Here is a 66,333-nt window from a genome sequence, read left to right as displayed (position 1 = left end):
AACAAGTTTGAAATAAATCGGAGGTCCAGAGACCAAGTTATGCTCCATCAAAGTTAGGCCAAAATCACAATTTTCACAAAACTTGCAAAACCTCAAGTTTCAAAACATACAACTTTCAAATCTTTTTAAAAACCAACCCAAACTTTCTAAATTCTGCATTAAACATTACCCAACTCCCTCATTACTTCCACATCTTACCAATTATCCACTTTCATCAATTTCCAACCCAATATTTCCAATTCCACAATATCCAATTATATATCATCAAGTATCCATATTAAGTATAATATTCAACTTCAAATTCACCAATCACTATACATATACCACTCAACATCATATGCAAATCACATACTCATCAACAAAACATCATCCACAATCTCCAAGGTCATTAACCACATACATAACAATTATTCTCACATGATCAACCACATCACAAATTCAATTCCTATTCTAAGGTCACTAGCCTAAGTTTTCATATTACATTATATTTTAGATATAGGAAACCGAAACCATACCTTGGCCGATTCTCCGATAAACCCGGAACACCTCAAGTGTTTTCCTCAACACAAGCTATCAACCACAGCCCTGAAAATTGACCCCAAGCGTCAACTTCCTTAATTAAGCTTCAATATCACAAGTTTTGACCTCCAATTGATTTTCTTACCAACCACATTCACCATAAACCACATATATCACTATAATTAATCTCTAAACTCAAAATCTCAACAATTTCACAAGAGGGTTAGGGTACTTACCTTTCCCATAGTTCAAGTGAGCCAAACCCAACAAAACCCACAGACTAATTTGAACTTAAACACCAAAATCATACAAAATTCAACATGCTTTCCCATTCAGTTTCAAAATTGGGAAGAAGGAAATTGAAATTGAGAAATGGTTTTCATACCTAATCAATGACTGAGCTTTGTAGAGCTCGTCGCGCTGGTTGCGTGGCCGTAAACGGTGCGGCGATCGGAGCTCCAGATCAAAAGTTATTTGTATTTAAAGTTGAAGTGAGGGTTTGTGTTTTCGAAAGCTCTCTTCTCCCCTTCCTTGTGTCTTCCGCGTGTGTGTGTATGAAGGAGGAAGAGAAATGGCTGATGCCATTTAACTTAGTAGGTTGGGTTAGGCCTTGGGACCATTTTGGGCCCGGTTCGCCTGGTTCGGCCCGTTCGACCCAATCTTGGGCCAAATTCTTTAAAAAATAGTGTTAAAATTCTTGTTTTAAATTTCTCTATCACATTAAATTATAAAATCTCGTTTTCTAATTTTTTAGAATAATTATTAATTTATGAGTTAATTATTTATTAATTGTCCGGGTTTTACAGTGAGAACTTGCCCAGAGATAGAGTCGGGTTTCCTTTTCTTGGGGTTGGGGATGACGATTACTTCTGGCTCTGGCTCAATCATAACCCCCTTTCCCTGATCTGCCTTGTCGGTGGGACCGATCCCGACAAGTGGGAGGCTGGTGCGCGAAATTGAACTCGCATAACTTCACCGGCAAGTGCACCGGGTCGTCCAAGTAATACCTCAGGTGAGTGAGGGTCGATCCCACGAGGATTGTTGGATTGAGCAAGCAATGGTTATCTTGCAGATCTTAGTCAGGCGAATAGAAAGATAATTGTTGTTGTTGTAGGCAAATAAAACAAAATAATAAAGAAAGCAATAAAGAACTGATATAGAGCAGTAAGGAGAAACCAGTTAAGGTTTTGGAGACGCTTTATCTTTACAGATTAATACTTCTTACCGACTACTTTAACAATGAATGATTCATTTTATGGCAAAACTCTAAGTGATTAACGCCATGGATCGTGGTCAATTAATCTCCTCTAATCCATATCAAACACCATGGATCGTGGTCATTCAATATGAACGAGGGTGAAGCTCACACAATTCATTCTTACTTGATCCTACTCAAAATGCCACAGACAAGGTCAGATCTTCCGGATCGGAGAATGAAGCTCAATTTTCTAGCCTTAACGCCACAGAAACCTCATTACCCATGACTAACGAGATTATATGTCACTTATCCCAATTAGCCCAGATAAATTATTGGTCTAGGTGATGCATTCTCAAGCTTATAGCTCAATACTATCCGGGTTAGGACTCGCAAGAACTCGTGTAGAATAAGGGTTCATACTCTCGTTCCACCCCATATTCATTAGATAAAGAACGACAATACATCATAGAATAGAATCAAACATATATTAAAGTTGAGAAGTAATCATATTAATCCATAGGAATAAGCAGAGCTCCTAACCTTAACCTAGAAGGTTTAGTTACTCATGCTTTACAAAGAAAACAGAGAAGAAGGTGTAAAGTAATTGAAGCGTGCGCATCATGGTGTGTTTTTCTATACTTTTTTCATATAAGAAATAAATGCATAATGCTTAATTATGGAGAGTTTTGGTGCTTAAATTGGATATTGCTTTGATCCTTTTGATTTCATGAATTTTGTAGGAAATAATAGAAAAAGAAACAAAAAGCACAAAACAAGTTTAAAAGAAGAAAAAAATTTTTTTTTGGCACGCTTTGAAATTTAGGACACTTTTTGGAATTTTAGACCATTCTTTTGAAAGCGTGACCCCTGAAGCATGGCCCATGAAATGTGGCCATGAAGCAAGCAAGTGTACGTCTAAGGTGGCGCGAGTATGGATTATGCATACATGTGGCGTTACTAATTAATAATGAAACAATTGAAGCCAAAAGAATGCATGCATATATTAGCGTGAATTATGCTAATTAATGAATAAAGAATGAAGTTATATGATGCATGAGGCGTTATTATATTACAATGAATGAAGAAACAAGGAAGCATGAATCGAAGGCACCGGATGAAGAGAACACGCCTCCAAAGCTCTCGGGTGCAGTCCAAGTTAGGCGCCAGTCTTGACATATGGAGTAGTCCCCGCATCCATCAATCATTAGTACAAATATTTTATTTAAATTTTTATTAAAATTTTTATTTTATTTACAAATAGAAAAAGATATTATTTAGTTTTAGAAAAGATATTTTTACATTAATTAGGATTAGAGATAAAAGGAGAAGAGATCTTGACCTAGGATTTCTCTTCTTCTTCCTCTCCTACTCTCCTAATTTTCATTGCACACTTTCATACTTTTCTCTATTAGGATTTATTTTCTCCATGAGGAACTAAGCCTCCATTGTTAAGATTAGGAGCTCTATTTACTTTGATGGATTAATAATTATTTGTTCTTCTACTCTTGATTAATGTTTTGATTATTGTTTAAGAATTGATTTCGTTCTTCATCCTAATAATTAGTGATTATTGAAAAATAACTCTAATTCAACTTGAATTCTATTTGAATCTTGAAAATATTATATCATTAGAATTACATCTTGAAATCAATTCCTCACAACTCTCTATTTATCTGGATTTAACACGATACGTAACATATAATCGTCTTATTTTTGGGTATCTAGGATTTGTGTGGCTCATAAACTAGTTTTTAACCTAACCCTCTAATCGGAATCAAGTGACAGAGGAATTGGCGGTTGATGAAGGTTAGAGGAGACTACAAAGGACTAAGGAATTAGGGTTTAGTCACATATAGTTTGCCATGAACATAATCTTTACATGATCAAGGTAGTTAACATTGAATATTAATCCAGAAATTTAAATATCTCTGACATCTTAACTATTTTTATCATATTATTTTCTTAACCAATTTTAGTTTGCTCTTATTTAATTTTCTGTTTTATATTATTTGCTATTGAAACCCTAAATTTTGATTGTCTGACTAGAATAATCAATTGACTATTGTTGCTTGATCCATTAATCCTCGTGGGATCGACCCTCACTCACCTGAGGTATTACTTGGTACGACCTGGTGCACTTGCCGGTTAGTTTGTGGCTTATAAAGTCCGCATCAGTAATGTGTCTGTGCTTCTCCCCTCTTGGGAGGCATGATTCTCAGGAGGAAGAGAGTCCCTTATTTATAATAAAAAATCTAAGCCAAAACCTAAAAGATATTGTTTTTAATTAAAAATTACAAAAAAAAATTAAAATAAGCTAAAAAGTGCTAAAATCCACTTTGGGGCCCACTTGGTGAGAGCTTTGTATGCTTGACGTTCAACTTGGGCTTCTTGGCGTTGAATGCCCATTAGGGGGTGAGCATGCTATTCCCTTGCTCTCTGGGTGGCGTTGAATGCCAGTTTTGGGCGTTCAACACTGGGCTTACTCCTCTTTGGGCGTTGAACTCCAGTCTTGGGTGTTTAATGCTATAGGCTGGTCCTTCTTGGGCGTTGAACTCCAGATGTGGACGTTCAATGCCAGTTATGGGAAGTGATCTGGATAAGAAGTATAGACTATTATATATTGCTGAAAATTTCTGGAAGTTAGCTTTCTAACGCCATTGAGAACGCGTCAATTGGATCTCGGTAGCTCAAGATATGCTCATTGGAATGCACGGAGGTCAGGATTTCATAGCATCTGCTATGCTTTCTTCGTCTCTGAAGAAGACTTTGCCAAATTCGCCAATTTCACCCAAAAATCTCCTAAAATCAAAGGAAAAACAAAAAAGCTCAAAGTAGCATCCAAATATGAATTTTTGCAATAAAACATACTAAAATTAATAAAATCTAACTAAAAACAATATGAAAATGCTATGAAAAAGTGTACAAGAAATTCACTTATCACAACACCAAACTTAAACTGTTGCTTGTTCTCAAGCAACCAAAAACAAGATAGAATTAGATGGAAGAGAAAAATACATAAGGTCTCAGAGTTGTCAGTGAAGCTCAGTTCCATTTACTGAATGGGGCGATTAGCTTTTTATTTATGAACAGTTTTGGCATCTCACTTTCCTTTGAAGCTCAGAAATATTGACATCCCTTGGAACTAGAATCCGGATGATATTCTTGGTTCTCTTCTTTTACTTTTTTCTTGGTTCTTGAGCACAACTTCTTTTTTTTTTTTTTGTGCTTTACACCTTTGAGCCTAGCCGTGACTCTAAGCATTTTTTTTTCAAGTATTACCACCGGATACATAAACGCCACAAGCACTTAACTGGGGGAACCTTTTGGATTTAAATTTAGCTTCGCTTAAATTCCCAAACAGTGGTGCTCAGAGTTCTTAAGTGTACTCTTTATGTATTGGATTACGACTTTAACTGCTAAGTCTACCTTCACACTACAAGCATTTAGTTAGGGATAGCAACTCATTTGAGCTTTTTAGGCCAATTTTTTGACCCTCTTAACCATTGATGCTCAAAGCCTTAGACCCTTTTTCTTTTCTTTTGAGCTTTCTTTTTTCTTTTCTTTTTATTTTTCTTTTTCTTTCTACTATTTTTTTTGCTTCAAGAATCAATATTTTTTATTTTTCAGAGAACCAATAATACTTCTCTATATTCATCATTCTTCAAGAGTCAATATACTCAACTTCAACATCAATTATGCACAGTTAATTCATACATTCAGAAAATAAAGATAGGGCCTCCACATCTTAACTAATTGGAATAACTTATGATATTCTCAAGATCTTGTGTATTTTACTGCTTCTTTTTCAAAAAAATTTCTTTTAAGCTTGTTGTGGGATACATGAGATATCTTAAACCGAAAGACTTTTGAAAATAAACTACTAAAGCAAAATCCTAAGAGTGATCATGTAAAAGCTAGAATAGAAAATAGAAAATAGAATAGAATACTGAAAAACAAAAAGAAAGGGGGGGGGAGGGATGAAACTCAACCACCTTAGAGTTGATGGTTGCTTAGGCTGTTCTCTTCTGTGAAGATGATTCACCTCCCTTTGGTGCTATTGATGATAATATACACCTAGAGCTCGCTCTGCAACACCAAACTTAAAAAGTTTCTTGTCCCCAAACAAAAAAAACTTGGTCCTTTCTGTGCCCTTATGGGTGTTGAACGCCCATGCTCTCTCTTACCTTTTGGCGTTGAACGCCAGTAAGGGGCACCCTCCAGGGTGTTCTGTTTTTCTTGCTACGCCTTTTTATTTCTGTTCTAATGGCTACACATGATTACAGACATTAGAAAACCTAGGAAAACATGGAAGTTGAATAAAAATGGATACTGTAAAATTAAAAATAAAACTGTGATAAAACTAAAAAAAACTAAAGGATACTTATGGTTGGGTTGCCTCCCAACAAGTGCTTCTTTAATGTCATTAGCTTGACACTTGATTATTGAATTTCTTCCTCTTCTTCTAGTTGGTTAGAAGAAATGACTCCAAGGGGGAAGAGGAGAAGATTAGTGCCCTTAGACTTGAATTCCTCCTAACAAGCTTTCTTTTATGGTTATCAGCTTGATTCTCCTTACTTGTTAGAATAGGGGTTGGATTGCTTCTGGCTGACCTCTTTTTCATGGATATCATCTTGTGTTCCTTGGTCACAATCCCCTTTTTAGTTCTTTCTTTGATTATCTTCACCACCATGGATTCAGGAGTTGGGTGTTGGGTGATCAGTAGAGTGTACCCTTCATCAAGAACTTTTTAAATTGGTGGTTCAATGAACTTATCCTCTAAGCCATTCCCTGCTTTATTGGAGTGGAAACTCTCAGAGTTGTTTTCCTCCCTTGTCATTGGGATTTCACTTGGTATAGGGGCCTCTTTTTCTTGCTCTTGCACTTCTAACTCTTCTTCTTTTTCAGGGGGTGAGCTCTTCATGAGTGTAGCAGATGGGGGTCTTTGCTCCGAAACCTCAGCAAAAGGAATATTGATTTACGAGTTCTTAAAGACTTCTAAGAACTGTGAGTAGTGCTCGTCCTTGGTCTCTGGTGCACGAAACTGGCTCTGCAGAATTCGCATAGATAGACCGGAAAGTATACCGGGTCATCCAAGTAATACCTCAGGTGAGTGAGGGTCGATCCCATGGAGACTGTTGGTTTGAGCAAGTAGTGGTTACCTTGCAGATCTTAGTTAGGTGGATAGAAATTATAGTTTGTCATAGAAAACGAATAAAAAAAAAATAAATAAAACATTACTAGATATATGAGAAATTAATGGTGATAGAACGGTTGAGGCTTCGGAGATGCTTTGGCTTTCTGGATTAACTTTTCTTACTGTCTTCTTCAATAACTTTATGATTTCTTCAATGACAGCCGTAAGTGATTAAATCATGTCCTCTCATCAAGTTAACCTCCTCCGCTGCAGCAATCCACCACGTTGAGATGACTCATGTCCTCTCATCAAGCCACCTCTAGGTTTCTCACTGTAGCAAAAGATGAAGCTCTAAACAATCCACTCCCCTTCACGATCCTACTCAAGGTGCCACAGACAAGGCAGATCTTCCGGATCAAAAAGTGATACTTCTCTGACTCTAGCCTTAATGCCACAGAGACCTCACGCACCCATAGTCAACGGGGTTATATGTCACGTATCCAAAGTTGCTCAGATGCTCTATTGGAATCCGCAATGCAATCACTGGCTTTAGTTCAACGCTATCCGGGTCAGGAATCGCACGGAACCCATGTAGAACAAGGGTGATTGTCATGGGTCACCCTCAATTCATAAGATGAAGAACAAGGTTGCATAAGAGAATAGAATCAAACATATTGAATTAGAATAGTAATATTATTGATCCATGAAACTCAGCGGAGCTCCTAACCTTAACCTTATGAGGTTAGTGACTCATGCTGACTGAAAAATACAATGAAAGGTTTGAATGGGGGAGGAAAAAGATACTAAACAAGGGTGATCTCCTCCTATATATACTAATCTAATGACTAAGAATTACAGAAATAAGATAAAGTAGTCTTGTAGTGAGAAAATTCACTTTTCGGGCCTACTTGGTGAGTGTTTGGGATGAGCTTGGAGTGTCTCCACGAGCTAGTACCCCTTAGGGGCGTTGAACGCTGGCTTGGGACTCCCTTTTGGGCGTTGGACGCCAGCTGCTCCCCTGTGAACGTTGGACGCCAGGAATGAGGCTGGTGGCTGGCGTTGAACGCCAATTTTGGGCGTTCATTTCCAAAGTAAAGTATGGGCTATTATATGTTTCTGGAAAGCCCTGGATGTTAGCTTTCCATATCCGTTAAGAGCGCGCCATTTGAACTTCTGTAGCTCCAGAAAAGCTCCTTCGAGTGCACGGAGGTCAGATCCTGACGGCATCTGTAGTCCTTTCTTTGTCTCTGAATCAGACTTTTGCTCAAGCTCCTCAATTTCAGCCAGAAAATACCTAAAATCACCATAAAACACACAAACTCAAAGTAGAATAAAAAAATGTAAATTTTGCACTAAAACCTATAAAAACATAACAAAACTTAAACAAAACATAATGAAAACTATATGAAAATGATGCCAAAAAGCGTATAAAATATTCGCTCATCAGAACACCAAACTTAAACTGTTACTTGTCCCCAAGCAACCAAAAATAAAGTAGGATAAAAAGAAATAGAAGGATACAATAAATCTCAGAGTTCTCAATGAAGCTCAGTTTCAATTAGATGAGCGGGACTAGTAGCTTTTTGCTTCTGAATAGTTTTGGCATCTCACTTTCCATTAAAGCTCAGAATAATTAGCATCTTTAGGAACTTAGAATCCAGATGATATTATTGACTCTCCTAGTTTAGTTTTTTTTTATTCTTAAATATAGCTTCTTTTGAGTCTTGGCCGTGACCCTAAGCGCTTTATTTTTCAGTATTACCACCGGATATATAAACGCCACATACACTTAACTGGGTGAACCCCTTAGGATTGTGATTCAGCTTTGCTAGAATCCCCAGTCAGTGGTGTCCAGAGTTCTTAAGCACACTCTTTTGCTTTGGATCATGACTTTAACTACTCAGTCTCAAGCTTTTCACTTGACACCTTCACACCACAAGCATATAGTTAGGGAAGCAGCTCATTTGAACTGTTTAGGCTAAGATGTTATCTCTTTTAGGCCCTCCTAACCATTGATATTCAAATTCTTGGATCCTTGCTCTTGTCTTTTGGTTTAAAGAGCTATTGGCTTTTTGCTCTTGCCTTTTAGTTTAAAGAGCTATTGGCTTTTTCTTTTTCTGCTTGCTTTTTTTTTTCGCAGATACATATATATATATATATATATATATATATATATATATATATATATATTTCTTTTATTGCTTTTTGTTGCTTTTTCTTGCTTCAAGAATCAATTTTTGCATTTTTCATATCACCAATAATACTTCACTTTTATCATTATTCTTTCAAGAGCCAACATCTTAACTCCAACATCAAACATGCACTATTCATTCATACATTTAAAAAATAAAAGTAATGCCACCATATCAAATAATTGAACTATTCTTAATATATCACTCAAAATCCAAGTATCTCACTTTTCTTTTTCAATTAAAATTTTCTTTTAAGCAAGGTGAGAGATGCATGGAATAATTCATATCTTTAAGACATAAAGATGATCATGCACTAGAAACAGACAATAAGATAAAATACATGGAAAACAGAAAAATAACATAAGCAAACAGGAAATAAAAGGAACGGATCCACCTTAGTACGACAACTACTGCTCCCTCTAGAGAAGCCAATGGACCTCTTGATCTCTTCTATGTCACGCCCCTGTCTCTGTTGTTCTTCCCTCATGGATCTTTGATATTCTCTTATTTCATGGAGGATGGTGGAGTGCTCTTAATATCCCATCCTTAGCTGATCGATGTTGGAGCTTAACTCTCCTAGAGAGGTATGCCATTAGTCCAAAAAATTTTTTGGGGAGGAAAATACATCCTTGAGACATCTCAAGAATTTCTTGTTGAGGTGGCTCCACATGCTCTTGTTGTGGTCTATGTGCTGGTTCTCTAACATGCTTCATCCTTCTTTTAGTGATGGACTTGTCCTCCTTAATGGGGATATCTCCTTCTGTGACAATTCCGGCTAAATTGCATAGGTGACATATGAGGTAAGGGAAGCGGAGGCAAGTGCCTTTCCCTTCCTCTTCCTTAAGGTTTCATCAGTCTTTGGTGCCATACTTAGGAGTGGTAGAAGTCAAAAAGTAAAGCTTTTGCAATACCAAACTTAAGAGTTTTGCTCGTTCTCGAGCAAATATAAACAATTGGGAATGAGAGAGTAGAAGGAGAAGAAGAAAGAGGGATAGATAGAGGGTGAGGTAGGTGGGGTAGGTAGAGTTTCTGTGGGACCCACTGGTCCGAGGAGGCTAGGGAATTCGAATTCCCTGCCCCCTTATGGGCATTGAACGCCCAGCTCTTGCCCCCTGGCTGGCGTTCAACGCTAGCTTCATGCTCCCTTGCTGGCATTCAACGCCAGTCATGTGCTCCTTCCTGGCGTTCAACGCTAGGTCTCTGCCTCCTGGCTGGGGTTCAACACCAGCTATGTGCTCCCTGGTTGGCGTTCAATGCCAGCTTTGCTGCTCCTCATGGGCGTTGAATGCTGACGTTAGGTTTTTTTGCCAGTAAAGAATGTCATAAAAACAGTCGCGTTGTAGATATAGTCTCTAAACCGACAAAAATCCCTTCGTACAAACTTTTTGGTTGTCACAAGTAACAAACCCCTTTAAAATTGATAACCGAGTATTTAAACCTCGGGTCGTCTTCTCAAGGAATTACAGGGAAGTATGTTCTTATTATTGGTTATGAAGATTGTAAATTGGGGGTTTTGGAAGTAAGGTGGGAATATGTTATATGACAAGTAAAATAAAATAATAATAATAAAATCTCTTGGCAAGGTACAAGAAATTGGAAGTCCAGACTTAGTTATCCTTATCAATAACAATGAAAGTTGAATCTTAATTCCACTTAGTTAACCTTTACTAAAGCAAACGAAAGTCAAGGGAAAAATTGGTTTGATCTTCGAATCCTATTTATTTCCTAAGAAAAGCTTGGGATTATTGAAGTTCAACTCAATTGGCAAGATAACAATTAACAATTATGCTATTAAGTTGGATAATTCCTGAGTTACTCATTTTTTAACCAAGACCAAAAGGGGAAAAGTAAATCTACTGGAATAAGAATGCCATCAGATGGGAAGCAATAATCATGTAAATAAAAGAAAGCAATATTAAACTGAAATACCTCAAATTGCATTAACAAAAGAACTTAAATCTGACATAGACATGCATGGAAAAATAAATAAAAGAACATTGAACCTGGATTGAGAGTCACTCCTAAAACTAAGAGAAGTCCTAAATCCTAATCCTAAGAGAGAGGAGAGAACCTCTCTCTCTAAAAACTACATCTACTCCTAAAATCGTGAATATGAGAGCTTCCCTATGAATGGGTACAGTCCCCCACTTTATAGCCTCTAATCTGTGTTTTCTGGGCCGCAAACTGGGTCAAAAACAGTCCAGAATTCGCTGGGTTCGAATTTTGCCACGCTGGATTTCCGTCATTGCGACGCGGCCGCATGGATCACGCGGTCGCGTCGCCTAGCATCAGAGGAACTATAGCATATTATATATCAAATCGAAGTCCCGGACGTTAGCTTTCCAACGCAACTGAAACCGCGTCGTTTGGACCTCTGTAGCTAAAGTTATAGCCGTTTGAGTGCAGAGAGGTCAGGCTGGACAGCTTAGCAGTTTCTCCAACTTCTTGCATTCCTTCCACTTTTGCATGCTTTCTTCCCATCCTCCGAGCCATTCCTGCCTTATAATATCTGAAAACACTTAACACACATATCAAGGCATCTAATGGTAATAAGAGAGGATTAATAATAAGCAAATATAAGATCAAAAAAGCATGTTTTCAATCATAGCACATAATTAGGAAGGCAAATGTAAAACCATGCAAATAGTATGAATAAGTGGGTAAAGAGTAGATAAAAACCACTCAATTGAGCACAAGATAAACCATAAAATGTGGTTTATCAACCTCCCCACACTTAAACATTAGCATGTCCTCATGCTAAGCTCAAGAGAAGCTATAAAGATGAAGAGGAATGGTAGGATGTATGAAATGCAATCCTATCTATATGAATGCAACTACATGCAAAATGCTTTTACTTACTTGGTTAAGAGTAAATAAGTTCTCCAAGAATAAATATGAACTGGATTTCACTAATTCAAATCATAAAAAATGAAGTACAAATAGACTTGTAGAAGAAAATAGCTCATGAAAGCAGGGAACAAGGAATTGAGCATCGAACCCTCACTGGTAGTGTATATCACTCTAATCTCTCAAGTGTATAGGGTTCGATTCTCTCAATTCTCTACTAACCTTGCTTTCTAAGGCTTGCTCTTCATCTAACAATCAACATAATTTTAATGCACAAATACACATATCAAGAGGTCTTTTAAGGGTTGTAGTGGGGTTAGGGTTAAGGTAGGATTGTATTTGGCCAAGTGGACTAAAATCTGAATCCTTGATTAACTTAAACTTTCCACCTAACTTAAACAATCCATGTAATCACAGTACAAAATCTAACTATCCATCAACCATGTTTTCCACATATTCATGCATTCTAATTTCAAGAACAATTCATATGCATTGTTTTCAACATTTATTTTGGGGCATTTTGTCCCCTTTTACTTATTTTGCTCTCTTTTTCTCTTCTTTTTCTCTTTTTTTTTTTCCTCAATGCATATGATTAATTTATTGAATGCATGAATCATGTTCTAAACATTTGTTTCCAAAAGATATATAATACCCAATTCTTAAACCAATTGTTTCCAAACCCACTTTTTCCCACACTTAATTCATGAGCACTCTCACTAGTCTAAGCTAACCAAGGATTCAAATTAAGGATATTATTATTTTCTGCTTAGAGTTAATGATGTGCTAAATAAAAAGAACAAAGAGGTACAATAGGCTCAAAATTGGTTTGCAAGGGATAATGAAAGGTAAGGCCATATGGGTATGTAAGTTCAGTGAAATAAAGGCCTCAATCATGTAAGTGTATGCATACATCAAACCATGGAAATATAGAATCAAGCAAGACAAAGATCACAATTTTAGAGAGAAAAATACACACTAAAGCAAAATTTTTGGTTGATAAAATGCAACCAATTCAAATAGGCTCAAAAATCTCAGGTTTTGTGTGTTCGAGTTCTAAACCATGTTCCAGTATAATATCTCTTCAAACAAGTGTAACATTAAATTTTATGCAAATTAGTGAAATGCTCTAAAAGGTTTCTTGAAACAGAAAATATTACTTTAACCAAGTGGTAAAATATGCAAAAAAAAAAAAAAATTCAAACAAATATGCAATCAAACATGCAAATGCAACAATCAAACAAATAAAAAAAATTTGGTGTTGAGTCAAGAAATAACTAACCCATGGAGATCGGTATCGACCTCCCCACACTTAAAGGTTGCACCGTCCTCAGTGCATGCTAAGATGTACAAGTGGATGGGCTGTTCCAACTGATGCTTTTCTTCAAGGATTGTGCAGATGGACTTGTTTGTCTCCCCTTTTAAGCGTCTTCCGGTTCTCTTCCTAGTGGCCATCCTGAAAGAAGAGGGAGAAGAAAAAGTAACCCAAAAATAAAGATAAGAAACAATTTAAAACATGGGTTGGTTAATGCCAAAGAATGAGGGTCTCAATTACATGGTAGCTACAACATGCAAGTGAGAAAACAATAGAAGTACATGGCAGATCAAGAGTGCAAAAATTTGCAACAATGGGAGGAGAGAGTGGGTAAGGAGAGATAATATAAATTCATATCAATGTAAAAGTAATACAGGTATAAAAGATTGGCATTGATATAAATAATATTACCTATTCAAAATAAAACAAGTCACTAAGCATCAAGAAAATACCAGAAAAGAGATAACAGTTGAATAAGAACATTTGAACACCAATAATTTTAGAAAAGAAAATAAAAATATGCACAAAATTAGAATGCAATGAATGAAAGTATACAAATAAATTAAATAAAATAAAATGAAAGATAAGAAGAATGAGAAGGGAAAGAAATAAAGTAAGAGAGAAAGAAGAAAGAAGAAAAGATAGAAGAAATAAGGATTAGAGAAGAAAAGATAAGAAAATTGGCTGATCTGGATATGTTGTGCGACGCTGGCAACGCGGTCGCGTGGGTGACGCGGTCGCGTGGTGCGTGATAAGGTTGGGTGACGCGGACGCGTGGGGCACGCGATCGCGTGACTCGATTTGTGCTAGTGGCGCGAGTGCAGCCTCGTGGTCACACAACTCTCGGTTCGAAACTTTTTTTGCCAAAATTCTGGGTGACGCGATCGCGTGGTCGACGCGATCGCGTGAGTGGCCATCATGGGGATATGACGCGGACGCATGGGTCATGCATTCGCGTGGTGAGGCTTGGGCTACCAGCACGAGTCCAGCCCAACTCCAGCTCAACTTTCTGCCATATACCCTTTTTACGCCGATTTCAGGTCACGCGGCCGCGTGGGTGACGCGGTTGCTTGGGAGGCTATTTTTTCCAAATGATGCGGACGCGTCATCGACGCGGTCGCATGGAGTCAATTTGTGCTAATGGCCGCCTCCAGCCCTGCTCCTGCGTAACTCTCTGTTCAATTTATTATTCTCTCATCTCCTTGCGACGCGGACGCGTCGCTGATGCGGTCGCGTCGCGTGCTCGCTTTTTTTTTTTTGTAATCTGAAAAATGCAGAATGCAGTGTTAATATGAATGTGATGCAAAACTCCAGGTTCAATATAACAAAATAAAATAAAATTCAAAAACAAATAAAACTAAATAAAAAATGAAAAGGGAACGATCATACCATGGTGGGTTGTCTCCCACCTAGCACTTTTAGTTAGAGTCCTTAAGTTGGACATTTGATGAGCTTCCTGTTATGGTGGCTTATGCTTGTATTCATCCAGGAATCTCTACCAGTGTTTGTGATTCCAGTAACCTCCGGGGTCCCAAACTAGGCATGTAAAACCCTTGAGCAGCTTCAAAAAGATTCTTAGGCTCCCGGGGTGTTGGATGTCAGAACAGATTCCAGGATCCCAAACCTTGCTTTTACACCCATTTTTGTCGGGATCTGTATTATTCCAGCCGGGTGATAAGTAATTTGAATTCTCACTGCAGCTACCAAACAGCTTCCTAGACCCATTCAATTGAGCTTTATACCAACCTTTGCGTTTAAACTTAAAGCTTCCAACCATAATGAACCTTGCAGGACAATTCTTACCACTGGCCATCTTCCTCTTACTCTTAATGCCACAAAGAGCTCTAAGTTGACCATCCGTCTCCAGTAGCCCATATTCAAGTGGGATTAGAAAGCTATGGGATATGAATTTTACCCACTTGAATGTTGCGAAGGATGATGGCAACTTAGGGGGAGGTATTTTTAATGAAATTGCAAGCTCCACTCCCTTGTGCTCTTTTTTGACATCTTCCACCTCTTTGCAAGCTTCTTCAATTTCAACCTCTTCCAAGTCTTCAACCGGGGTATGCCTTGGAGGTTGTACACCCTCCTCAACATCAAATGTAACCAGCTTGGAAGGAGGCTCTATGTCTTGACTTTCCCATGGAGGTTCAGCATCTCGCAAGTCTTCAACCACTTTTTCCTCTTTAAGAATTACTGCTTTGTCCAGTAGTTTTAATATAAAATCGTACTCATCCTTGATGATTTGCTTTCCATGACAACTCCTTTCAACTATTCTTTCATCTTCAAGGGTCTCTCCTACCCTTACCCGTAGGGCCTCCTCTAGCTTTTTATGAAGTATGGATTCGCGAAGATGATTCTTTCTTTCCTGTTCCATATCAATAGCATAATTGGGATCATCTTGCTCTTGGATTGATGGATGTGAGTGCTCTTCCATGGATGGTGGTGATGGGATGGAGAGATCATTCTGTGGTTGAAAAGGAAGTACACTAGAGCTTGAGGGTTGATTGCTGAAGGTATTTGGTGGTCTGATTTGGGCGACGAGAGCTTGTATAGTAGAGTTTAGATTGGCAAGTGCTTTCTCCATGGAGGTTTGGGGTGGATCCATGTATGGTTCATTTGGTTCATAAGGTGGTTGGTATGGTGGTTGAGGGTTAGGGTCATATGGAGGTGAATGGCGGAAAGGGGCTTGTGAGTTTGGTGGTCCAAAGTTATGTTGAGGAGAGGGTTTATAGGCGTATGGTGGTGGTTGTTGATAGTCCATTGGAGGTGGTTGTTGCCATGAGGGTTGATCAAATTCTTGTGGCTCCTCCCATCTTTGATTGTTCCAACCTTGATGCCTGTTTTCATTGTAATTTCTTCTTCCTGCAACATAATTGTAACCAGACTCATAGCCAAAGGGGTGAGAGTTCATAGTAGTAAATTAAAAACAAAAATAAAAACAAATTGAAATTAAAAGGTTATTTAAATTTTGAAATTTGATTTTTGAAATAAGATAAGATAAGATAAAAATTTTAAAAATATAAATCTGAAATTTTTTTTTGAAAAAATAATAAAAAATATTTTTGAATTTAATGTGGAAAGAGAGAAACAATAAAATGACACCCAAATTTCAAATTTTTAGATCAAAACGAAGAAAATAACTAAGAACAGCTTGAAGGTCAAGATGAACGTGAAGAACAACTTGAAGATCAAGACGAACGCTAAGAACAAATTTTTGAAAATTTTTTTTAATAACTAAATAAAAACCAATAACCTCTTAATTTATGAAAAGCAAAAATAAAAACAAAAATAAAAACAAATAAACAAGCAAAAGAAAAATATTTACAATAACCAATAATAAGGCACACGTTTGCAATTCCCCGGCAACGGCGCCATTTTGCCGTTAGGTTTTTTTGCCAGTAAAGAATGTCATAAAAACAGTCGCGTTGTAGATATAGTCTCTAAACCGACAAAAATCTCTTCGTACAAACTTTTTGGTTGTCACAAGTAACAAACCCCTTTAAAATTGATAACCGAGTATTTAAACCTCGGGTCGTCTTCTCAAGGAATTGCAGGGAAGTATGTTCTTATTATTGGTTATGAAGATTGTAAATTGGGGGTTTTGGAAGTAAGGTGGGAATATGTTATATGACAAGTAAAATAAAATAATAATAATAAAATCTCTTGGCAAGGTACAAGAAATTGGAAGTCCACACTTAGTTATCCTTATCAATAACAATGAAAGTTGAATCTTAATTCCACTTAGTTAACCTTTACTAAAGAAAAGGAAAGTCAAGGGACAAATTGGTTTGATCTTCGAATCCTATTTATTTCCTAAGAAAAGCTTGGGATTATTGAAGTTCAACTCAATTGGCAAGATAACAATTAACAATTATGCTATTAAGTTGGATAATTCCTGAGTTACTCATTTTTTAACCAAGACCAAAAGGGGAAAAGTAAATCTACTGGAATAAGAATGCCTTCAGATGGGAAGCAATAATCATGTAAATAAAAGAAAGCAATATTAAACTGAAATACCTCAAATTGCATTAACAAAAGAACTTAAATCTGACATAGACATGCATGGAAAAATAAATAAAAGAACATTGAACCTGGATTGAGAGTCACTCCTAAAACTAAGAGAAGTCCTAAATCCTAATCCTAAGAGAGAGGAGAGAACCTCTCTCTCTAAAAACTACATCTACTCCTAAAATCGTGAATATGAGAGCTTTCCTATGAATGGGTGCTGTCCCCCACTTTATAGCCTCTAATCTGTGTTTTCTGGGCCGCAAACTGGGTCAAAAACAGTCCAGAATTCACTGGGTTCGAATTTTGCCACGCTGGATTTCCGTCATTGCGACGCGGCCGCATGGATCACGAGGTCGCGTCGCCTAGCATCAGGGGAACCATAGCATATTATATATCAAATCGAAGCCCCGGAGGTTAGCTTTCCAACGCAACTAGAACCGCGTCGTTTGGACCTCTGTAGCTAAAGTTATAGCCGTTTGAGTGCAGAGAGGTCAGGCTGGACAGCTTAGCAGTTTCTCCAACTTCTTGCATTCCTTCCACTTTTGCATGCTTTCTTCCCATCCTCCGAGCCATTCCTGCCTTATAATATCTGAAAACACTTAACACACATATCAAGGCATCTAATGGTAATAAGAGAGGATTAATGATAAGCAAATATAAGATCAAAGAAGCATGTTTTCAATCATAGCACATAATTAGGAAGACAAATGTAAAACCATGCAAATAGTATGAATAAGTGGGTAAAGAGTAGATAAAAACCACTCAATTGAGCACAAGATAAACCATAAAATAGTGGTTTATCAAATGCCCACTCTAGCCCCCTTGTCTGGCGTTCAATGCCAGCAAGATCTCTGCTCCAAGGTATTCTGTTTCCAGCTTTGACTGTTTTTGTTTCTGTTCTTACTACTGCACATGATCACAAACATTAAAAAGTAAGGAAAAACTCTAAAAATAAACTAAAATAAACTCAAATGAAAATAAATAAAAGAAATAAGAATAGAAATACTCTACTCATGGTTGGGTTGCCTCCCAACAAGCACTTTTTTAATGTCATTAGCTTGACACTCGGTTGCTGATTTTCTTCCTCTTCTTCCAGTTGGTTAACAGAATTGTCTCCATGGGAGAAGATGAGGAGATTAGTACCCTCAGATTTGAATTCCTCCTAACAAGCTTTCTTTTAGTGTGATGAGCTTGATTTTCCTTGCTTGTTAGGGTAGGGGTTGTATTGTTTCTCCATCCCCTATGCATCTACTTCTTGGGACCTTCCTCCTTGGTGAGTGGTGACTGCCCAACACCAAACTTAAGTTTGATATATGAGGAAACTGTATGAGTTTTCACCAAGGGAGGAGGCTTCAGTATTGTACTCTGCACGGAAGTACCTCCTTTGTCAGGGGGTAGTGGAGGTTTAAGGACATTGATAATCATGTAATCCTTCTGTAACCTCAGCACCAATTCGCCTCTCTCAGCATCAGAGAGGTTTCTTCCAGTAGATAGAGACCATTGCTCCAAAACCTCAGCAAAAAGAATATTAAACTGCAGCTTTTCATAGCCTTCCAAGGATTGTGAGCAGTGCTCATCCTTGGTCTCCTTTTAGGGCATCTGAGGGTGTGGTACTTCAAGCTTTCTTCCCATAAGAGGGATGTGCAACATGTGCTTCCAGCCTCTTCTTGATTTAGTTTCTCAATAGTGTGTACCATCTTAGGCTCAGCCTCCTTAGTACTAACGAGGGCCAGACACTTTTCTCTTATCTGTTCAGATAAATGCTGTCTAGTTTGACTCAACTGTGCCTCTATAGTTCTATTAGAGGCTCGGGCTTCTTGCAGCATCTTTTGAAATTTCAACATTTGTTGTGCAAGGGAGTGCAGTTTCTGGGTTAATGACTCACTTTGCTCACGAGGGTTTGACTCAGTGACACTGTCTTAATCTCTCCTTTCATTGGAGTCTCATTAGATGAGTACAGATGCTGATTGCTGGCAACTATCTCAATGAGCTCGTGAGCTTCCTCAATTGTCTTTTTCATGTGGATTGAACCACCAGCAAAATGGTCTAAGGACATCTTAGCCATATCTGTGAGTTTGTAATAGAAGATGTCTAACTTTACCCATTTTAAAAATATTTTAGTAGGACATTTCCATAGCATCATCTTGTACCTCACCGAAGCATCATAAAGGAATTCATTATCTCCTTATTTGAAGTCTTGAATGTCCAGTCTTAACTGGGTAAGCCACTTTGGTGGAAAGTATTGATTCAAGAACTTATCCACCAGCTGACTCTATGTTTTCAAACTAGACTTGGGTTGGTTGTCTAACCACCTCTTTGCCTGGTCTTTAACAGCAAAGGGAAAAAGCAACAACCTGTAGGCATCCTGGTCTACTCCATCAGTGTACACTGTGTCAGCATATTGCAAGAATTCAGCAAGGAATTCTGTGGGCTCCTCTTGAGGAAGTCCCTAAAACTGACAGTTTTGCTGCACGAGAGTGATTAACTGTGGGTTGAGCTCAAAATAAGCTACTCCAATAGGAGGTATACTAATGCTGCTTCCATAGAAGTCAGGAGTATGGGCTGTATAAGATCCCAAGATTCTTCTTGGTTGTGCCTCTTCCTCTAGATCCATAGTACACTCTTCCTGTTCCTGCATACACAGACAAGAGATAAAGAAAAGTGGTAGTCTCTATATCAGAGTATAGGAAGCTCCCACTGAGATACCAAGAAGAGAGAAAAGAGACAAGAATTAAAATAATTTTTTTCGAAAATTAAATAAATAAATAAAATAAAATATGGAAAACTAATTCGAAATAAAGAAAATAATAAGTTAAAATTTTCAAAAAAATAAGAAAAGGAAAGATTGAGAAAAGATATGAATAACCAATTAACTAACAAGATTTAAAATTAAAGAGCAAATTTTCGAAAAGTGGAAAGAAAAAGTCAAATAAAGATTTTGAAATTTTAAAATTAGAAAGAAATAATCAAGAGAGAAAAATAGAATAAGATAAGATTTAAAAATTTAAAGGTTTTAAAATCCAAATTTAAAAGAAGATTTGAAATTAAAATATGAGATTTGATTTTGAAAAGTTTTGAATTTAAAAAGAGAAAGTCAAACAAAAGATTTGAAATTTGAATTTAAAAGGAAAGAATCAAACACGATAAGATAAGATTCAAAAATTTAAAATTTAAAAGATTTGAAAAGATTTGAAAAGATTTTATTTTAAAATTTGAAAATTGAATTTTAAAAATTTGAATTTTGAAATTTTGAAATCTTGAAACTTGAAAATTGAATTTGAATTAAGATAAGATAAGAATTTAAAAAAAGATTTTATTTTAAAAAGTTTTGAAAATTAGATTTGGAAAAGATAAGATAAAAATTTAAAAAAATTTGAAAAAGATTTGATTTTGAATTTTGAATTTGAGACAAGATAAGATAAAGATTTGAAAATAGATTAAAAAGATAAGATATGGTGAAGATTTGAAAAAGATTTGAAAAGATAAGATTTGAAATTTTAAATTTTAAATTTTAAAATTGAGTTTTAAAATTTGAATTTGAAATAAGATAAGATAGGATTTTTGAAATTCAAAGAAAGATAAAAAAAGATAAGATAAAGATTTGAAAATTTTTTTGAAAAAGATAAGATATGATAAGGATTTGAAAAAGATTTGAAAAGATAGGATTTAGAATTTAAAAATTAAACTTTACTAACAAGAAAACAACAAACTTAATAAAATTTTGAAATCAAAAGCTAAAATTTTCGAAAATTGAAAGGAAAAAACACAAAAAGATACCAAATTTAAAAATTTTAAGATCAAACAAAGAAAAATAACAGGAACAATTCGAATACAAGGAAGAACACTGAAGAACACTTTTTGAAAATTTAAGAAAAGAAGAACACAAAGAGATACCAAACTTAAAAATTTTAAGATCTAATGACACTAATTTTCGAAAATTAGAGGAAAAACAAATAAAAGACACCAAACTCAAAATTTTTAAAATAAACCGAGAAAATTCACCAAGAACAGTTCGAATATGAAGAAGGGAAAATAAGAACACCTTCAAAAATTTAAAGAAAAAGATAAAAACAGAGGGGACACCAAACTTAAAAATTGACACAAGACTCAAACAAAAGATAAAGATTACTAAAGAAAAGAAAATATTTTGAAAAAGAAAATAAGAAATAGGTAAGACTCAAAGTAAGAAAATCAAAAGAAAATACATAGGTAAAAACAGAAAAGGTTTTGAAAATTTTTTTTAAAAGAAAACAAAAGACACAAACCAAAAAGCAAATAAAACATAAAAAATACCTAATCTAAGCAACAAGATAATCCGGTTGTTTATCAAATCTGAACAATCCTCGGCAACAGTGCCAAAAACTTGGTACACGAAACTGGCTCCGCAGAATTCGCATAGATAGACCGGCAAGTATACCGGGTGGTCCAAACCTCAGGTGAGTGAGGGTCGATCCCACGGAGACTGTTAGTTTGAGCAAGCAGTGGTTACCTTGTAGATCTTAGTTAGGCGGATAGAAATTATAGTTTGTCACGGAAAACGCATAAAACAAAATAAATAAATAAAATGTTACTAGATACATGAGAAATTAATGGTGATAGAATGGTTGAGACTTCGGAGATACTTTGTCTTTTCGGATTAACTTTTCTTACTGTCTTCTTCAATAACTTTCTGATTCCTTCAATGGCAGCCGTAAGTGATTAACTCATGTCCTCTCATCAAGTTAACCTCCTCTACTACAGCAATCCACCATGTTGAGATGACTCATGTCCTCTCACATCAAACCACCTCTAGGTTTCTCACTGTAGCAGAAGATGAAGCTCTAAGCAATCCACTCCCCTTCACGATCCTACTCAAGGTGCCACAGACAAGGCAGATCTTCCAGATCAGAAAATGCTGCTTCTCTGACTCTAGCCTTAACGCCACAGAGACCTCATGCACCCATGGTCAACGAGATTATATGTCATGTATCCAAAGTTGCTTAGATGCTCTATTGGAATCCACAATGCAATCTCTAGCTTTAGTTCAATGCTATCCGGGTCAGGAATCGCACGGAACCCATGTAGAATAAGGGTGATTATCACGGGTCACCCTTAATTCATAAGATGAAGAACGAGGTTGCATAAGAGAATAAAATCAGATATATTGAATTAGAATAGTAATATTATTGATCCATGAAATTCAGCAGAGCTCCTAACCTTAACCTTAGGAGGTTTGTGACTCATGCTGACCGAAAAATACAATGAAAGGCTTGAATAGGGGAGGAAGAAGATACTAAACAAGGGTGATCTCCTCATATATATACTAATCTAATGACTAAGAATTATAGAAATAAGATAAACTAGTCTTGTAAAATGAAAATCTACTTTTCCGGCCCACTTGGTGAGTGTTTGGGCTGAGCTTGGAGTGTCTCCACGAGCTAGTACCCCTTAGGGGCGTTGAACGCTGGCTTGGGACTCCCTTTTGGGCGTTGGACGCCAGCTGCTCCCTTGTGGGCGCTGGACGCCAGAAATGAGGCTGGTGGCTGGCGTTCGTATAGACTAATATATGTTTCTGGAAAGCCCTGGATGTTAGCTTTCCATAGCCATTAAGAATGCGCCATTTGAACTTCTGTAGCTCTAGAAAAGCTTCTTTGAGTGCACGAAGGTCAGATCTTGACGGCATCTGCAGTCCTTTCTCTGTCTCTGAATCAGACTTTTGCTCAAGCTCCTCAATTTCAGCCAGAAAATACCTGAAATCACCATAAAACACAAAAGCTCAAAGTAGAATCCAAAAATGGAAATTTTGCACTAAAGCCTATGAAAACATAATAAAACTTAAACAAAACATAATGAAAACTATATGAAAATGATGCCAAAAAGCATATAAAATATCTGCTCATCAGTCTCCTTTTGAGGCTCCTGAGGGTGTGGTACTTCAGGCTTTCTTCCCATGAGAGGGGCGTGTAACAGTGTGCTTCCAGCCTCTTCTTGAGCCTTTTCTTCATTTAGTTCCTCAATAATTTGTACCACCTTAGGCTCAGCCTCCTTGATCCTGATGAGATCCTTATACTCTTCACTTGGATTCACCTCTGTGTCTCTGGAAAGAGTGTTAGGAGGTCTTTGAAGTTTATGAGGGCATGGTAGCTCGGCTCTGTACTCTGTGGCCTTAGGTAATGCAGGATGAGTGTCCAGAGTGACTGGAAAGGGGTTGTCAGGGTACCTAGGAGGAACGTCTTTTGAATTTATATCTATTGTCCCCTTCTCTGGGTGTTCAACGTCCATTCCACTCCCTTTCAGGCATTCAACTTCTATACTACCCCCTCTAGGGCGTTCAACTTCAGCTTTGCCCCCTCCTGGGCATTCAACTTCAATTGTGCTTGAGTGATTTCTCCACCATTGATTAAAAGTCTGAGAACAAGGGGCATTGTAGGAATTTTTGGAGGAATTTCCCATGTAATTACCCTGCTCAGATGTCCACTGGCCATATTTGTGAGTATCACCTTGAGGAAAGTTACCACTCATATCACAAGGAGTAGCTGGAGGAGCACCATGAACCTCAGCAACTTGACTCTGCATGCTACTTGATTGTTGAGTGTGAATATATATTTGTTCTAACATACGTTTGTTCTCAGTAATCCTTGTAGCAATAGTCTCCACATCTTGAGCTTCTATCCAAACTGGAGGCCCCTTAGATGAGTGTATGTACTAGTAAATTACAACCTTTTCAATGAGCTCCTGTGCCTCCTCAGTCATCTTCTCCATGTGCAGAGAATCACCTGCAGAGTGATCCAGTGTCCTTTTGGCCATCTCACAGAGACCTTCATAGAAGATGTCTATCTTAACCCGTCCTGAGAACATATCAGGGGGACAATTCATGATCAACCGCTTGTACCTCTCCCAAGCATCATAGAGGGACTCGCTCTCTTTCTGTCTGAAGGTCTGAATATCTGTCATTAGCTTAGTCAACCTCTGCGAGGGAGAGAACCTGCTCCGGAATTTGTTAACAAGCTTATCCCAAGTGTTCAAACTTTCTCTAGGTTCAGCATGCCACCAATTCAGTACTTGATCCCTCACAGCAAATGTGAAGAGTATTAGTCTGGAGACTTTAGGATCTATTTCATTGGTCTCTACAGTGTCACAAAACTGTAAGAAGTCAAAGATGAATTTATTGGGGTCTTCCTGTGGGCGTCCACGAAACTGGCACTTTTGTGGCATTAGCATGATCAGGTCTATGCTGACCTTAAATTCATCCATTTCAATAGGAGGTACACTACTACTCCTTCCATAGAAGTCAGGAGTGGGAACTGTGTAAGAGCACAGAGTTCTCCTGATTTGTATATTCCCCTTCAGATCCATAGTGATTTTGGTGTTCCTAAACCAACAAGAGACAAGGAAAAGTGAGAGTCTCTATGTCAAAGTCTAGAGAACTCCTGGTGCGATATCCAAAAGAATAAATTTTTTATAATAATTTTGAAAATAAAAAAAATTGAAAATAAATAAGAAATTAGAATACCAATTAAAAAATTTAACTAGAAAATTCGAAAAATAAAAAAAATTAAAAAGAAAGGGGTTTAAAAATTTTCGAAATTCAAAAAGAGAGAGAAAACACTAAAGAAACACTAAACTTAAAATTTGAAGTTAAATGAAAACAAGATAAGATAAGATTTGAAAATTTGAAGATTTTGGAATTCAAATTTGAAAGAAAAAAAGTATAAAGAAAGAAAGAAAGAAAGAAAGAAAGAAAGAAAGAAAGAAAGAAAGAATCAAGAGAAAGCAAAATAAAGATTTTGAAATTCAAATTAGAAAGAAAGAATCAAGAGAAAGAAACAGATAAGATAAGAAGAGATTTTAAAATTTAATTTTTGAAAGAAAGAAAGACTAAAGAAGCACCAAATTTTAAAATTAAAACAAGATAAAACAAACAACCAATTAAAAAGATTTGAAATAAAAAATGAAGTTTCCAAAAATTAGAGAAGAAAAAGTTAAATCAATATTTTGAAATTTAAATTTGAAAGAAAGAGATACTAACAAAATACTAAACTTTCAAAATTTGAAATTAAAAGAAAGATAAGATAAGATATAAAGATTTTAAAATCAAAGAGAAAGATAAAAAAGATTTGGAGAGGATAATCAAGATAAGATTTGAAGAAAATTAAATTAAACAAAAAGATTATTGACTGGAAACCAAACTTAAAATTTTGAATCAAGATAAGATAAAGCTTAAGAAATTTCCAAAAATTCAAAGGAAGAGTTTTAAAAAATTTTTGAAATTCAAAAAGAAAGAAAAAGATAACACCAAATTTTTAAAATTTGAAATTAGGATAAAAAAATTCGAAAAAGGAAAAGATAAAAAAATATTAAATTTAAAAATTTTGAATGAAAAACACTGAAAGAACACCAAACTTAAAAATTTTGAAATCAATTAACACTAATTTCGAAAAAGTTGAGAGAGCAACACTAAAAGACACCAAACTTAAAAATTTTGAAATGAAACAAGGGAAAACACTAAAGAAATTTGAACACAAAGAAAGCAAACAAGAATAGTTTTTGAAAATCATGAAAGGAAAATCAACCAAAACCAAAAGACACCAAACTTAAGATCTGAAACAAAATTTGAAAAAGAGAAAAAGATGATTAAGATGAATTGTTGAAAACTTTTAAGACGATAAACAAAGATAGTTTGAAAATTTTAACAAGAAACACAATTAAAAGAAAAACAGTAAAAAGTACCTGATCTAAGGAGTAAGACAACTGGTAGTTTGTCAATCTCGAACAATCCCCGGCAGCGGGGCCAAAAATTTGGTGCACGAAATTGAACTCGCACAACTTCACCGGCAAGTGCACCTGGTCGTCCAAGTAGTACCTCAGGTGAGTGAGGGTCGATCCCACGAGGATTGTTGGATTGAGCAAGCAATGGTTATCTTGCAGATCTTAGTTAGGCGAATAGAAAGATAATTGTTGTTGTTGTAGGCGAATAAAATAAAACAATAAAGAAAGCAATAAAGAACTGATATAGAGCACTAAGGAGAAACCAGTTAAGGGTTTGGAGACGCTTTATTTTTCCAGATTAATACTTCTTACCGACTACTTTAACAATGAATGATTCATTCTATGGCAACATTCTAAGTGATTAACACCATGGATCGTGGTCAATTAATCTCCTCTAATCCATATCAAACGCCATGGATCGTGGTCATTCAATATGAACGAGGGTGAAGCTCACACAATTCATTCTTACTTGATCCTAGTCAAAATGCCACAGACAAGGTCAGATCTTCTGGATTGGAGAATAAAGCTCAATTTTCTAGCCTTAGCGCCACAGAAACCTCATTACCCATGACTAACGAGATTATATGTCACTTATCCCAATTAGCCCAGATAAATTATTGGTCTAGGTGATGTATTCTCAAGCTTATAGCTCAATGCTATCTGGGTCAGGACTCGCAAGAACTCGTGTAGAATAAGGGGTCATACTCTCGTTCCACCCCAGATTCATTAGATAAAGAATGACAATACATGATAGAATAGAATCAAACATATATTAAAGTAGAGAAGTAATCATATTAATCCATAGGAATAAGCAGAGCTCCTAACCTTAACCTAGAAGGTCTAGTTACTCATGCTTTACAAAGAAAACAAAGAAGAAGGTGTAAAGTAACGTGTTTGTGCTTCTCCCCTCCTACGAGGCATGATTCTTAGGAGGAAGGGAGTCCCTTATTTATAATTAAAACTTTAAGACTAAATCTAAAAGATGTTATTTTTAATTAAAAATTACAAAAAAAATTAAAATAAGCTAATAAGTGCTAAAATCCACTTTGGGGCCCCTTGGTTAGAGCTTTGTATGCTTGGTGTTCAACTTGGGCTTCTTGGCGTTGAACGCCCATGAGGGGGGTGAGCGTGCTGTTCCCTTGCTCCCTGGGTGGTGTTGAACACTAATTTTGGGCGTTCAACGCTGGGCTTACTCCTCTTTGGGCGTTGAACTCCAGTCTTGGGTGTTCAACGCTGGAGGCTGGTCCTTCTTGGGCGTTGAACTCCAGATGTGGGTGTTCAATGCCAGTTATGGGCAGTGATCTGGAAGAGAAGTATAGACTATTATATATTGCTGGAAATCTCTGGATGTTAGCTTTCCAACGACATTGAGAACGCGTCAATTGGATCTTGGTAGCTCAAGATATGCTCGTTGGAATGCACGGAGGTCAGGATTTGACAGCATCTGCTATGCTTTCTTCGTCTCTGAACAAGACTTTGCCAAATTTGCCAAATTTGCCCCAAAATCTTCTAAAATCATAAGAAAAATACAAAAACTTAAAGTAGCATCCTAATATAAATTTTTGCAATAAAACATACTAAAAATTACTAAAATTAATAAAATCAAACTAAAAACAATATGAAAATGCTATGAAAAAACGTATAAGAAATCCACTTATCAGAGGCTGAGATTGAACTTCACCCTCGCCAGGGGGACCTCAATTTCGGGGTTACGGGTGTCCGAGCTATCCTCGTCATCTCCAGGAAAAAGATGAGTCATCAAACGACTCAAAGAAGTGTGTCCAAAAGCCATCCCAACTGCAAAAGGATGAGAAAAACAAGCTATCGAAAAGCAAGTCATGAAAAAAGAAAGTTATGAAATCGGGAACAACACAATAAGGCACACACCGAGAAAATGAAAGAACAACAATAAAAGGAAGGATCTTACCCACACAATTATGACTGGCCTCCCGGTCACCTATCAAGAGATGGGGGTTGAGATTGTTAGAACCAAAAATTGCCAACAAGACATCGGCGATCTATTGGTTTTGCCGACCTAGGCCGTCATAAGTTATCTTGATCATATAGTTTGAGCCAGCACTAAAACTCCAATAGGTCAGGATCCGCCATTCTCCCTCGAGAGTAAGCCAGAAGGGATGGCGGCCTCGGGCCGGCCTCACCTTGAAAAAGGTCTCCTTGAAACCATGAAAGGAGAGGTAGCCTTTTTTATGTTTACCTTCCCGGGAGGGGTTGGTAAGAAGAAAGAAATAGAGGAAGACTTCCACAGAAGCTGGGAGCTCCAAGCACTCGCATACCATCTCGAAGCACCGGATGGCAGCCCAGCTATTAGGGTGAGGTTCCGAGGGAGCAACTTCACATTGGTTTAGGAGAGTCATGACGAAAGGGGAGAATGGAAGCTGGACACCCAATGAAGTGAACATGGATTTATACACCCACATCCTATTGGGAACCCGAGGAGCCTCGAGGTTAAGTTGGCAAACACGCTCTGAGGGGTCTGACACAAAAACATCATAGTTGGCTTCCTTGGGACCACCCCTGCATAATGCTTTCGAGTTGCAAAGCTCTTGTAAATCCTCTGCGGTCGCCTTGGAGGATGTGCTCATCGGTCGTACACCAGGCGTAACGATTCACGAGAGGTCGCACTTAAGTTAAAACAGGAAGTCGGAAGCTCAGCACAAGCCAAAACTAAAACTATGTTCTTCTACGACACTAATATCCTATACTATACCATCTCTAGGCGTAAATCCAGAAAAGAGACACCTATGGCACCCTCCTAAGAACTAGCTACCAAGCGATAGTTTCTCCCAAACAAAAGTAGTAGCAAAAAAGGTATAACAAACAGTGGTAAATGGCAAAAAGCAACAACACAGGAACCAAGATGAGAAAAATAAACACAAAGAGTAACCACGTACAATATCTGTGATGGAGGAAGATGCAAGAAATGAGAAATAGTACCTTGTGGTAGTAGCATGAAATCCTTGAGTGATTCAGAAACGAAAGCAAGGTTAAAGAGAAAATGACAGTGGTAGCAGTTGCAGTTAGGGGGGAGGGGATGAAAAATGGAAAGAAAATGAAATGAAGGAAGAAGAGGTAAAGGTAACTGTAAATAAAAAGGGAGAAGCGCGAAAGGCCAGGGGCATAATGGTCTTTTCCAGGCACTTTCAAATCACTCATAAAAAACATTAAATGCTCTGGACACGAAAATCAAAATGACACCCCTGGGTAACGGTTGGAGGCATCTCATGCGTACTGGAAGCATGAATCCCGCCAACGAAGCCACGAGCAAGAGAAGACAATTACACGAGAAGACACAAATAGGGTGATCGTGACAACCGAGATATTCACGGCTTGCCACGTTGGGAGCATTGTTCTGGCCCAGTCCAATAAGGGCCAGGGTTCCACCCGACTTACTTCCGACTCGGCGTGTCCCCGACCCATCTAAACCAATGCATCCCATGCGTGACGCAATCCCCTAATGAAGGTCTGGACAACTGGGGGAAGCTTCTAGACATAGGGAGCCCAAATGAAGGGGCCTACTCGATAAGCACTGATAAAGGGGAAGGACCTACCCCTCCTCCCAGATACATCACATGCTTGTCCTAATTAGCTGCCTTTTCATACGGACACTTACTTTAGCATCAAAGTATCCTTGCAGGTGGCTCCATCTGCCCACTTACCAATATTCATAGACGTCATCTTTCTCTACACCGAGTGCTCTCAGGTCTCGCTACTCACCACCAGCCGTTCACCTAACTAACCGACTCAACAAACTGATGAACAAAATATATTTACAAAATAAGTAGATAGATATCTCAGCATTCAGCAGTAGACACCTCCTCCTTAAATTATCCAAAAGGAATAAAAGAACATGCTAACCAATCCCTCACATTGTTGCCACCTCCAGCTCCATGCAACAACACCATCTTCAGCAATATGATAGATACTATATTAGTATTAAAGTATTGATGAGAAAAGTAGACTAAGAGAAATTAATAAAAAAATAATAGAAAGGAATCAAGAGGGGACACCTCCAGCTTTGTAAAAGAGCTGTGCTTAGCAAGTAATAATAGATTTAAGCAAGAATAAACAGTGCTTTTAAATAGAGCTAAGTACCGTGATGAATTAGTTACTAGCTTGTTGGACTGAGGAGGAATACTGTAGAATGAAAAAAAAAGAAAGAGTAAACAGTAAAGCAAGTCAACGATTGAATATTACAGGTTGTACCTTCTAACAGCAAAATTATTTTAGGGGCAGCATCGTCACATTCCTCTACTAAAATTGCTTGCTCCCCAAGCTGAAGCAGAACTATATACACTCCCCTTCAATTTATACCTACTCTAATATTGTCCTATCTTCTATCAAACCTAACTTCTTAAATTTTTTCTGCCACATACACACAAACCAGAGCTATGGCCGTTATCCTAGGCCCACCTGAAGTCTCAACCCCAAAGCCGCTGTGGCACCACCGCCACCAACACCATAACCGCAGTCTCTGAACCCTTCACGGACCTAATGGTCTCAAAATTCAACATTACCAATCCCCCAATGGGCTTCACAGAGAACTGCTCCGCAATATTCTTGTCATCTGACAACACATGCCTCGACTTCTTCTTCTACGTCGTCCCTGACACTCCCTTCGACTCCCTCCAATAGAGGCTTGGCGCGGCATGGAGCCACGATCCCCTCACCACACTCAAGCTTGTCTGTAACCTCTGAGGCATCTGCGGAACTGGCAAGTCTGATCGCGAGGGATTCTACGCTACAGCCATGTGGCTATTCTCTAACCACCCAAGACACTCGTAGCCAACGTCCCCACCTTCACCGAATTCGAATACTTCAAGGACCTTCTAGAATTCTCTACAAGCTTTTAGAAGGTTCTGATCTCCACAAGAATCAGAAGGAGCAGTGACTCACCGTAAAAGGCTCCAAGTCTAAGAAGAGGAACAAAAAGATGATGAAAACAAAAGCATTGCACCAGAGGAGTAAGAAGGAGACTGTCCCTACTCTCAGGGAACACAAGAAGGTTTCCATGGCCAAGAAGCTCCTTCACCGTTACAAGAATGATGCACATTTTTGGCTTTTCCACGATAGCGTCACCGATCACTTTGCCAATTGTTTGAAGACCGATATAGAGTTACTGAATTCCAGCAGATCAACGGATATTAGTCTTGCGGCGAAGTGGTGCCCCTCTCTTGACTCTTCCTTTGACCGATCCACGCTTCTTTGCTAGGCCATTGCGAGGAGAATCTTTCCTCGCGAGGGTAAGTCTGAGTATGAAGGAATCGAGGAGACGTATTATGCTTACAGGATCCGCGATCGGTTGAGGAAGGACGTTTTTATCCCTCTTAGGAAGGTTCTAAAACTTTCCATGGTTTTCATCGGTGTGAACCGCTTGGATTTGATCCCATACAATAGAGTCGCCTCTTAAGGCATGACAAAGAGAGGTTCCAGAAGTACCTTGAGGTCGTGAAGTCAGGGAAGACTACCATTGCCTCTAGTGCTTTGCTTCCTCATAAGATCAGAGCGCCTTTGGGAGACGTGGCAGAGCTTCAATGGAGTAGAATGGTGGGTGACATGTTCAGTAAAGGTAAGATAAAGAACTGTTTGGCTGTGTGTGATGTTTTTGGGAGTATGAGTGGGGTTCCCATGGAGGTTTTTGTTGCATTGGGACTATTGGTGTCTGAATTGAATGAGAAACCATGGGCAGGAAAGGTTATCACATTCGGTGAAGATCCTCAGCTTCATTTGATTGAAGGCAATAATCTTAATTCCAAGACTAAGTTTATTAGGGAGATGGAGTGGGGGATGAACACAGATTTCTAGAGGGTGTTTGATCACATTTTAGAGGTGGCTATAAATGAAAAATTGAAGGCAAATCAGATAAGTAAAAGTAGGGGTGCACACGGCCCGGTTCGGACCGAAGACCCGACCCGGGCCCGAAGCATTTTGGATGATGAAGACCTGTACCCAAAGTGACATGGGATTCACCTGGAAAAAAGAAATGAAATCTGAGAAGGGAGTGAAACTGGGAACGGGCCATAGCTCGGGTCACCCAGACCCGACCCGATCATCATACACATCACATAATTAGTCATTATATATTTTGTAGGTTTCTTTCATGCATCCACATCACAAGGAACAAGTTGACAACGTTAATGGCTATTGATGGAAGATGGTTATTCTTATGTGGAATTTAAGTATTGTAAACCTTAATATTTTGTGTTATTAGTCATTATAAGACTATAAGTTAATGTTTTATATTTAGAATACATAAGACTTTAGACTAATGTATAATATTGTGTTATTTGTATTGACTTAAATATTTGATGTTATTAGACAATATTAGTATTGATTGTGATTATGCTTTAATGTTGAAAAATAGTTGGTTCTTGTTATATTTTTCTAAGTGAATTTTACCATGTCAAATAAGGTGAATTCTCTGGTGTAGAAATTAAAGGGTTGTTGTTTCTACACGTATAGAAAGTTGGTGGCAGGATAATTTAGTGACACTTGTCCACTTCAAAAAGCCAATTCTGAGAAAGCTAGTGGCAATGTGCAGAGAAGACTGTGAATCCGTGAATGTTGACACACGGGAGTTTAGAAGATTACGGGATGAAGTATGTTAATTAAGTTGTATTACGGAATCCGTTATGATAGCTAATAATGGGTCTATCTGAAGTGGGTTTTTTGGGTTCTAAACTCTTTGTAAATGGAAGAGAAAAAAATGGCCTTGGTGGTGGCTTTAGGTTGCTTCGTTGGAAATAGAAAGAGTGTAACCCAGGTGATGAACTTAACGGAGGGAAAATAAAAACCCTAGATAGAGAGAAGAAGTTGCTCCTCCTCTGACGGCGCCGGAGTGAGGCTGAGTTCCTTTGGGTGGCGGCTCCACGTATGTTGGGGTAGATTGGTCAGTTTCACTAGAGAGTGCACGGTTCTGTGGGTGGAACGTTGTCGCTACGCCAAACACAGAGGACCGAAGCTGGGCGAGACTGCCATTGATCGCAATCTGCCGGTGGAGGTATGCATTGTATATTTTCCTTGCACAAAGTCCAGATGAAAATATTATGCCATAAGTTTTTTTCGTCTCTGAAATGTGGGTATGGTCTTATTTGGGTTAAGACGTGATGTGCTTCCTGAGAATAGGTTAGAGTTTTGATTCTACCTTTGTCGGGCCGTATTCATAATTTCTGATCACAACAATCATGTCCTTAAAGTTTGCAATTGTAATAATAGAAGTTAGTTTAAATAGCATTCCATTTTAATTTTCAATGGTAACTTAATTTAAACAGTTCTCACAATTTTAGCAAGCAAGGGTGTTATTAATTAATAATTTGCAATGTTAATATGCCAAATTAGTTCGTTTATGTGTGTAGTCTCTTTGCTAAATAGGAGTAGTGGCGATTAAAATCGGTTAGCTAGCCATGTTCTTATTATCAGCACTGATCATCTGTTATTGTGATGCATACAAGTATAATGCAATGCAATCTTTAAAGTGAGTAACATGCCAATATAGCATCACAAAATGTTTGACAATCTAGCTAAAAGAAAGAAAAATAGTGTGAACAATCTTTGGCAAAATGTTCCATAATGTAGCTAATAACTTTTTTTGAGCATTTTATCAAATATTATTTATCTTTAAGGGATTTTAAAGGTGGTTTCTTTCAACAGTTAAAATTTTAGCTTTAAATCTTTCACAAGAGTATATACACAAAATAATAGTAATCAGTGGCAGACATGGATAATATAGGTAAGTGTAGTGCAGTTACATGGAGTTCAAGTCACACGCATTCTGTTTTCCTAATTCTGTTATTCTGTTATAACAGAATTAGTAGGCAGATTAGTTAGTTGCTTTCTTCTTCTTTATATAGCTAAATGTATGCAATGAGCTTCACTGAGTTAGTTCAATGCACATACACATTATAGTTACTATTCTCTATAATACAAACTCTATTAATAAAGGAGTGTATGCAATTTACCTCCATGTTCAATGGACTGACCGTCTGTCGTGTATCATTGAGCATTAGGGCCTAATTTGCCAATAACTTAAGTAATCTGTGATTCTGCACGTGGGAACCATAACTACTGCCTCCGTTGTCGATCACTCAAACATGTTCTAATAAAATCATTAATCAACATCCACCTGCTAACTCCCATATAATTAGTTAAAAATTGTGAAGGATGAATTTTTTAACTCATCATTCTGCAATGTGCTGTTACTAGAAGTTGGTGTTGTCCATTTTGTTGTTTCATTTGAAAACAAATTGCAAATGCCCTTCATTTCCTGCACTCAGTCATGATATTCAGCCTTTTATGTTTTGCAAAGTAAAGAAGGTCCCTTAGAGAGAAGCTAAATCCAAATGTTAAATTCGTAAACCATTGTGTTTGTTTATTGTTAACTTTTTGGAAGTTTTACGGGTCCTAGGAACACCAAAACTTTGAAACAGATTTTTGAAAATGAGTTTATCTGCATTTGCAAAATATTTTTATGGAAGCTGTTGATCCATAAGATGATTGTCATGGACATGTAGTTGAAATGAACCTCCTAAATTGAAAAAAGAAAGGACGAAATTTGAAATGCTACAAGCAATATGGTTCCCTTCTACTCCTTTTGATTATAGATTGAACACTATCTATATATCTGATCTTTGACTTTCTATTGCCTTGTAGATGTGCAAGGAGATTGATGTTGCAGAATTTTTTGCGTAGTCCATATCGTTGTGATGTTCTTCACGCCACCTTCTTAGGTCATCCTTCATTGCTTCTATCACAGAATCTACCATATCTACATTCCTAAGAGCCATATATGTTGCAACCTTAATTTCTCCAATTGCTTTCAGGTTAGCTTCTATTTTCATTTCTTTGATTGCTTCCACCTGAGCGCGTGCAACAGCCTGTGTATCCTAAAAATAGCTTGAACAAGCATTTCTACAAACATAGTAAAGGCAACTGTAGGGAGTGTTTAGATTAGTTGTGCAAGAAATGACTTATATCAATTACTGTGTGAATAATTTATTTTTTCATAACTGATTATGAAAAAAAATAATTGGGTGTTATTTGGTATGAAATTAATGAGTATGAATATTCACGTATAAGGTATGAATAACCGTATAATGAAAACAAGGAAGTAATTGATTACGTTGTTGATAAATGTGAAAAGACTAAGAAAGGGAAAGTAAAATTCACATTTGATTCTATGAAAAAAGATTTAAAAGGACAAAACATTCATCTAATTAAATGAAAAAAATGTTCATTCTTTTCACAGCCAAATGGCAAAATGAGTACTTTTAAAGGAAAAGGGGAGAAAAAAGGTGGAATCTTACAGTGTAAGAAAAATAATAACTTGCATTTGTCAAACATTTTCATTTGTATTTTCTTATTTTTCTAACATGTCTTATCCTAATAGGTTTAAAGATAAATTTTTTAAGCCATTAATTTGTATTGCAACCTGCAATTATGAAACCTACTCTAACGAACGATACTGTTTGTTGGGACCTATAGTAAAGTTTTTATTTCAATGTGACCGTTGTTAAGGTTTTATTACTTTTGTACATGAACAAATCGTTGATTACATTAGGTAGTCCTTTAGATTATTATTATCATCATATGAATGAGTCTAATTCCCAGGCATAATTGTTTTATCTTTAGTGTTAGTTGTTCGGGTTTTAGAAATTAAAAACTTACTCAATTAAGTGTATCATTCTAAAAAGATGACAACTTTTTAAGAATTACAAAAGAAAAGTTAGCAAGTTAATTATCACGAAGTATATTCCAAGTCGGCACTACTTTTTCATTTAGTTGTGAAGTTGTATACGCTGCTGTGGTTATGGACATTTTGATGTATGTATTCTACTTTCGCAGATGGGAATTAGTCGCTTTGTGGCGAGTAACGTTAGAGATGGATCCAGTAAAGGAGTTGTTGGGTATGGTCCAAGTAACCAAACAGATGACTCCGTTGATTTTGATGTAATGAATGAGGATTCAAATGAGGAAGCATCTGATTACGGAGATGTTTGGGAGTGACAGCAGAGGATATTAATCGGATGGTGTTTCGAGCTGAGCGACGAGCCTATGAATTCTACATGCAATTAGGAAAATGCCATGGGTTTGTGGTCCAAAAAGGGGATTACGGCAAGGATGAGAATGGAAATTTGATCCGTAGAAGGTTCTTCTGCAACATGGTCGGGTTGAGAGATGGGAGAAGCACTATGCAAGATTAGATAGGAAGAGAATGCATAAACCGAAAATACGCATAAACTGCGAGGCAAAGTTATCAATATTTTTGGATCGAGATACTAGTATTTGGAAGGTGATCATTCACCACAACCATGACTTGACCCCGACAGTATGGTTCACTTGATGCCTCACTTTTGTGGCGTGTCAGATGCTGCGAAGGCACACATGGAAAGTATGGATAGCTATGGACTTTCTACATCCAAGATACTCGGATACATGTCTGGAATTGCGGGAGGTTACTCACTACTGGGGTTTACAAAGAAAGATCCGTATAACCACATAGATAGAAAGAAGCGGGAGAACGTCGCCGATGGTGACACAAATTCCACCGTCATGTATCTGCAAGGAAAATCAGCTGCGGATCCGATGTCGACGACGAGGTATAACATCACTGACGAAGGTATATTGGCTAACTTGTTTTGGGTAGATGGTGCCAGTAGAGCGGACTTTCAACACTTTGGAGATGTTGTTGCCTTCGACTCCACGTACAGGAAGAACAAGTACAGGAGACCGTTGGTGATATTCTCAGGAACTAATAATCACAGACAGACCACAATTTTTGAATTCGGGCTCCTCTTGGATGAACTACAGCCTCGTACATGTGGATGCTTGAAAACTTGCTGGAGGTTATATGTAATAGGATGCCGTCAGTGGTCGTCACAGATGGAGATGATGCAATAATTGCAGTGGTTCAAAAGATTTTTCCAAATGGAACCCACCGGCTATGTGCATGGCATCTTCAAAAGAACGTCACGTCGAACGGGAATGAGATGTTTAGAGATTTATTTTCCAAATGGATGTATGCCAACATGGGGGTTGAGGAATTTGAAAGTGAGTGGGCCACTGCTACAGAGGAGTTTGGTTTCAATGAAAAGTGTTGGACTCTATAGATGTATGAGAAAAAACACATGTTGGTCAGTGCATATCTGAGGGGAAAGTTTTGTGCTGGATATCGTACGACATTGAGGTACGAGGGGTTAAACTCTCATGTCAAAAAGTTCTTGAGTTCCAGGCACGCAATATTGGAGCTTGAGCAGAATTTGGAGGTGTTTGTATGTGAGTACCGACATAATGAGATGGTGGCACAATTTAACTCCGTAATTAGCATCCCTATGATGATAACATGCCTTGATCCAATTGAGAGCGGGGCTGCACGGATGTACACATGAGCAATTTTCTCTCTAGTGAAGAAGGAGATTGATGCTGTCGGGGTGGTGAACTACGTAGCAAAGAGGAGGATTTCAACCACAATGGTATACACGACCAAGGAATACGGTAATCCAGGTCGTACTTTCATCACTTTGTTTGATAGGAACATGGCAAAACTGCAATGTGAGTGCAGATTTTGGGAATGAGAAGGCTTCCCATGCCGACACATGTTCTTTGTTATGAAGTACGACCATGTGCAAGATATACCGCCAAGGGTAGTTCTCACACGGTGGCAGAAAGATGCGAAATCTATCGATGGTTACGTAGAGCAGGGTCAAGCAGACGACGAGAGGGATTTTTTAGTTCGGCATGGGGCTCTTCATGATGCATCCCAGTAGATGTTGTTTCTTGGTGCCAGGAATCAAGTGGTGTACACAGAGGCCCTAAAGGGAATTCGGGCCTTGTGTACACAGCTAACCCAAGCAGTTGGCAGCAACGATGCAAATGAACAAGAAAGGCATGAAGGGTGCGTGAGGGACCTTGTCGTTGTTAGGATAAAGGGTGCACCCCCGAAATGCAAGGCAGCACGGTAAAAGGAGGAAGTGTACTATTTGCAAGAGACCTGGACACACAAAGAGGAGGTGCACGGATAACACGAGGTAGACATGGACAATGAGGGTAGAGTCCGACGAGTTATCAAGTGAATGCACTCAATACTAGGGTTAAATTTGTCATGTTATTGTTTCCAACTCATTGTTACATGTATTCGTAAATACGATGTAGTTTATGTCGAAACCTTAATCGTTATTGCTGCACTACTTGAATTGCACAAGACTTTGTTATTGTCATTTCTTTATTCGATTTTGTTTGGCAGGAAAACAAATCTTCCTCCAAGATATACGAAGCCAAGAAGCACGATGCTTGCTTGAATGAGTATATGAACAAGCCATAATGAAGAAAAGACCTATATTAATGGGTGAGCAGGGTGATTCTCCGTATCGCCCGCATGGTCCTGGCGAAGACATGATAGGAACGACGCAAAGCGGGAATGAGAGGTCAGAACATCCAATGGACCCTGGAAACATAACTAGGGAGGTAATCACGACTTTCAACTTGTATCATCGTGTGTTTGATTTGTTTTGTGAGTCGTTAATTTGGGTGCGGTGCAGTAGTAGATTAATTCAATTTTGTTTATGTGCAGGTGATAGAACTTCTCCACAACCTCAGGTAGGGCATTTGTTGAGTTTTTATATTAATATGTATTGTCTAGGATTAGTATATAGTCGTTGTTCATGAATGCCGTATGTGTAACACGAATTCAGATGTTTTAAGATGATACTTTGCATGTATATGTACCTGGATGATATGGGGATTAATTGTTTATTGTTTTGATTTGGTTTTATGCTCTTTTGTTTTTTTATTTTGGTCAGGTTGAAAAGTTTTTTCTTGAATTGCACTAGGAGTGTTTTTTACTGAGGGTGGACTGACTTCAATGGTCTTGAAGCCCATAAACTCTATTGATGAGATGTTGTTATTGGACTGAGGACAAAAAGGTCACTGTAGTTGATGAAACAAGCCACTTCGTGCATGGATTCCTTATACTAACAAATTATGGATCGTATGACTTCCATCATAACTGTGCAAACATGTATTAAGACTAGAATTTTGTGAGCATGAGTAATTTAATTAACCCAATGTACATGCATATAGAGTGAATAAGAATGAAGGGTCTAATTATCGTTCATACAGCATGGTTAGCTATGAAAATAACTTTTTTATTTTTCATGTTTTTTCTTTATTTAATAACTAGTGAAATGTGTCATTGAAATGATTGTAAATCAATGTCTTGAGTAACAAAAATGACTTGGAAATATACCACTTAAATTTAAGTGATGAGTAACGGAAGTTTTTCATTAAGTTCCTTCAAGACACATCATACTGTGAATGGTTAACTTGCTTTGAGAAGAGTTTTCTTTTATTTGGCATGATGCTTTCATTATGTTGAAAGATAGCAACTTTTTCAATAGTGGCGTTAGATAACCAAACAGCCTTGGTTAGGCCTATATTCTTGATATTTTTTTAGGCATCTCAAATATTAGACCTTAAAACCTAAATTCTTTATTCTAAATTTCAAAAAATAATGCTGAAGTATTTCAGAAGAAAATTATCATAAACATATTAAACCGTTAAATATATGAAATAATTTGTAGTTAATAGCAGTCATAATAATACATATATTCACCAAAATAAGATTCATTAAACCAACAATCTCCGTATTAGTAAACTGAGTTGTAGATTCTATTGGGAGTCCTGATATTAACACAAAAATAGCAACCCAAATAGTGTAGGGAGATGCCCACATCCGAGTGCAGCACACAACACTAACCACCATAACCTGTTTTTACTTAACTAATCAACTAAAAAATTGCCCAAAATACATCCACCATACAAAAAATTAGAGTGTTATCTTCGGCCACCCACGGAGAAAAAAATCTAACAAAAAAGCATAACAGCCCCATATTGTCAAGGTAGCAAAGACAACTATTAACTTAATCAGGGCTTCACGCTTGGATGCAACCTATGCAGTCATATAGTTAAGCTCTTCGAGCTGCTACTAGCAACCGACAATGCTTCTGCGGGGGGTTGGGTTCCTTGGTTCTTTGCCCTTGTGGCTGGATTATCAAGTGTCTCGTTCCAATGCTTGCAAGCAAGCTTGCAAATTTCATCTCTAGTCGGGTTAGACTTTGCCATGATTAAGTCCAAAGCTAACCTCATTCTGTTGTGGTCGTTAATACCCTGTCGTGGAACAAAAAAGATAAATATCGCATCAGAGCGTGCAAGACAGTCTTATCAGAAACTAGACAACAAAAGAAAAAAGTATGTGAAATTATCCGGCATGTGAAATGCATAACCTCTATGTCATATGAGGTCCAAATACTAGAAAGTTGCATCTACTGTGCAACCCATATGCCACAATCACGGCTAAAAATATTAAACATAAACACCTCTTATAAGGATCTAATAGAAGTCTAAAACACACGATACGGAGAGAGTTAACTAGGAAACTGACGAGGTTGGTTCTTGTTGGCCGGTGATGGGTTCCCTAACTCTGTATGCAGACGTTAAGGGTACGACACTCTTGGTCTTGCTGTACAAATTCCTGTCCCTGAGTACTGTTTGTAGGAAGAAGGCTTGGATTGGCAACAGAATATCAGCCGCACCAGAGTATGCAAAGATACATGTCAAAACCAAAAATTAAATTTAGAGCATTAGAAATGAGGTAATTTTACCACATATGTCATTTGGTCCACCCTAGCGTTGCGCTCTCTGTGGTCTTTCAAAGAATCCAAGTAGATGAGATGCTCATCTTTTAAATCCATGACCATTAAAAACCCACTAGGTACAAAGTTAACTGTGCTGCATGAAAACTCCAACAACTACCAACCTTGGTGATATCATCCATCGGGCTCATGAATCTTCTCTTGATAAACTCCAGGGTTTTCGAGCAGTAATTACCAGGGCTTAATGCAATTTGCTGACATAAAAGATGAAAACCAGCAACTATTAATCCATGTATGCATATTAGCTATCAATGTAACATATGAAGCAGCAACCAATTATTCTAATAAAAGTCCAATGTTTTATTCTTCTCAATGGTTTGCTTATTAGTACCGAAGCTAGCTTATAGTCTTTCTACTGAAATTAATAGCTAAACGTGGTGAAGTATACCAATCCCAGTATGATATAATAATATAAAGAGAAATGAAACGCAAGATACAATTTACTCCAAATTTTAGCTGTGCATGCAAACTTTAAACAAAAGAGAATATGTCTAAACTACTACTTACGGTTACGGTGGGTTCTCTGCTGGAGTATTATAATAAATCAATTACAGTTCTTGTGTTATATGAAAAATTAAATCTGAATGTATATCCTATAAACGCAACCCACATCAGTAATGACCAGCAAGAAAAAAGTATAAGATGTAAGTCACATGCCCCAAAAAGTTGAGGGAGATGGAACTCATAGCAAAGCTAGTAGAGAGCCACCAACTCGGCTCAGAGCGTTCATCTGTCAAAACCGTAGCAAGAAGATTGATCACCTGTGTCGCATGAGCACACATATTAAGCCTGGTCCGATAAGACAACATTCTTATTTCCTGGTGCCACAAATTACATACAGTAGAGACTAGCTTACATCGTCTATTAGCTCTTCCCCTGGGCACAGGGTACAAAAGGCATGCCGATCCCCCTGAGTATGCTCACTAGGAAACAAAACCTCTCTACATCCCACAAATACATCACACAGCTATGTCACCAACTTTTATGAACAAGTTTTTCGAAGGGTGAAAAGTACTCAGAAAGTGAACTAACCTTTTATCCAGACCAGCGTCGAACACATATGCCACAACCGCAAGCTCCAGGTTTGAGAAGAACATGCCTTCCGGGGGCCTGAAAACGAGGTCAAAAACCTGCAAAGAAATGTGAACACATTCTAAATACTCATGTTGTGTAATTACAGAAACATGAAGAATTGTTCTTTCTTCCTATACACATACAATACACATGGATTAATTCTGACCTGGGGCATGTCTTCCCCCTGCAATAATCCACCTCGGTTGCGTCCACTAGGATGGGGAGTGCTAAACTCGATCGAATTAGCAGGCACCTCCACATCGCAGTTGAACCCGATGGGAAACTCTAACTTCCTCTGCAAGATAATATCACCCTTACGGTTACTAAGAAACCTCGTTTGAGTCAAATAGTTACTAAAACTGCTACAGAACAGAGTTAGACATGCTAACCTTCAAGGGCTTTCGGCAGGGTTATCACCTTTTGATGCTGATTTCCTAGAATCATTGAACTTGCCTTTTGAACCCTTCATGCTGACTTTAATCTGTTCCTCTCTGCAGAGATGTCTGCCGTCTTTCGCCATTGAAGCCACCATTTCCACCCCTGAACTGGAGTACCCTTTCCTCTTTGAGGGACACACCCCTTCCCTGCTCTTAGGTCCTTCCTGCAATCCTGGTGAACTCTTTTGACCCACGTGTTCGGACCACAGGATGTTTAACATGGTCGAGTGGCCTGCCACATTCTTTGTTAACCTCATTGAATGTTGTAACTGAGTTGACACAGCTGACCTGATCGTCTTCTCACTCCAAATGATATGCTGCATGGAACATGATGTAACAGTTATTACATTGAATACATGCACCTAGTGTTATTAAATTATAGCATTACATAAAATCCTCACCTCATGAATCTGAGCCAGTACATCCATGATGGAAGCAACATCTACAGGGCCTTCTGTTGTTGCTCTTGCTGCCTTCTCCCTGCAAAGTTGAAACAAAAAAATCATGTCACTTTGCCCCCACAACACACAGCAGAATGACAAAAGGTGAAAATTTGTTCATCAACACACCTCACACAGTCCAACACTAACTTCTCCACCGTTGGTTGCGTCGGAGGTCCATCATTGTTGTCGTTCTTTTGCGACTCAATGGGTGTTCAACTCGGATGTGATGACTCTGCACCACAGTGTCACCGTAATCATGCGCTTTTCCACTTTATCAATGTCAATTCTTCCCAATACATATGAAGAGCTGTGAACTATGAAGCACGGATTCTCTCATAGTGCCAGTGTATCCGTGTCGGACACGAATCCGACGCCGACACGCGGCGGATACTTCAAACGAGCGTATCGGCGGCGTGTCTTTTTGCGGTGCAGAATTTTAGTAGAGCTGTCATGAATCGGAACGAGTCCGACTCGATTCAGATGTTCATGAGACGGATCTTTCTGCTGGACTGCAAATCTTGAATTGATTTTATGATTTTATGGCCCGATTAACCAATTTTTTCTTTCTAATTTTAAAATATTCTAAAATTAAAACAAATCAAAATTTAAATTTAAAAATAAAATAATTAATAAATCAAAACCTAAATCTACTTACCGTTTGTCTTTGGTAGCTTACTTACTCACTAGCTTACAATTTTTTATTTTTTTTAATAATTGCATAGTTTTAAGACTTTTTTTATGAAACTATATTTACTCTTATATTTACAATATGATATTTTATTAATTTAATATATTATTTAAATTTTAATTCACATCATATCCTAAACGTGTCATATCCAATTTTTTATAAAAAGAACGTGTCAGCGTATCCGTGTCGTGTCGTGTCCGTATCGTGTGTCGTATCGGTGCTTCCTAGGTTGTGAAGAGTATCTGGGCCTACACATTGAAGCCCAATTTGGAGGCCCATGTAAACTCACATGCCCACTAGTTATTATTAGCTTGTAGTTGTTGTTCAAGGTTGTATGCAAACCTTCCATACGAAGCCACACAAACTAATTGTTATAGGCTTCTATCTTTCTACCCTGCACATAGATCTACGAGCCCGGCATGACATAAAGGTGACCTTTATACCTGATGTGATATGATTGAGGCATATGATTGATAGCCTCACCTAAATCCTACCAAAATCACTCTAAAGATTCATCCCCATAACCTTATAGGAAAAATTTTAAGTGTACCGAGAACACCAGTGTTCCAATTATTTTAACCGTTGATTTTAATTAATATATATTATATATATTTTTTATAATTCAGATCAACGGTTAAAACAACTAGAACACTGGTATTCCCGGTACACTTGAAACTCTTCCTAACTTATATAACTTACTTCATGGATGAAATCAGAGAAAGCCTAACTAGGTTGAACGAAATATAAATGTAATATAATAATATATTTTCTCAAGCTTAGATTTAATTTTTTTTTGGGTTGGTATAATTGGATGCAGACCAATAATTTCACAAACACAATAATTTTGATGGAATTTATTTAACTAAAAAAAAAGAGCAAAACCTACCCCTAGAATTTGAATCAACAAATAAAAAGGATTTATAACATTTAAAATTAACAACATACTTAGCCCCTATTGAATACCAACAATTAATGTAGCAATTCATCCAAAAATAGCAATTCAATTTTACAACAATTATGAAATCAAATGGAGTATGAAACATGCATTAATTTGTATACTAATTCCACTTCCTGACAATATCAACCATAAAACTACATCCATTGAATTAAAATACCCCATTTAAGAGAGGACTAGTACACCCACGTTCATATTACTCCGGATAACTAACACTAGAAGTAGAAGACAAATGATTCACATGACCAGCAACGACAAAATAAAGGAGATTATACACTAACATTGATCATCATTCCTCCACAAGCTCCTCGAACATTTCAACTTGCCTCTTCAGATCTGCATTCTCTTCCTCTAACTGACGAATGCGTTCCGACAGAGAAGACATAACTTTGGTGTTTTCTTCATTTCTCTCATGTTTCAATCGACATATTATGCGGTAGTTATAGTCACAAATTGCGAGACCAGTGGTAGACATTAGCTTTTCTAACATCACGAACGACACCTCTTGGCGAGCGTCATGATCATTCACCGAGACTGGCCCGTGAGCAACAAGCTCAAGACCCCTGTCATTGCTTGGAAGGACTACTGTATACCCAAAGCGAATCACACTGTCCAATGCCTTGGTCTCCTGCGCCAAAAAAATGGGACACCCAATCCTTAGCATGGAACACGCTCGCATCAACATCATTTCCATGAATTCAACGAGCAGAAACGGCTGTTCTGCCCCAATCGTTACAATGCCCCGCCTGTCACCTAAAATCGCAATTGTTTCTGATTTTAGGAACATGAAAGACTCTTCTTTAACACAAAAAACACCAACGGTAACTTACCTGAGCCTCCCCACACCTTACTACTATAGCTCCCCTTTTCCACACCTCTGGCACCCACCACAAACAACGGCGGCGGCGTGGTTCCTCCGGTCTGACATCTAACCCCACCACCGGTGTGTTGTGTCCCACGGGAGCCTACCCCGACCTTTCCCCGACTGATCCATGCCACGGCTTCGTCACAAACATGAAATCCTTCGAACTCAGCGTGGTTATACCCTAATACCTACTCATTACAATCTTCCTACGTAGTGTATATGCCTACTTGTCGACCATGCTGAACAGCGTAATAGGGAAAACGCCCCATTTCCATTACTTTCTTTCCTGCCACTCTGTGGTTGTTAAGTTTTATCTGCGTTGATCTTTCACTCTTTGTCAATGTGTTTCAAAAACCTTTTTAGAGGGACAACAAGTGCCCTCACTGAGCTATCCCTTGGGAATCGATACTCGTATAGCATATAACTATAGCTTCAGGTGGATTGGTTTTCTTTTCCGTGTCCACTACACATTCCACAATCCATAGTGTTGGTGATTATTATTTTATTATATATATAATCTCAAAAAAAAGATAAATCCAATTAGAATAAATAAAAAATGTACCGAATCATATTAACTAAACAAATTAATAAAAATAAGTGGAATTTCTTATTTTAAAGATTTTAAACGATAAATATATAATAATTATTATTATAAATACTTTACAAATTTATAGTTCAAATTAAAATTTAACATATCTTAAAGTTGAAAATATTAAAAATAGTTAGCATTTCTCTTAAGGAAAAATGAATGACTACACTATCCTATAATACAACGTACAACGTCAGTTTTTATTTTAAAAATAATTTTGGTAATCGAAATAAAATAGACAATAGTGTTTTTGTAGAATCAAAAAATTAAATTTAGAAATGATTAACAACTTATATTTTTTATTTTAATAACAAAAACAAAATTAGTTATGTAAAAAATATTCGAATTTTTTATTTTTAATATTAGGATAGATTGTGGGTAATACCCAAAAATGAGACTCGGAGTGTGTTATGCACAGATATGGGTTTGATAATTGGCATATTCAGAAATCGTTAATAACGATTTTAAACAAATTGTGAATAGCATTTTCTATTAGGAGAGAAAGTGTGGAAAGAGAAGCTGGAGGCGTTGGATCAGGTGAGAACGGCTATGATCAATAAACAAAATGAGGGTACCGATTTTATGGCGGATGAGCAGAGAGACCGTGGATAGCAACCGCAAGATGGGTGATCTACGGCTGGAAATTGAAGCATGAAGAAAATAGGTACTTCCGATTTGATGTTGTGTCCACATGGCTCGCATGCGGTGAGCCCCTGTGTGGTCCGTGACTCCTCTCTCCCCAGACGCTCTCACTCATCATTGAGAAGACCAAAACACCAAAACACAAAGTGTGTGTTAACTCTCTGCTCTCTGCTTCGGTTCCTTTTTTCTTAAGTACCATTGTTTCCATATGAAGGTTGCATATTTTGTTGAACTCCAGCTTTATCTTTTTCAAGATGGGGAAGAAAAAAATCCCAATGGATAAACATATTTTGAAATATCTTGATCATCCTTTATATGTAAGTAATTTTTTTTGCCTATAAAATTATTTATAATGTTAACATCAATTATAAATTGCTTAAATGAACTTAGTACTATTATAGAATAAAAGTTAGTTATAATAATAGATTTGAGTGTAATAAGTTAATGTGAACATGATAGTTAATCTAAATAAACCCGTGAGTACTCTGTTTTTAAGAGTTTAGTGGCTTTTTTATTTTTTAATTATTATTATCATTATTGAGATAGTTATTATATATTTACATGATAGTGTTATTATATATTGATAGTGTTATTATGGAGTAAAAGTCAGTTATAATAATAGATTTGAGTGTAATAAGTTAATATGAACATGATAGTTAGTCCAAATAAACACGTGAGTACCCTATTTTTAAGAGTTTAGTGGCTATTTTATTTTTTAATTACTATTATTATTATTATTATTGTTGTTGTTGTTGTTGTTGTTGTTGTTGTTGTTGTTGTTGTTGTTGTTGTTATATGATTACTGATAGTGTTATTATAGACTAAAAGTTAGTTATAATAACTGATTTGAGTGTACAAAGTTAATATGAACATGGTAATTAGTCCAAATAAACATGAGAGTACCCTGTTTTTAAGAGTTTAGTGGCTATTTTATTTTTTTAATTATTATTATTATTATTATTATTATTATTATTATTATTATTATTATTATTGAAATAGTTATATGATTACTGATAGTATTATTATAGACTGAAAGTGAAGTTAGTTATAATAATTGATTTGAGTGTACAAAATTAATATGAACATGGTAGTTAGTCTAAATAAACTTTTAAGGACCCTATTTTTAAGAGTTTAGTGGCTATTTTATTTTTAATTATTATTATTATTATAATTATTACTATTATTGAGATAGTTACAAGTTTACTGATAGTGTTATTAAGTTTTAATAGTTATTGTGATTATGGTTGTTATAATTCATTTTTTAATAGTTTCACTTCCAAGTGCATTTCCATACTTATTAACAATGATATTGTTATTGTTGTTATTATCATTATTATTTTAACAGTTATAATTACGTGAGGATTATTTCTGTCAGGGTTCTAGAGTAATTGAACTGAGACACTTATATGCTCCAGAACTATATGATCGGAGAATAGAACCCTATCTAAGAGCTGCTGGCTTTTACAATGTGTTTCAGATTCGAAAAATTTCAGGACAAACGGTCCTGATAAATGCCTTGATAGAACGGTGGAATCCAGTGACTCATACGTTTCATCTCCCTATAGGTGAATGTACTATCACTTTAGAAGATGTAGCTTTGATATTTGGGATTCAAGGAACTGGGCTACTAGTTACATGGCCAACCAACAGTAATCACGGATCCATGGTGCAAGAATGTCTGATGAACTTTGGAGTTATCCCAACAGCGAGTGAATGCAGAGGTAGCTTTATCAAACTAACATGGTTGCGTAATGTTAAGTATGGAATAATTTTGATTACTCATGAGGCTATGGAGCATTATACCAGGTGCCACATTATGTCGTTGTTTGGTACCACGTTATTTGCTGACAAATCCGGTGCAGGGATGCATTGGAAATTTCTACCCTTGCTCCGTGATATTCCTAGAATCAGGACATATAGTTGGGGATCAGCTTGTCTTGCCCACTTGTGTAGGTCTCTGTGTTGGGCCACGCAATATGATTACAAAGATTTAGATGGGCCTTTAGCACTGTTGCACGTATGGGCTTGGGAACGGATGCCTTTCCTTGCACCAATTCGCCGTCCCCCGACTTTCCCGTTAGCTTGTTGGTATGACCTCTAAGGATATTCATTACTAATGTTTTATTAATTGACTATGTAAATGCATTATATTGATGTAACATTATTCAATGACAGGTGGAACGAGTGGGATTCCCCTTCGATAGAGTTTACGCGGTGGACACCTGCACATTTTAGGCAGATGCTTGATAACATTACAAATGCTAATGTATGTCACTATTATTGCTTATGTTTCATTCGTCCTCTAATTTTATACCATGCGTTATTTTCATTGTTAAGAGGTTTGCCTAATGTAGTGTTTTTCTGTCGACACAGTTTTTGTGGGACCATGTGGGTAACGCTTCATAAGAAGCTTCCCACCCTCCAAAAATTTTTTCAACTGCTTTCTGCTTAGCCAACCATACTTTGCGATAACTAATCGTGTAGTTAAACTTCAATTGGACATCTGCAATCACTTATCGCACCTTTATGGATGGATCGACCTCTATCAATGGCTTAATTACTTCTGCAATAGTGTCTGAGTCCAACTTCGAATGATCCTGAGAAATAGTGGCTTTAGTACAAGTATGGCTGCCATTGTATCGTCTAATCTCCCAACAATACTTTCTTTGCATCATGCTAACCCTGATAAGCCAATCACAGCTTTGCCCATATTGCACACATTTCGCGTAAAATGTCATCGGCTCAGACTCAAAAATCTGATAATCAACACCTCTGTGAATGGTATAATCTTTAACTGCCTTTATCACAGCCTCTCTAGAATTAAATTCCATCCCTATGACAAATTCACCATCTTTGACCACAGGTGGATCTGCAGTAACACCGCCAACCCATATTTACACAGTGCATAATATTTAAAGTACTAATCCAAATACGGTGTGATGCAACTACAAACTTGCATTGGCATACTCTGGAAATTCTAGAGTATTCATGGCATCGAGATCCAAAGCGCACATGAAAGACGGTTCTTCGAATGGATGCTCACTCGCTAGTACATTTGCGACATCTTTGACGTTTGACTCAATGGTTCAGTCCTCTTGTTTCTCGTCTGCATTCAGATCAACGAAATCGTAATTGCCTTCATATTCCTCTTCGCTGTCATTGTTATAACTTTCCCAATTGAAATCATGATCATGTTCTACCGTATTCGGTAATTGGTCGAACTCTACATACAGCTCAATAACAGACACTTGTGATTGGGCTTGATAGTAGATTGAGAACATCTCTTGCAGACTTGTGTCATCATTGATGTACATCGCATGAAATTGAACGAATCCACCGAATACTAATATAGGTCGTCTGTATAAAATATTTGTCACCCTCTTTGGCATATGAGGATCTATATTTTGACAAATATAAATCTTAAATTCTTCGAACGACACCATAAAAGAAAGAACAGATATACAAGGATTATTACACATAAATATCACACCTTTAGCTGTTTCAGATAAAATTTGACCATTATAACAAATTTTAAAACTAATATTATTATTCATCTTTGTGATCACGAAAATTATATTTCTATTATAATTTTTAACACGAATTAACGAAATATCATAGTATCAAAATGAAATATTTGTATAACTAAAACAAACAAAAAAAATTACCCAAAAACAAACAACAAAAAAATTGCTTGCACACACGAAAGAAGAGAAACAATAAGAAGAATAAGAAGTAGAAGAAGAGCATTAGAAAGAGAAAAGGAGATCGAGAATTGTAAGACATTACATTCACGCACGCACTCTATATATAGAGAAGTTAATAAATAAATCGTTATTCACGTTTACGAATTAAATAATTTTAAAATTAATAAAAAAGGAAATTGGCACTAACGATTTCATGTTCTCATAGATTCAGAACTTATTTTTGTCCTACTTGAAATTGTAAGTCCCATTTTCTATATTTTTTGTCCTATTCAAAAATCGTTGGTCTCATTTTCATAGTTTTTTGTCCATTCTGAAATCGTTAATAACGATTTCTTGTTGTATTTTCTCAATCTCCATATCAATGCATTACACTAAATTAGCATAATATCCCCGTATTACACTTATGCTTTGATAATATAAAAAAAAATAGCCAAAATATTCAGCATTTAATAATTTTAATCATTTAAATCTCAAGTAACAAAAATTATGTGTATCTTACCATGCAAATAATAAATTCTTATGTATAATTTATTCACTCCTATGACACAACTAATGTATAATGTATTGAGGATTGACAGGTATTGTCTGAAAAAATTTTTATAAACTTCGTAGTAACAGAAAATAGCGATTTTATTTTTAATTTTCATGAACCAAATTATTCTAAACTTTTTAATTATTTAACCAACACTATTAATAATTTTTATTATTGCTTTTCTACTAAAAAATATTAAAAAACGTTGTCATATATTTTTTCAATACTAATAAATAAGTAGGTATTTCTAAATGCAAAAATAGAATGATGTAATATTTTAAAGAGTGATGTTTTCAAATACAGAAATTATAACTGAAGATTGTAGAAGGCTTAGAGAAGGGGGTTGAATCTATGACCTTCTTTTAACCCTTTTAAAACAAACTTGCAATCTGAATCTGTTTGAACTCAGCAGCAGAAAATTTATGAGACAATTTCATTTTGTCTCATGAATATCAGAAAACAGAACAGAGCAAGGAAGAAAGAAGCTGACACCATCATGTATCCTAGTTCGATTGCCTTGTGCAATACAACCTACATCCAGTCTCCACCACAACAGTGGTGGAATTTCCACTATAGTTACAGTATTACATACACCAATTCCACAGGATTAACACAATCCTTTCACACTCAAGTTCTAATCTAACTTGACTTGGTTATGCTAATACCTAACTCTTCCTCTTAGTGCTAACCCAACTAAGAAAGGGGTACCTCACAGGTACAGGATACAAGACACAGACTTTACCTAAAGAAATCTAAAATAACTCTAGACTTTTCACTCATGTGTATCTCTCTGCCTTTTTTTTCTCTCTTAGGCTCTTTCAATGACTCTCTCACTCAGCCTTTTACCTCAAGAAATTACAGAAATATAAACAAGTAAATTATATTCTGCAAAATATGAAGGAGATTGACTCTACAACAGCCTCTTTGCTATGTGATAAACCAGATTTGCTAGCCTTTGATTCAGTTCTTCATTCTGGCGGAATACTCCTTTGACTAGGAAGCACTGTCCAAGTAGATGAACTTCTTCAAAGAGCCCTTCTCAGAACATACACCTCAAGAACACTGGTTATCTCTCCTTAGCTTCTGAACGGTGAACCAACTTCTTTTGTATCTCCTTGCATGTTGCTGAGTTGCTCTCTCCAAGGTCAAACTTTGAGCATTGTGCTTCACCAACTCACTTTTTTACTGTCTTCCATTTTTCCTCAAATTAGGAACTTTGGTTCTGACCTTCTTAGTTGACCGAAAGCCACAAGTCATCATAAACAAATGTTTCCAATGGTAAAACCCTATCTCAGCTATTGAAAACCAACTTGGTCCCCAAGATACACTTGTGACCGTGGATGCACAGCAATGAAGAGCAGATATCATCTTTCCCATGTATCCCAATATGGAGTGGCAGGGAGTTGAAGATGAAGAGAAGAAAATGAGATGCATTTAGAAGGAAATAAAATCACCTTTAGCTTCTGACCTCTTCTTGATACAGATTGATGTGGGTGATTAGGCTTTAACCTTTTTGCTTAAGTCTTCTCTTTCTTGCTTTATTCGTGAACAACTTAGGGGCTAAGCTTTCTCTCTCTCTTTCTCTGAGTTCTGACTGAGACAGGAAAAAGTGAACGTTGCTTTGGAAGCAAGATGGAGGGATTAGCTTGTTGAAGTCAAATCGGGCTTGGGTTGGTTCTATTCAAGTTCAACCCATTTGCATTCTCTTTATCATCTTTGGGCTTCTATTTATTTGTGGCCCACTAGAATAGATTCAGCTTGCTTTGTATTGGGCTGCTGCAACGATGTATTTTAGCCTGCAACAATTAATCATAAATAATTAACACTAATTATTTATTTTGCCCAATAAAATAATGTTTGTCATCATTAATTAATTTAGTTAATTTCTTAACTCAACAATAACTTATACAAAATAAATGAAAAAATTAAACACAATATTATTTGGATATTCATAAGAGTGGAAGAAAACAAAATAATCATCTACAAAAAAACCACACATCACGAGTGTTAAATAGTAGATGAAAACTTATAACTATATGTAAGCACATGAAAATGATGTATTTAATGTGATTTAAATGAAAAAACTGATGTCCAATAATCATTTGAATATCAATCATATCGCAGAACAAAAAATAAAACATTATTATTTTCAAGATAAAAATAACTCTTTAATGACTTGGGTTAGTGTTAGCATATTAATATAATTAGGTTCATTGTTATTATTCTTTATCATTAAAATTATTGTGATAGTTATCGTTCTTATTATTATGTTTAGGTAGAGAGAAGGAGCGACAGGCACGGGTAGGGGGATACAATAAAGAGACATAGCGGGAGGGTGATAGAGAAAGAGAGCGGGAGACAGATACAGAGAGAGATAAAGATAGAAAGAAAGACAGAGATTTTCGATATTATCGTTGTTATCATTGTTATGATTGTTATTATTCTTATTATTAGAGATAGATTAAGAGACAGAGATGGTACCAGATACAGAGAGGGAAGGAGAGAGATGGATAAGCAGAGCAAGAGAGAGGGATAGGCATAGTGAGAGAGAGAGGGGAAGAGAGAGAAAGATCGGGAAAAGGGACAAAGAGAGAGAGACAGAGATTTTTAAGACTTTTATTATTAGGCACAGATTGAGAGATAGAGATGAGACTACATAGAGGGACATAAAGAGATAGGCAGAGCAATACAGGAGAAGAGAAAGAGAGAGAGACACAAGCAAAGATGAAAAAGAGGGAGAGTCAGAAAGACTACGAGAGAGATACAAAGAGGGAGAGACACAGAGAGCTAGCAGCAACAAGAGGGAGGATATATATATATATATATATATATATATATATATATATATATATAGAGAGAGAGAGAGAGATACGGAGTTATAAATATACTAAAACAGAGACTGAAATACAGGTAGAGATGGATCAGGAAAGAAAGAGAGAGATAGATAGAGAGTGACGTAGAGCCAGAAGAAATACAGAGACTGAGAGAGTGAAAGAGCGAGAGAGGGACATCGAGAGGGAGGGGGAGAGAGACACCAAGACATTATTAACATTTATTATTATTATTATTATTATTATTATTATTATTATTATTATTATTATGGGTATATCACCAAAAAATGCACTCGAATAATCGAATTGTTGACAGAAATACACTCAAAATTTTGTTATCAACAAATATGCCGTCAAATAATTTAAAATAGTCACAAAGTTGTCTAACATTAAATATATATTTCTCAAAAAATACTTTATATATTCAATTTTAATGCAATTGTTTTCAAATATAACTACAAAAAATAAGATATTTATACTTGTAAAATTTGGTGATTCTTCGTTATTTCTTATTTTTTTTATTTTTCTGTTAACAACCAATAATATTTTTAACAAATCACAAAAAACTATATGCTAAACGAAAAATTTGCAAATTTCAAGAATAGAAATACCACATTTTTTTAGTTATGCTTACAAAAAACCGCATTAAAAGCACAATTTCTAAAGCATTTTTTAAAAAAATACATATTTAATATTTGATACTTTTGTCACATTTTTTAATTATTCGACAAAAATTTTATCGATATCAAAATTCGGGTGTATTTTTTCATTGACAAAATTTTTCGGCTGTATTTTTGGTAGTTTACCGTATTATTATTAGCACATTTCTTTTTATTATTATCTTCTTGTGGTAATGTACCATTTTTAATTTTTTTTTCATGCTTCAATTTTTTTTTTACAACACTTCACTTTGTATTTCATTGTCCGGGTAAGTTTTTTGGATTAGAGTTCAAGTTCCTAAACACCTAAAGCAACCAACTAAGCCCATGTGTTTTTGGACATAAGATAAGCCCATGTTAGGCATTCCTATTCAACTTCATTTAGAAATTAGAAAGGATTGTTTATAGTTCAAAATAGTGTCAATATTAAACAATAAATCTACTACACACAAAAATTGTTTTCCAACCCATTATGAGGCCCCTTACAAAAACCTCTTAATTAATCATATTATCATTAACTAACAACGGAAGCTTCATGTGACATGCCTGCCCAACCTACAACACAGTGCAGAATCTGTCCTCTAACGAACACTTGTCCTCGTCTCACATTGTCACCAGCTTTTTATACGACTATACGGGTAGAAACAACAATTCTTTCTACACCATAGAATCCACTGTCAAATAATGGTTAGAATTTTAAAAATTTAAAAATTTTCACATGCTAATTTACAAGAAGGTATTAAAGTAACATTTTGTCTTGAATTTATATTTTTTTATCTAATTTTATGTAATATTAATTATTGTTAACGGGCTAATTTTCACTCGATTTTCCCTCGATATAATTGTAACCGAAAATATATAAGTTTTATTATGTCTAGAACTGGATTTGAATTTAACAAATAGACCCGATATATATCTGGATATGAGTCCCTGAACATGAACATCCCTAATTAAGAGAGACTGATTAGTGATTACCAAGTAATTACTAGGAAGTATAGTGAGAAAGGTTATGGCTCTACTGTTCCTCAGATTGTCGTTTGGAATCTGAGGGACCCGAGGACCACTCCAGTGCCATCCACCCAGCAAGGGGGAGCGCTCGTGAGTGGATTCTCTAAGAATCTCATGACCTTGTTCATGGACAATGACGACGAAATAAGCCTCGAAGCTTTAATGGAAGCTGCAATTTCTGGCCCACAATATCAGAAACTAGTCGTGCTATATTAACACAATGAAGTGGAGTTTATTACAAACTTAACAACATATATATTCTACTTAGTCTGTATAGATGAGTAGTTGTTTAGTAATAAATCGTTAAATTATTTAGATTTAGTTATTCATCTTTATTATCCTTTTTGTGCAGGTGGGAATAAATATATGGAAAATTAGAAATTATACCATGATAGAAATTCTTAATTTCTTAGGGTGGGAATCAATTCTACCCTCCCAAAAATCCAAAGGCACTATCAGCTGGATGGTGGTACTGCATATCCACCGTTCATTATTTCCTTCGCAACATTACAAGATATTTTAACAAGTAAATGGTCAAATTCATCATTAATTTTTAAAATTTTTTAAATCAAATTTATATTTTAAAAATTTTAGGTTAGTCAGATTAATTAATTTTGTTGGTCACATTATACTCTTGTTGTATTAATTGGCGATTAACATAACAAGTTTATATAATTAGATCAAATTCATCTTAAATTGAGTGGTATCTAATTAGGATTGTTTGCCGTTTGTAATGTGAATTAATACTATATTAATAAATTTTGATGTTATGAGTAATGAAAATGACAAAAAAAAATAATGTGACCAATTTAAAATATTTAAAGGATGAATTTAATTAAAAAAAATCAGAGACTAATTTAAAAAATAAAAAAATTTTCAGAGACAAATGTGACTGTTTGCTCATATTTTAATCCAAATCAAACAAAACACATTATTGTACGTCCAAATATAATCACGTGCCATGAAATCATGAAAAGGAATATACTCTCACATTCATATTGGTACAAAAAGGGGAACATGTTTCTTCCAATGACATTGAATACCATATTGTCTTTTAGTGATGAGCTTCACTAAGATTTTTTTTTTTTTTCACTTTGCTTCAATGAGATAAGTCGATAAGAATGTAGTGATTGTTAAAAAAATCAGAGTTAGCGAAATTCAGTGGCATTATTCAATGCAACCAAGTCATCAGAATAGGGAAATAATATATCAAAATTGTTCTAACTAACTTGTTTGAAGGACTACATGATAGTTAGAGTGAGCTTCTTGGTTGTAACTTCTTCAATTGCTGTACTCAAGATTTTAGAAACAAAAACCAATTTTCCTACAAAGAGAAGTGATACAATGAAATCTCTAGCTCCAGCAGGTATCACTATTTTCTCCTTTAATAATTTTACTTCTTTCATCTAACAAATATTTACATAAATTATCTTCCCTCTCTGAATACATTAATTTCTTTATGTACCAATTTTATCAATTTGATGGTTAACAATACATTAATTTCTTGCTTGTATCTTCATTATGGATTTATATTCATACTTTTTGCTATGGTGTCTTTTGGGAACTAAGGATGTGATGCATCACCACACTTGGAACTTGAATCAGAAGAAATTGAAAATAGCACTGCAAATGCTACTTATTCAATAAATCAGGTACCCTTAATAGTGAAAAAAAAACTGAAAAATTTTCATCAGAAAGTGCTAAAGAAACTTATTATTGAATGAGTGAGAATCTATTTTGCAGAATGAAGAGAAGCATATGAAAAACGAAACCCCACAGAAATTGGATTATGCAACTGATAAGGAATTATTGCAGAATTTGGTTGAGAATTACAAGCAAAGGGAAGTGAGCCTTCAAAAGAAACTGCTTCGATTGAATGGTCTAAAGGAAGAGCAATCAGCCATTGCTCAACTGCGAACACAGCTCGAGGAAAAGAATGCGAAATTCGACTTGCTTAAGACAATCATTGGTTCAATGGAGGCAGAGAACAAAACTATGCAAGAAAAAGTAAGAGATGATGGAATATCAAAGAAGCATCTAGAAATAGCTAAGAAGACGCTGAATGAGATGGAAAGAAAGAAGAGTTTCGAAGGAAGCCGTGTCGAGGAGCAGATATTGATGCTTGAGAAGCAAGTTACAGAGTTAAAGAAGCAGGATAGCTCTTCCAGAGATGCTAAGATTATTAAGAAGATTAAAGATATTGAAGGTGTTGGATTAGAAGCCTTGGAACTGAAGAGAAGAAACAAAGAGCTCGAATTGGAAAAGAGAGAGATAGGAGCTAAATTAATTACTGCTAATGCTAAAGTAAAGACGGAGGTAGTTTAACACTATAATTTACCTTCCGTTTTACTTAATCTATGTAGAATTGTATAATAAATGATTATTTATATCCATAAAAGATGAAAATATTGACATATATACCCATACTAGATCGAAACTAAACTTGTATCCATGCAAGATGTCTTTTGTGTGACAAAAGTACCTTACGTGGCACTCCAACCCTCTAAAGACAGGATACTTTTGTCATACGAAAGGCATCTTGCGTGGGTACAAGTTTAGTTTCGGTTTAGTGTGGGTATATATGTCTCTTTTATAGATACAAATGGTCATTTATTCTAGAATTGTATATGGGTAGTTTAGTCAAATATATCAAATTATTTAATTATTTTGGACTATTAACTTCAGGAGGAAACGGTTGCTCTGATCAAAGAGGAAATAACTAGTCTCCGGCAAGTCCATGAAGGACTTCTAGAGCAAGTTGAAAGATTGCAAAGAAACCGATTCGAAATGGTGCAGGAACTCGTCTACCAACGGTGGCTCTTCACATGCTTGCGGTATGAACTCAACCACAATCTCCAAAAGAGAGCAACAAGGGAAGAGGCCTTAAGAAGAAGTTGCATAAAGCATTCAGAATCATATGAGAAGGATCAAATTGCAGTAACATATGAACATAATGATCCTGAGCTTGAAAGCAATGATTCCTCAAACACAACAACATTGGATGATGATGATGATGAGACTGAAACCACCACACTTGATGAGAGTTCCTCAAGCAGCCAAAGCAGTAGCAGCAAGAGCTCTAGTTTACTTAGCAAAATGAAGAGATGGAGAAAAATCAAACATGACTGCTCCAAGGAGAATAATGTAATTTCATCACCAAAGTGTTTAACTAGATCTGGCACTATAAGTTCTCCAATTAGAAGCCATGGTCTTATACGCAGGTTTTCCATGCCAATGGTGCTTCCTTCAGATCTATCAACAATGCCGTTATTATCCCGGAAAATCGGTTCTAACAGATCATTAGAGAGATCAGTGGTGCAGAAATCATTGAAGAGAGTTTCTTTCGGCGATTGTTCGGTTAAACCAAGTAATAATAAACATGTGTCGGATGATAGAGATTTCTTGGAAAACAAGCAAGAAAACAGGGCGGAACACGAACAAGAATTGGATGATGCAGGAGTAAGCAAATTGCACTCTCAAAAAGGTGATAGAGGTTCAGGTTCTGTGGCAGCCAATTGTTGGAAGGATCTCATAACTGCGAAAACGTTCGGAGATAGCGGTTTCTTGGAAACCAAACAAGAAAAAGAGATTAGACTTGATGAACTGATCAATTCAAACAAGTCCTTGGTTGGTGACAATGAAGGAAGCAAGAATCTGTTACTTGTGCGACTTGTGCAGTTGGTGGCAATTGTTTTTTTCTCACTAGTCCTGCTGCAAGCTTATTTCAGGGTCAACTCAAAATTGGAGCTTAGCAGAACTGTGAAACGGTGGTAGCAAATTATTATATATGCTCTAATTTTGCAATGCTATATACATACAACATTTCAAAAAATGAAATTAATAAGTGGTCAATTTTGTTATGTTTTGCCCTTTAGTCTTACGAACTTCTAGACATAATATTTTAGACAATTAAATAACTAAATATACATTTCTAAAAATAATACACATATTTTTATTGTATTTAAAATGCATGTTTTGATATCTATTAATATATAATAAACAATGCCAATGAGTTATAGTTTAAATGGCATAGACTCTACATACTCAATTAAAAAGTCGCGGGTTCAAGTTACATATTTTTCTAACTTTTTGCCAATGAGTAATAGCTCAAATGGCATAGTCTCCTATTTTTGGTAAAATATATATATATATATATATATATATATATATATATATATATATATATATATAAAATAAACAATTAAGTTAATATTTAATTCATAAAACTCATCCATTGAGGATTGAGTATAGGCAAGCTCTCTGCCCTCCACGTGTATCGTACATGTGACACCTGTCCCAACACCCTCCCTTCTTTTAACCCCACCCTTCTCTCTCTCTATCAACCCAAACTCACGTGCATGCCCACTGATCACTTCCATGGGACATGGCTAACCGTTACCCATACTCATCTCAAAGCCGAAGCCACATACCACCACCACCCACCACATTCCTTGGCAAACTCCAACACCACGCCACAACCTCCCCCCAACTCTTTATCTTCTTCACCCTCCTCATAACCACTTCCATCTTTATCTTCCTATCCGGCTTAACCCTCGTTGCAATCACTCTCAGCCTCATTATCTTCTTCCCCTTAATCATATTGTTAAGTCCAATATGGCTCCCTCTTTTCATCTTTATCTTCCTATTCCTGTCCTTGTTCGGTTTCGGCGTTGTTATCGTGGCTGCTCTCAGTTGGGCGTACCGTTATTACTTCCTCAAACCGGTTCACTCGTTCGGTTCGGTTCGAATTCACGACTCGCCCAGACGCGCCAAACCGTATGCTAGGGAAAATGAATACGAGTACGGATACGGTGCGTATTTGGCGCCAGGAGCATGATAGATTGAGGAGTTCATCAGCCGAACCAAACCGATCCTATTCAAATCCAAATTCGGATTGGAAGTTGGAACCAGGTCCCTAGGTAGTTCTTCTTGATAAACGGTGTCGTTTGAGCATCACCAAGTTTGGGTTCATGCCCTGTGATTCATGGCTCATTCACGCTCTATACTCTATACCATGTGGGTAGATAGACAAAATCCAGAACATGGAATGATAAGAAGGAATAAATTATATCTGGCCATTGTTCCAGTACTTTTCCAAATTACAGGGATAAATTATCCTTAATAACTCTAATGGTAGATAAATTCAACAAATGAATAATATTTTGTGTATTTTATTTAAATATTAAGTATAATATTAAAATTAAATTTTAACTAATTTGAATTAATTGAGGAGTTTAAAGTAAACAAGTGTAAAAAATTTTAAATAGAATTTATATTTGCGGTGATATTATGTGAAATGAAAAATATTAAAATTAAATTTTAAATAATTAATTTGATATTTTTTTAAGATTAAAGTTTTACAATCAATCAAACTATTTAATTAAATTTAATTAAATTATTATAATATTTTTATTTTTGGTGCTGTTTTTTTTGTTTTTTTTAATTGTGTTTTTCTTCTTTCTTCTTTTATTTTTTTTTATGTTAACATTTTTTTTATTATTGTTGTCACTACTATTATACTACTACCATTGTTTTCTTCTCTTTTTTTTCTCATTTTTTTTAATTTCTTCCTTTCTTTTCTTCTTTTCTCTTCTATCATCATTATTATTATCGTTATTGTTATTATTGTGGCTAATTTTTTTTTATATGACACCAAGTTTGGTGTAATACTGGGTTATGAAACTATATGGGAAGTTTTACACTGGTGTAACGATGTTCAGATGAAGGGAAGTAATCGGACGGTCCGATTTATTGCAGCTGAAAGGGGACACAAATCGGACCGTCCGATTTGTGGGTCATGGAGGGCAGTGTATGGAAATCGGACACACCGATTTCATGCTTAACGTTCAAATTTTTTTTGGCCCAAGGAAATCGGACCCAGCGATTTCTGGGTTACCATTTTTTTGCGCGGACGGTTCACTAATTGGACGGTCCGATTTTATTGTTTAAAAAAATTCGAACGACCATGAAAGCGGTTGGACGGTCCGATTTGAATTTAATATATGTTTAAACCCAACCCAACGCTGAGCAGCCAACTTCATCTTCTTCTTCTTCCGAGTTCCAAATCTCTCCGAAGCTCTCCTCTCTTTTTCTCTTCATCTGCATTATCATGGATGATAGAGTGACATTAAAAGTGTATTATCATGGCCAAATATTGTTACAAACATCTGAAGGAGTGAAATTTGTGTGTGAAAATTCATTAGATATTATAATCCTTTTCACACTATCTTATGAAGAATTGAAAGGTGTGATTTGTGAGAAGATGGATTCTCAAATATCTAGGAGAGTGTCGTGTATTTTGTACAGATATCCTATATCTGTCTTTGGTGGGTTCGTGCAATTTCAAACGAAATACGTGACCGATGAAGCGAGCATGCAAGAAATGTTTTCAGTGTATTTTGAAAGTCGGTCGCGAATATCGTTCATCGAACTGTATATCGAGTTCGAGCAATTTGCAATGGACCGAGATATTGAATTGAAAGATTACAACAGTGATAGTGAGGAAGAGTTTGAAAGTAACTAGAGGTCGTTGATCCGGATGTAGACGAAGATCAAGATGACGATGCTATGGCGGAAGATGTGGCGGATGTGGCAAATGCACTAGCAAACCAACAGCTGTTTGTGGAGCCGAGTTTCATGCGGTCGTTGGATTTTGAGGCCATGCATGCACTGGAGTTTCCTCAATATGTAAATGCAGGTATGACATCATTTTAAATTAAGATTTGTTAAACTATGATTTGTGCATAGGTTTTGAGTTTAGCACGAATATTTAAGACAACGGTATATAGACAAAATATAACATATAATCAGTAATTGTTTAATGTTTAATTATCAAGTAAACATGTATGCCGAGAAATTTAGTATTTTCCATCATTGTTATTAAAACTGGACCGGACTGGCCGGTTTAACCAAAAAATTGGTGAACCGGATCCTAAATCGGTCCAGTCCGATGATGAGACCGCCCAAGGCAACGAACCGGTGCAAACCGGTCAAATCCAGAGTGAACCGGTTAAAACCGATCAAACTCGGTAAAATTAACAAAATACTTATTGTTCCTATTTTATATTGTTTTAGAATAGTTAGATATTTTTAAAATGTTAGCGAAAATTTTTTACTATGTTTTATTTTTTATTTACATAGGACCGGGTCAATCGGTTCAACCAGTGATCTACCGGTTGAACCAGTGATCCAATGACCCAGTGACCTGGTTTGATCACTGGTTCAGTTTTGACAACTAGATTTTCCATTATTCTATGATTATTAGTTTATTAGATTATTAGTCCTGACAACCATAAAATTTGTGATGTGATTGCAGCAGAGCTTCCCGTTATGCCAGATGGTGAATTTATCGTGGGAATGGAATTCAGCTCTAGGGAGGCAGTAATTAAGGCGATGAAAGATTATACAATCCGCAGAGGTGTAGATTATCGGGTGCATGAGTCAGAACCGACGACATTATATGCTAAATGCACCTAGTATGGCGCAGGATGTGATTGGCTGATCAGAGTGAGCGAAATGTCCAGAAAGTATTGTTGGGAGATAAGGAGGTAAAATGGTAGTCACACCTGTACTAGGGCCATCATTTCTCAAGATCATTCGAAGCTGGATTCCAACACAATTGCAGAAGCAATAAAGCCATTGGTAGAAGTTGACCTGTCTATAAAGGTGAAATCAGTGATTGCGGAAGTACAGACAAAGTTTAACTACAGTATAAGTTATCGCAAAGTATGGTTGGCAAAACAGAAGGTAGTAGAGTCAATTTTTGGAGGTTGGGAAGCTTCGTACGAAGCCTTGCCGATATGGTTTAAGGCCATGTGTCACAAGGAACCATCCGCAGTCGTTCATTTTGAAACAATGCCTGCGTATCAGGGAGATGACTTGGTTCATAATATTTGTGTACTACACCGAGTCTTCTGGAGTTATTAGCCTTGTATTAGAGCATTTAGACATTGCAAGCCAATAGTGCAGGTAGACGGAACTCATTTGTATGGAAAATACAAGGGTTGTTTGTTGGTTGCAGTCTCACAGGATGACAACAACAACATCGTGCCTATTGCATTTGCGATAGTTGAGGGAGAGACATCTGAGATAAGTTCAATACAGACATCATTTTCTCATCGCTCATTTTACATCTTTGTATAACTTCTTGCATTTTTTTGCAACCCGATTAAAAGCAGATGGGGTATATCGATTAGCGCTCCGACGTGGGGGATCAGCTCTAAGGTTGTATCCTTTTCCTTTTTCGATAGTGGTTGTATGTATGAAAACATTCAATAACCAACTAATCAAATCAAATCAAACCAACTAATTCAATAACCAACTAATCAAATCAAACCAGTGTAATCAATAAATTTTTTTACCTGCACTAGGCGCTGGACCATCACCCCCCTCATCATCAGCATCATCAACCTCCTCATCCTCATCGTCGTCCTCATCCTCGTCCTCATCCTCATCCCCATCCCCCATCCGGATGGTCAACTAGAAAGTCATTAGCCTCATCATCAACTGCCTGGTAGCTCTCCTGAATTAGACCCATCGGAACACGACGTGAATTTTCGCTCTGTATGATCCCCCTCGTGGCATCATCACTCCTACTTGAGTCAACAGAAAGTCTACCTCTAGAATTACCAGAGGAAGTGAGTTGTCGAGGTCTCGTATCCAATGACAATCTACCTAGAACAATCCCACTCGGTTGGGCCCTCTGGTCGGTGGGAATGTCTCTGTAACCTGGATGTGAGTAACCTGGCACAGGAGCCATGAATCCAAGCAACTGACTAAACGAACCATGTTCACTTGATTCTTGGTGTGGGACACTCCAATACTATTGATGTACTGGATATGGTGGTGTGAAGTAATCCGCAGAATGCTTGTCAGGAATGTATGGTGTGAACTGCTCAGGCTCTTGCTGTGCCTGTGTTTGTTGGGGGGGGGGGGAGGGGGCGGTGGCGGTGGCGGTTGTGATGGCGATGGTGGTGGCGGTGGTTATACTTGTTGATTCTTCTGATTATGTATAGGATCACCGTCCTGATTCTCTTGCGGTTTGAGATCTGACAGATTCAAGTGGTCACCATATGTACCTCGGTACCAATGCAAGTAGATATCTAGCTGATGCTGCGAGGGCAGCATGTGCTCGACAAAAACATGACTATACCGATTCGTCCAATGCATAACCCAGAATGAGTGGGTTCCAGACCAATCTTAATTTTTCGGACCTGTCAGAACTTCACCATGTGCTTCACCTAGATCCTGCTCTTGATGAGGAACGCCCTGAGTCAAGCCAAATTGTCTCCTCACTCTATCAGATGCATGCCACTTAATGCATTCAAAAGATATAAGCGAAACTGTGGCACTTCAAATAGCCAAATGCTGACGGATGTCAGGAGGAATCATGTCTGGATCGATCCAACCAATTGCATAAGCCTCCTAAACAAACTGCACATATTATGCAAGTAAAAGAGGATTACACACTAAATAATAATACGGCTAAACGAAAACAACTACTTATTTATTACAACAAACATGTCCTTCTTGTAGACCATCCAGTTCTCTCCTAAAGTGAGCAAGGGTACGAAATCTGTAAGGCCGATTCTCACGCTCTCAGTTACGCCACCTGACATCAGACAATTCGTTAATTTACATTTATCAATACAATTTAAAATACACTATTTCAAAGCATTTAGTAATCAAATTTACCTATTTGCAATCGAAAAGATTCGAGGATTGCCAAGAATCAGCGCAATGAATGGTAGATGGATCTAAGCCCAGGTAAGTAAAAGTGTCAGCGGACCATCAATCTCCTTACAGTCGACACGAGTTGCCCTACACAACGCTCTATACAGGTGTGTCAGGCATGCCGGTCACCAACTGAATGTATGATCCTGGCAAAGTTACAGAGTAACGGTAGAAACTTTCAGTGCACCCCTACCCCGGACTTATCTCGAAACACGACGGTCCCAAACAATAGCATTATGTGGCACTTCACGTACCTCTGAATCTGAATATCATCAACCAATACTAAACAATCTTTCAATCCTCGAAACCACGTCAACTTGATGAAACTTCTCCTACAGTCTTCCTTCCTACGTGCAACACCAAACTGATCCAAGCATTCACACTCTAATGCCTCATAACTACTGAGTGTCAGTCCTGTAACTGGCAGACCATTCGTCGGAAGACCAAGAATTAACGCCACGTCCTCCAACGTCACGCCATACTCACCAACCGAAAAATGGAATGTGTGGGTCTCAGGGCGCCATCTCTCGATTAAAGCATTAATCAATGCCGACTGACATTGAACAATTCCAATATGTGAAACATGATAAAAGCTGGTGTCCCGTAAATACCCATCCACTATTGGATTGTACCGATCTGGCGGCATGTAGTGGTCACATTGCAACATTCTAGAACCCTAAACACAAACATAATATTAATTAATTAACAAATTAAATTTAACAGAATAAAATTTTCATTATCAAATAACCAGTAAATCATATCCACAATCAATAAAAATAATAATAATAACAATACTTTATATAAATAACTATTATATTAAATACTAATATTCAAGTAACTATTCTATTCTATTCTATTCTAACAACATACATACAATAATAAATCAATCATTAATCCTTTATTAAATATTTATATTATACTCATAACAAAAATAATTAATTCAATAATTTTTAATTCATAACATTTATTTTACTATCGTACAAAAACTTAATAATAAATATTATTACCACAAAAAAATTATTTATTACTAACAATTAATACTAATTAATTTATTTATTATCACACGTAGAACAATCTTAATATTAATACTATATTCTAATAATAATTAAACCATCAGACGTGTAGTAGTAATAACAATTATTATTATTATTATTACAATAAATTCATTAATAACAATTAATATTAATTATTTTATTTATCATATCTCCATTTTTAATAACATTATTATTATTATTATTATTATTATTATTATTATTATTAACAATAATTAATTTATTATTATCATAATGTACCATAATCCTTCCTTCTAAATAATATTATTACACTAATCCCTAATCTCTAACATTAGCATTATAATATATTATTACTAATTCCTAAAATTATTTTAATTAAATTAAAATATTTAAAAATTATTACTACACTAATTTCTAACATTATCATTATAATAAACTACTAATCTCTAACATTATAATTATTATTTTAATTTTTCG

At 36.6% G+C, this 66,333-nt stretch overlaps 1 protein-coding gene and 1 pseudogene across 1 annotated transcript; both read left to right on the top strand.

Annotated features, from left to right (window-relative positions):
• The first annotated feature begins 30,506 nt into the window (after window positions 1-30,506).
• LOC148581778 (uncharacterized) lies at window positions 30,507-55,327 on the top strand (annotated as a pseudogene).
• Window positions 55,328-56,235: 908 nt separating this feature from the next.
• Window positions 56,236-58,971, top strand: LOC107621620 (uncharacterized). Its single transcript, XM_016323655.3, has 4 exons — window positions 56,236-56,477; window positions 56,681-56,763; window positions 56,855-57,427; window positions 57,797-58,971. Exons 1-4 carry the CDS (start codon window positions 56,357-56,359, stop codon window positions 58,883-58,885), a joined length of 1,866 nt encoding a protein of 621 aa, XP_016179141.1. The 5' UTR covers window positions 56,236-56,356; the 3' UTR covers window positions 58,886-58,971.
• The last annotated feature ends 7,362 nt before the right edge of the window (window positions 58,972-66,333 follow it).

This window comes from Arachis ipaensis, chromosome B10 (assembly GCF_059453495.1).
Source record: "Arachis ipaensis isolate K30076 ecotype BB chromosome B10, ASM5945349v1, whole genome shotgun sequence".
Taxonomy (NCBI): Eukaryota; Viridiplantae; Streptophyta; class Magnoliopsida; order Fabales; family Fabaceae; genus Arachis; species Arachis ipaensis.
Note: the sequence above shows the minus strand (reverse complement) of the source record. Positions and strands in the feature narration are given on the sequence as shown.

Coding starts and splice junctions, on each gene's coding strand:
- LOC107621620 (XM_016323655.3), top strand. CDS start 56,357: ATGATAGTTAGAGTGAGCTTCTTGGTTGTAACTTCTTCAATTGCTGTA. Junction 56,478..56,680: donor GAAATCTCTAGCTCCAGCAG/GTATCACTATTT, acceptor TTGGGAACTAAG/GATGTGATGCATCACCACAC. Junction 56,764..56,854: donor CTACTTATTCAATAAATCAG/GTACCCTTAATA, acceptor TCTATTTTGCAG/AATGAAGAGAAGCATATGAA.